This window comes from Manihot esculenta, chromosome 6 (genome assembly GCF_001659605.2).
Source record: "Manihot esculenta cultivar AM560-2 chromosome 6, M.esculenta_v8, whole genome shotgun sequence".
Classification (NCBI taxonomy): Eukaryota; Viridiplantae; Streptophyta; class Magnoliopsida; order Malpighiales; family Euphorbiaceae; genus Manihot; species Manihot esculenta.
Window position 1 is genome coordinate 2,282,838 of NC_035166.2, and position 72,089 is coordinate 2,354,926.

A 72,089-nucleotide genomic window follows, 5' to 3' on the forward strand; every position below is an offset into this window, starting at 1 on the left:
TGATATTGAAGCCCAGCTAGTTCTTCCGCTCGCATTGACACACATATACATATAAATATTGTCTAAACTGGATCTATATGAACTCATAGTGTAAAATGATAGTGGGTTCACATGAAATTTCATATATTTGCAGTACAGGTCCATATAGATTCGATATGGGTAAAATTTTCCCATTTATACATTATTATTATTACACGTACTGAGATTAAATTCTCTCTCTCTCTCTTTTTTTATCACATGTACATTCAGGGGATCACTATGTGTAGCCTTCAAATGCTTGACAGAGTTAATTCTGTTGTCAAAGAAGGATAACATTATTTTGCTAAGAATCTGTTGATCTGTTGACTTGTGTTTTTCATTTCTTGGGTCTAACCATCAAAATGGAGAAAAAAAAAAAAATAAGAAAAAGCTAGCTTGGTGGAATTGTCCCCTTGATCATATTTCTCCAACAATCGACTTAAATTAGAGGATGTCTGTTGATATTCTAAGATCCACAGAAAATAGGATTTATATGTGTAAACTTAGGCTGAGAGGTCAAGTATTTCTCTTTTATTCATTTTTCCCTTTGTCTTCTAATGACTTGTAACCGCCATCCTACTACAGTACCATCTGTTCTTGTCACGCAGATCCGTACGTATGAATGTATCTTCTTGCCTATTCTCATCGGCCATTTAATTTCTTTTTGGCGCGCATGCTAGTAGGGCTGTGGAGTAGTTGGGCTGTGGAGTAGTTAGACTGTTATCCTACTCCCCATTACATCACAGGTGCTAGGCTCCCCTTTGATGGATCCAAGTCTGGGGTCAGTCCGTCCTGCTTTAGTCATTGACTGGGTGACGCGCTAATGGGTTGGCCTGTTTAGTGGGTTTTGTTGGGTTTTGGACTTGTTTCCTTCTCCAGGATCGGTCTAGCCTTAACTTGAGTGTCCGAGATTCGACGGTCATCATCTGTCTAAACTTATAAACTCTAAACTTAATTAGCCTATTTATTTAAAACATTTTATAAATTTATAAGCTAAAAAAAATATTGATTAATTTTTCATTTTAATGTTATAAATACTAAATAAATAAATTTTTTTATTGAAAAATAAGTTAGTTTAACTAAGCAAATTACTACATTACTATTATTTAATATTAGAATTTCACTGTATATTTTATTTAATCTCTTTTATTAATTTAATAATAAATATACTTATAAATTATTTATTGCTATAAAACATGTGAACTGCTCATCAATTTTAACTAAATAAATAATTGCTGGCAAGAGTATAATTAACTCTAATTGACATGCTCTTCAGCTACTGTAGATTGATTTACAACAACCCAATCTTCATAAACAATAGTGGCATAATGAAGTAGTTGAGCGGGAGTGTGGCGAGTTTGTCTCTGCCTACATCATTTCGATAAGAAAAGATACTCCAGCAAATAATAAGCAACAAGCTGTGAGCTTGATTAGATAAACGCAGGATAAGCATTGACATCTATTTAGCTACATTTGAAGTAGAACCACTATGAAGTCTAATACCTGATGCAAGCCAGACCTCCCTAGCAAAAGGATAGAGAACACCAATGGGTGAAAGGCTGATTTAATTAGTAGCACCATTACAAAGAGGACAAGACAAGTAATTTTCACATGTTTTGGATGAATGCATTCAACAGTGGGAAGGATATTGCACCAAGCATGACAAGCAAAATTACAAATGATAGCCCAATGTTAATGCAAAAATGTTGACTGCTTAAGGAAACTAAAGCCCCCGAATCCTCAGTAAAAAAACCTGTATGCACTTTTAACTAAATATTTTCTATTATCCTCAAAATTCCATATCAAATTGTCTGTAACATGCCTAGAACTTTAAGTATCGTTTCTAATGTTCTATCTATTACTGGAGTTTATACCCAGATCTAAGAAAAATTGGTAATGAGACACTGTTGTATCATTTCATATGTGTGTTAACAAAGAGTAGTTCTCCACTTATGAGCCTATTATTGATATTGTGTTGATGACTAATGATGAGTCTTGCAAGGTTTGAGAAATCGGTACAGTCAAGCTCAAAATGCATAATGGAGTAATTAGGACATTGACTGACATTCGATATATTCCAGACACGAGGAAAAATCTCATTTCTTTAAGCATACTAGTAATGGGTGGTCATACATTCATTGGAGATGGAGATTTTGTGAAAATCATGAAGGGTGCTCTTACTGTGATGAAAGGTCAACTCATTGGTTGATTGTATATACTACAAGCATATGTTGTTATACGTATTGCTGCTGTCTCTTCTTCAATATCAGATTTTGATAATATAAAATTATGGTATATGAGGTTGAGACATGAGTGAAAGAGGTTGAAAAATCTTGAGCAAACGGGGTCTCTTTTCTGGCCAGAATACATCTAAATTGGAGTTCTATGAACACTGTCTCCTTTGTGGCCAGAATACATCTAAATTAGAGTTCTGTGAACACTGTGTCTTTGGTAAACAGAAGTGAGTTAGTTTCTATACTATAATTCACAAAACTAAAGGTACTTTGGATTATATTCATTTAGATCTTTAGGGGTCTGCTCGTGTTCCTTCTAAAGATGGTGCTCGTTACATGCTTTTTTTCATTGATAACTACTCTAGGAAGGTATGGATTTATTTTTTGAAATACAAGAATGATGTGTTTGCTACTTTTAAGTAGTGGAAGGTTTTGGTTGAAAAGCAAACAAGTAAGAAGATTAAGAGGCTCTATACAGATAACAGACTAGAGTTTTGTGAAAGTGAATTTAACAAGTTTTGCAAAGATGAAGGCATTGTCAGATATCTTACAGTCAGAGGGACTCCAGAGTAGAATGGTGTTGTAGAGTGCATGAACAGAACTTTGTTAGATAAGGTTCGTTGTATGTTGTCTAATTCTGGCTTGTCTCAAAATTTTTGAGTAGAAGTAGCTTCTACAGCCTGCTATTTGGTGAATCGTTCTCCATCCACACCTATTCAAATAAAGACTCCTGAAGAGGTATGGTCCGGTAACCCTCTTGATTATTCTAATTTGAGAGTATTTAGTTGTCCTGCTTATGTGCATACTAATAGTGGAAAATTGGAGCCTAAATCTACAAAAAGTATTTTCATTGGTTATCCATTTGGTGTCAAGGGATATAAAGTATGGCTTCCAAACATGATCCGCCAAAGTCATTGATCAGTAGAGATGTCATATTTAATGAATATGAGATACTTAAGGAATCACCTGCTTCATCAAATTCAGGTTCAAAAGATTCAGTTCTAGAGTCAGACATGAGTTCGAAAGATAACAAGGTGGAGTCTGCACCTACATATGATGATTCTTTACAAGAAGACTCGGTTCAGTTGTCTTCTCCAATTCAATCAGAAACATCACAACAAGAAGAGAGTCTAAGGCCCAAAAGGCAGAGAAAAGTTTCCAGCAAATTGCTTGATACAGATTATGTTCCTCTTACAATGTCGGTAGCATAAGAAATAGTAACCGGTGGTGAACCTTCTACATATTCAGAGGCAATCTCTTGTGATGATTCAACTAGATGGCTAGTTGCCATGCAAAAGGAGATGGAATCTCTCTATAAAAAACAACACTTGGAAATTGGTCAAACTACCACAAAACAAGAAGATTGTTGGATGCAAGTAGGTTTTCAAGAAGAAAGAGGGCATTCCATGTGTTGAAGATGCTAGATACAAGGCACGATTGGTTGCAAAGGGCTATAGTCAAGTTCGTGGAATTGACTTCAATGATATTTTCTCACCTATTATTAAATATAGCTCTATCCATGTTTTGCTTGCATTAGTTGCCATGTATGATTTAGAGCTAAAGCAATTGGACGTTAAAACAAGGAGAAGATTTATATGCAACAACATGAGAGTTTTGAAGTTAAAGGAAAAGAAAACCATATTTGTTTGCTGAAGAAGTCACTACATGATTTGAAACAATCTCCTTGATCATGGTATAAATGATTTGACTCTTTTATGGTTCAACATGGCTATTCGAAGAGCCAATTTGGGAGTTATGTGTATTTTAGAGAACTAACTGATGACTCATTTATTTATTTATTATTGTATGTTGATAATATGCTCATTGCTGCCAAAAATATGTCTGAGATCAACAGATTAAAGAATAAGTTGAGTGGTGAATTGGAAATGAAGAATTTGGGAGTAGCCAAGAAAATTTTGGGTATGGAGATTCTGAAAAACAGAACTAACTTCAGGTATATTATGTCTAATTCAGAAGGTTTATATTGAAAAAGTTTTGGAGCATTTTGGCATGAAAAATGCAAAACTTATAAGTACTCCATTTGGTGCTCATTTTAGATTATTCGATGCTTTATCACCTTAGTCAGAAAAATATATTGAATATATGTCGCTAATTAAAATAGAAAAAAAAGGCTAAAAGGTCAAATTTATCTTTAAATTACTGTGGAGGCTAAAAATGCTAAATTTTATATTTTAATCAAATTTACTCCTAAATTATCATTAAAAGACTAAACAACATCATTTTTTATTAGGATTTCAAAGCGTGAGCTGGTGGAATTCGAGGATGTCAGAGGTTTCTAGAAGGGTAAGAGAAAGGTTTTCTAAAATGTTTTTAAGTGTTTGAAAGGTTTTGAATCAAACCAGATTGATTTTTGAAGAGAAAAGGCTTTGGAGACAAAGGCCAGGTTCGGCCCCCGAATGTTAAGTTCGGCCGCCGAAAGTGCCCAATGTTCGGCCCCCGAAGGTTAAGTTCGGCCCCCGAAGGTTGCATGGTTTTGCATGCGATTCGGCAGCCGAACCTGAGGCGGTTGCTCATCTATAAGGGCACCGAGTGGCAGAAAAAGGAGGAGGTTTCTTCTCTCCTTCTGACCTAGGTGAGGTCTTGATCTCCTTAAAGTATTTTCATGGTTTTTCTTCAAATCTTTCACGGTTTTAATGAGTTTTACCCTTGTTTTGAAGAGTTGTGAGCTTGAAACAAGGTTTTGGAGTTTGAAGCTTTTGAAGCTTGGTTTCTCCATATCTTTGAGTTTGGATCATCTCAGCCTTTGTTCTTCAAGAGGTAAGTGTTGATCCATGGTTCTTATGATGTTTTTATGAGTGTTGTAAAGGGAAAAGGGAGCTAGGCATGAGTTTGCATGAGATGTGCATCATAGGGTTTATGAATCCTTTATGTTTGATGTGTGTCTTGTGAGCTTGTTGTTGGAGTTTAACGTTATTTGAAGCTCCCTTAGGCTTGTTGAAGTGTTTATGCATGTTTTAGAAGGGTTAAATGCATGTGTTGAGGTCTGAACAGGTGATGGAGGGACTGGCAGGCGTCCTTGTGCACGAAACTGAGTTCTGGCTAAACTCAGGTTCGGCCCCCGAAAGTCCAAGTTAGGCCGCCGAACATGCCTGACTTTCGTCTCTGGAGGAGACATTCGGCCGCCGAAGGTGCTGCCGAAGGTGCCCTGTCCAGCCTTCCTTTGCTTGTTTTGCATGCATGTTTTGTGATGTTTTAGAGGGTTTTTAAAGAGATGTTATAGTTGTGTATAACGTTAGAGTTGTGCTTGCCTTAGTTGTGTTGTGTTGTAAAGCTTTTATTACAGACATGATCTGGATATGTATATATGTTTTTCTGTATGTGAAAAACCAGGCTTAACAGGTATGAGTTAACCCATCTAGAGCAAGCTCTAGTCAGGGGTACAGAGTACAGAGTACAGAGTACAGAGTACTGAGTACAGAGATAGTGCATGCACAGGTTAAGCCTTGGTTCAGCAAAGAGTTTTTATTTTCACAGAACATGTATGATCATGTATGAGTTTTACAGGTACACAGAGAGTATAGCAGGCTTGCTACGGGTCCTGACGGCCTTAAGCCGACCTGAATCCTAACGCCGGTGACGGTCCATTTTGGGGTCGTTACACCCGGAAACCAGTACCCCTCAGTAACGGTCCGAACCATCACTGGCACTAGGATCCAGATCGGCTTAAGGCCGCCGGGACCCGTAGTCAGCCAACTATACTCTCTGTGTACCTGATAAATCCCATTCATAATATAAAACAATACTCACAATCCTGTAAAACTCTGTAGGCTTAACTACTGCTACTCAGATATGTCAATCTGAAATGGCCCTCAGGGCCTGTACCAGGGACTACTATCTGCTGTGGTCCAGGGATTAACACAATCTGTAACACATCCCACTGGTATCTCATCGAAGCCATACATTAAGCCTAACTCACACATTTCTCATCAAGAAACGTAAAACAGGATTGTGTACAAGGGATGAATCACACATCACACTATAGCAGTGACACTAGGGAAAGCATAAGTTTATCCAGTATATGACAGTACATATCTATCTATTACATTACAACTAATCTTTCAATTACATCATGTCCACTATCCTATTACAACATACATTCATGCATAACTGTCCTCTGTACTCTTGCTGACTTTGACTTCTCCTAGCTCTCTCAGAACCTGCAAAACTGGGGTCAAGGGAGTGGGATGAGCTCTAGAGCCCAGTGAGGAGGAACAATAAAAACAGTTCATTCATTACATGCTCTCATGAAATGCATCACATCACAAACATATCATCTCAAGGATGAACTTGTCACCATAGCCCTCTACATACAAAATAGTATGTCCAACTGTGCCAGGGGCGATGAGGCCTCACCTGGACTACTCTGAAGTAACTCATATCATAACATGTCCAACTGTGCCAGGGGCGATTAGGCCTCACCTGGACTGCTCTGAGCTCTGATCTGACAGCCCAGCTGTCTCACTCATAGTACCAGGAGCGACCTGGACTAACCAGGGGCGACCTGGTATGGCTATCTCATGCCACAACTCTGTATCTGTGCTCTATCAAGGGCTAAGGATCATCCAACATTCATCCACACAAATATCAGCTTATGCAATGCAGCATATTCGTGGAATCTAATGCAATACAACCTAATACATAACATGGCATTTTATGATGCATGGATCATGCTAGATTCGTGTTATTTCTGAATGTAAAATAGTACAGTTAGTTCCACTCACCTGTAGCCTCTACTTGGCTACCTCTGGGCTACCTCTACCTCTGAAACAGCTACTACTGCTAAACACCTTGGTTCCTCGGGTCCAATCCTACAGTGGAGGACTCAAATGAGGTACCAAACATACTCTAACATAACTTATGAACATCTCTCCAAAAACCCTCTAAAACATCACAAAACATGCATGCAAAACAAGCAAAGGAAGGCTGGACAGGGCACCTTCGGCAGCACTTTCGGCAGCCGAATGTCTCCTCCAGAGACGAAAGTCAGGCATGTTCGGCGGCCTAACTTGGACTTTCGGGGGCCGAACCTGAGTTTAGCCAGAACTCAGTTTCGTGCACAAGGACGCCTGTCAGTCCCTCCATCACCTGTTCAGACCTCAACACATGCATTTAACCCTTCTAAAACATGCATAAACACTTCAACAAGCCTAAGGGAGCTTCAAATAACTTTAAACTCCAACAAACAAGCTTACAAGACACACAGCAAACATAAAGGATTCATAAACCCTATGATGCACATCTCATGCAAACTCATGCCTAGCTCCCTTTTCCCTTTACAAAACTCATAAAAACATCATAAGAACCATGGATCAACACTTACCTCTTGAAGAACAAAGGCTGAGATGATCCAAACTCAAAGATATGGAGAAACCAAGCTTCAAAAGCTTCAAACTCCAAAACCTTGTTTAAAGCTCACAACTCTTCAAAACAAGGGTAAAACTCATTACAACCGTGAAAGATTTGAAGAAAAACCATGAAAATACTTTAAGGAGATCAAGACCTCACCTAGGTCAGAAGGAGAGAAAAAACCTCCTCCTTTTTCTGCCACTCGGTGCCCTTATAGATGAGCAACCGCCTCAGGTTCGGCTGCCGAATCGCATGCAAAACTATGCAACCTTCGGGGGCCGAACATAACCTTCGGGGGCCGAAACTAGGGAACTTTAGGCGGCCGAACTTAACCTTAGGGGGCCGAACATGGCAAAATGCCTCATTGGCCATATCTCTTCAAACCTCAATCCTTTTCTACGCTAAACCTTTAAAACACTTGAAATATTTTAGAAAACTTTCTCTTACCCTTCCAGAGACCTCTGACATCCTCGAACTCCCCCGGACGGTAGAAATTCCGATGTCCGACTCTAGCCGGGTATTACATTCTTCCCCCCTTTAAAAACATTCGTCCTCGAATGTTAAAACAACAACAATAAACATACAGGGAAACAAGAAGAAAGTCTACCATCGGTCTCTACGAAGAGACACAGATACCCCTGGAGTAAAACTCCCGGGTTGGCTATACTGTCTGACTTTGCTGACCCTTCACTGCTTAAGCTGTGTCTACACTGAGTGTTTACCATTCTTGCTTGTACACAAACGACCTGACTCTTTCATATGACTACTAACGTTTCTTTTCTTTGCCTTTTCTCAGCTTATTCACACTCTTCTGGTTATACTAACCTTTACTTCTCTTTACTTATCACTTCTGTCAGTACACAACAACTGACTTGAATCTTTCATCTGACTACGGATCTTCCTTTCTCTTTGATGCTTCTCGGCCTATAACTCTACTGAAATGCTAGATGACTTGGCTATCACGTTCTCTCTCTCTACTTACTTTCGATGTTATATTGTGACACATCACAATGAAACAGACATGCCCTGAAATTGCTCTCAGCTTACAGAACCGAAGGATGAAACCTTGAGATGTTGTCACAACTGTGAACAGTTGCACAAGGTCCCTACCAAGGATAGGTGTTCCCACGCAGATCGGTGGAGACCGCTAGTTGGACTGATTAGCCTCCACGATAGATTTAAGAGTTGGGTGGGAACTAGATGTTGTGTACTAGATGAGTACCAGAGGTAAGGGGTAACACTGCTTAGCGATTTACTGGGAAAGGCAGATGAGATGTTAGCTGCCCTCAGGTAACAGTCGCTTATCAGTTTATCCTAGAGAGACGAGCTAAAGAGCTAAAGAGCTAAAGCGCTAGTCCAGTGTAATTCAAAGGATCAAAAGAGAACAAGTCAGGATAGAAACGAAGAAGAAAGGCGGGCAAGGATTAGAGTGGCGCAGCAAAAGTGTAGACTAGAATAGAGAAGCATGCCCCTTATCTACTAAGTGGTGTAGATAAGAGAACACGGCATAGAGGCCAAGTTCTGTAATCTGAGTTCGGTTTCGGGGCATGTTTGTGTGACTCGTGGTATGTCACCATAGAGAAAGCTATAATCACGTCATCTAGCCGGTCCTGCGAGTTGTTGCTCCTCTGATCGGGTGAGTACAGAGAAGCAAAAGTGAGTGTACCCAGAGTAGTGTGCATAGAACTGAGAAAAAGGAAAGTCAGTAGGTAACAAAGAGAATCTAATGGACTGTGTACAGACAGGAGTGATCAGTAATCAGTGTAGAGTGTGGACACAGCTTAAGCAGTGAAGGGTCAGCAAAGTCAGACAGTATAGCCAACCCGGGAGTTTTACTCCAGGGGTATCTGTGTCTCTTCGTAGAGACCGATGGTAGACTTTCTTCTTGTTTCCCTGTATGTTTATTGTTGTTGTTTTAACATTCGAGGACGAATGTTTTTAAAGGGGGGAAGAATGTAATACCCGGCTAGAGTCGGACATCGGAATTTCTACCATCCGGTGGAATTCGAGGATGTCAGAGGTTTCTAGAAGGGTAAGAGAAAGGTTTTCTAAAATGTTTTTAAGTGTTTGAAAGGTTTTGAATCAAACCGGATTGATTCAAAACCTTTCAAACACTTAAAAACATTTTAGAAAACCTTTCTCTTACCCTTCTAGAAACCTCTGACATCCTCGAATTCCACCGGATGGTAGAAATTCCGATGTCCGACTCTAGCCGGGTATTACAGTGAGCTGCTTCTTCTCAATGTATTTGGTCTTATTTCTATTTTTTTTAGCTTTTTAATAATAGTTTAGATACAAACGAGGATAGAAAATAAAATTTGAATTTTTTGTTGTTGCTCTGTATAGTTCTGTTAGATATTTACTTTAGAGTTGCATATGTTTTTTAGTTACCTAGTTAATAAGTTGTTTCTGTTATTTAGGATAATATTATTTTGTTGTGATTTAGTAAATCAAGGTTATTGGGATTTTTGAGATTTTCTCACTTTCAATTTTTTCTAAGCATTATAAATTTAACTGGTTGTTGTTGAATAAAATTAGATTCCTTTTTTTAATCTATATCTTTTCTTTTCTATCTTCCTATTTTATATTTGATTCCCTGGTATTTTTTTATTTTAAATCTACAAATTCAAGGGTAAATTTAGTCTTTTTGCAAAAAAAAAAAAAAAATCCGCATGATGGCGTATAATCGACCTGAAGATACTTCCAAGGTACTTAAATGTAGTGTTATCCACAACAACAATCCCATTCTTCCACTTAGTTCCAACAATAGCAACATCTCCTTGTGAGGCTATAACAACTATCCTTTTTAAGCCTTCAGCAGCTTCCTATGTTGTTTTCCTCTGCTTCTAAAGCAACCATTTTTGGTTCTTTAGCTTCATGACATCTATACTTTTAATAATAACAACAATTTGCAAGCAGGTAGTTAATTAATCTTGTTAATAGTTGTAATGATAAACAAAATAAAATTAATTATGTAGCAAACTAGATTTGTAGGAAATAGTTGATATATTCTCTATTGAACAAGGGTATTTATATACGGATTACAAGCTCTTATTAAGGCAACAAATCATTCTCCTAAAAATTGTCTATCTATCAATTAGCCCTATGATTTTGCAATATATTCTAATTATGTATATATCATGTTCATACTACAACACTCTTCCTTAAACTGGAGTATATATGTTTATCATGCCCAGCTTGTTACAAAGATATTCTATTCTAGGCCCATTTAATGTCTTAGTAAATAAATCACCCAGTTATTCTCATGCCTTCATATAACTAGTGAAAATTAAATTTTCTTGAATCTTATTACAGATAAAATAGCAATCAACTTTAATATGTTTAGTCCGTTCATGGTATACTAGATTGGAGGCAATATAAATAGCAGCCTAATTATCACACTAAAGGACACAACTTCCACACTAACTTCTTTCAGCACATGATTTATCCACAGAGTCTCACAAGTGGATTGAGCTATGACCCTGTATTCTAACCCAACACTGGATCTGGATAGTCGACTCTACAGGTTTGTGCATATCCTTTAGAGACAAGACGTGTCTTAAGCCTCGTTACAGAACTATCTAGATTGACTTTGATGGCAAACACCTATTTACAGCCTACAACCTTCTTGCCTTAGAGTAAATCCACTAGTTCCCAAGTATGATAATCATCTAGAGCCTTGATGTTATCAAACATTGCATCACGCCACCCAGAATAGATCAGGGCCTCTTTAACTATTTTAGGTAAGGAAATGGAATCTAGAGAGATAATTTAAAGAGGCAGAAGGAGACTGGTAATCATAAGAAAGAAAGAAAGTAACAGAATAGGTAGACTTACATTATCGTTTATTTTTATAAAGACTAATAAGGAGGTCAAGGTCACTTAGTGGTGGATCTGATGGCAAAGAAGATTATGGTGCAGGACATGTATCAGTAAGTATTGGTCTTCTAAAGTAAACTTGAACCATTGGCAGTTTGGCAGAAGGTTGAGTACTAAAAGAAAACCCCTTCAATGGGTTATGGAGGAGAAGACAAACTAGTGGAGATCTCATTATCTGATGTGACCCTATAAATGAGCCACTCATCTTCCTCCCCCTAATCGGTAGATGGTTGTATTGTAGAATGAGATTTTCTAAAAAAAAAAACCACATCAGTTGAGACCAAATATTTGTTAAAGTCTGGAGAATAACACTGATACCCCTTTTGAAGATGAGAATATCCCCAGAAGATATACTTTAAAGTTTTAGGATCAAACTTAGTCATATGAGATTGGATATCTCGAACATAGCAAGTGCTGCAAAAAAAACATGGTTCCGATGGAAATAATGACTTATTAGGAAAGAGTACACCATATGGAGTATCACCATTATGTACCAAGGAGGGCATCTGATTAATGAAAAAGCATGCAGTAGAGACAATATCAGCCTAGAATTTCTTAGAAACTTGCATTTGAAACAACAGGGCTCGAGCAGTCTCAAGAAGATGTCCATTCTTCTTTTTAGAAATCCTATTTTGAGCAGGTGTATCTACACATGACGATTAATGAAGAATACCATATTGAGTCATATAAATCTGAAATGAGCTTGACATGTGTTCTTTAGCATTATCACTTCACAAAATATACACAGAAATATTAAATTGAGTCTTGATTTCAGCATAAAAAGCAAAAAAATGAGAAAATACTTTAGAATGATACTTCATAAAATAAATCCAAGTCATTCTAGAAAAATTATCCACAAAATTGACAAAATATCTGAACCCAGTTTTAGACCTAATAGGATAGGTTCCCAAATGTCTAAATGAATTGGTTCAAAAGCATATTTAGCTAGTTTATTGATCCTAAGACTAAGCGAGATATGATGGTGTTTTGAAAAATGATAAGATTCACATTCCAATGAAGGGACATCACGAAACTGGGGGCATATCTTTTTCAAAATTGGTAGGGAAGGATTTCCTAACCAACAATATGCTTCAAATGGAGAGATTACACTAGAACAAATAACTGACTGGAGTACCCATGCATCCAAAATGTAGAGACCATCATATATATGTCCTTTACTAATAATTTTCTCCCTCATAATATCTTGAAAAAGACAGCGATCAGGGAAGAAAGAGATACAATAGTTTAGGTCTTTGGTAAGTTTACTCAAATAGATTAAATTAAAGATAATATTAGGTAAATTTAACACAAATGATAAAGTGATGAAAGAAGTAAACTTAACAATCCCAGAACCCTCAACATTATATTGCGGCCCATCAGCTATGATTATAGGAGAAAGTGTCTTATGTGATTGGAAACTAGAGAATGTATGGGATTACCTGTCATATGTTTTGTGATACCAGAATCAATGACTCATTTGTTTGATAAGGAAATAAGGTATGTTTTATCTGTCTCAATTATAGTAGTAATTGAAGTGGACCTTTTGAGTAGGTCCTGATACTAAGTATATTCATCAATCGGGATAGTGACAATATTCTCAGAAATGGAGCTGGATGTAGCAACATTAACAATTAGTATCTTCTAATTTTGATTCTGCAACTCTTACAGTATCTTCTTGTATGGTCATATTCCTTACAGTACCAGGAAATAAGATCACTCAAATTATTGACTTCTGCAGTATTTTTATCTCGATTATTATTGTTTTATCCTCTTTTAGCAATTATAGACTTACTATCGATGGCCATTTTTAAATTTCTAACTAATAAAATACTTCAACCAACAAATAAAATTTCAAAAACAAATACAACTCAGCATCAAAAGGCAAAATGAAAGAGTTGTAACAGTACTTGAAAATTAGATTTGAATGAGATCCTATCTAGAAACGTCACAAATTCCACAAAATTGCAAGAAAGAGGCAACAAAAAACCAGACACGGCTTTCAGATGTCGTGAATAGTACCAATGAGCAATACCTAAATACAAAGCCTCAACAAAATTAAAAGTTTTGATACCATGTAACAAACTAGATTTATAGGAAATGGTTGATATATTCTATATTAAACAATGACATTTATATATAGATTATAAGGTCTTGTTTAATTTTGACATTTAAAAGTCTACTAGTCAATATATGGGAAACACTAGATTTCGACTTTGTTTAATTTTGAGAAATTATATCTTGTGGAAGGAGTTGGGTCAATGCAATAAAATTATAAAACCCTACCTTCGAGAGTTAGGTGAATAGGTGATGATATTTCAGAATCAACACATCATCATGCATTTTTTTTTCAGAAAAAAAAAAGGCTTTACTTTCACTGTGCAAAATATAGTCCACTATTGAGGATAAGTCAACTTCAATGCCAAAACACAGTATTGATAAGATTTCACTGGCTAAAATTTCTTCTGAAAGATTATTCATCAACTAGAAGTCGTAAACGCCAGCCAAAAAAAATCAATTTGTGCACAGACATAAGAGCATGTCTGTGGTTGGACAAGCAGTTCTATCCGCTTTTTTTAAAGTTCTGTTTGACAGATTGGGTTCTTCTGAATTGCTCAAATATGCACGCCAGGAAAAAGTTTATGCTGAATTCAAGAAATGGGAGAAAATACTGAGAAAAATACATGCAGTACTTGATGATGCAGAAGAGAAGCAGCTGACTAATCAGTTTGTGAAAATTTGGTTAGCTGAGCTTAGAGACCTGGCTTATGATGTGGATGACATATTGGATGAATTCACCACAGAAGCTATTCATCGTGGATTGATTGTTGAATCAGAAGTCAGCAGAAGTAAGCGACCAAAGGTTATCCAAGCTTGCAGCAACTTAATTCCAAGCAATGTTGTGTTTAGAGTCAGGATGGGATCCAAGATCAAAGGGATCACATCTAGATTACAAGAAATTTCTAGTCAAAAAAATGACTTGGAATTGAGAGAGAATTTGGAAGGAAGCTCCAAGAAAGTAAGAAAAAGACTGCCCACAACTTCTTTGGTGAATGAATCTCAAATTTTTGGAAGGGAAAGAGATAAAGAGATTATGCTTGAGTTCTTGATGATGGATTATGCATGTGATAGCAAAATCTGTGTAATTGCAATATTGGGCATGGCTGGGGTGGGTAAGACTACTCTTGCCCAACTAGTCTACAATGATAACCAAGTGAAGGATTGTTTTGATCTGAAGGTGTGGGCTTCTGTATCTGATGATTTTGATGTTTTAAGCATGACAAAAACAATTCTTGAGTCACTCACTCACAGGACCCTTGGTGCAGACTTAAATTTGCTTCAAGTTAGACTACAGGGTATCCTAACAGACAAGAAGTTTCTGCTTGTTCTAGATGATGTATGGAATGAAAACTACTATAACTGGGAAGTCCTTTGCAGTCCCTTTAGAAGTGGAGCACCAGGGAGTAAAGTAGTTGTGACAACTCGCAATGAAGGTGTTGCATCAATTATGGGTGCTGTTGCAGCTTATCGTCTAAAAGAGTTGCCATATGACAGTTGTTTCCCTTTGTTCACTCAACTTGCATTGGGAACTAATAATTTTGATGGTCATCCAAACCTTAAAGCAATTGGTGAGAGAATAGTGGAAAAATGTAAAGGCCTACCTTTGGCCGCTAAAACACTTGGTAGTCTGTTGCAAACTAAAGGGAGTCAGGATGAATGGGAGGATATATTGAACAGCAAAATATGGGACTTACCAGAAGAGCAAAGCAATATTCTTCCTGCTCTAAGGTTGAGCTACCACTATTTGCCCTCTCATTTGAAGCAGTGCTTTGCTTACTGCTCAATTTTCCCAAAGGACTATGAGTTCAGCAGGGAGCAGGTGATTCTTCTATGGATGGCAGAAGGTTTCTTGCAACAACCAAAAGGAGCAAAGCGAATGGAAAATTTGGGGGCAAAGTACTTTGATGATCTATTGGCAAGATCATTCTTTCAGCAATCAAGCAGAAATGGAGCACTATTTGTAATGCATGATCTCATCAATGATTTGGCCCAATATGTTGCTGGAGAAGTCTGCTTCAGATTGGAAGATGGGCTAGAGAGCGTGCATAAAGCTCGTCATGTGTCTTACATCCGTCAAAAATATGATGTCTTCAAAAAATTTGAGGTACTTTACAAAACTGAAAGCTTACGAACTTTCTTACCACTTCCAGTTCACATGGGACTTGGTTTTCGCAATTCTTATTTGACAAAAAAGGTAATAGATGAGTTGCTGCCAAAGCTAAGATGTTTAAGAGTCTTGTCCTTGAGTGGCTATTGCATAAATGCGCTGCCAAATGGGATTGGCAAGTTAAAACATTTACGTTACCTTGATCTATCTCACACTTTGATCAAAATTTTGCCCGAGTCTGTGAGCACTCTCTGCAATTTAGAAACACTAATCTTACATGGTTGTGGTGCTCTCTTGAATTTGCCTGCAGGCATTGTGAACCTCATTAGTCTGCGTCATCTTGACATTAGGAATACAAAACAATTGCTAGAGTTGCCCTTAAGGATTGGTAAACTGACAAATTTGAGGACACTGTCTAAATTCGCGGTGGGAAAAGAGAGTGGATCAAAGTTAACAGAGTTGAAGGACTTGTTGCGTCTTCGTGGGACACTAACTATTACTGGATTGCATAATGTCGCAAACATCTCTGAAGCTAGGGATGCAAATTTACAGTATAAGCAAGATCTTCAAGAGTTAGTCATGGAATGGAGCAGTAATATTGAACTCCAAAATGAATGTAATGACAGAAGGGAAGTGGATGTACTTGACATGCTGCAACCTCACAAAAACTTGGAAGTACTGAAAATTGAATTTTATCCAGGTACAACATTTCCGAGTTGGATTGGGCATTCTTCATTCTCCAAAATCAAGAGCTTGACTCTCAAAAGTTGTGCTAAATGCTCTTCACTGCCATCACTAGGGAAATTGCCCTTTCTTGCAGATTTGTTCATTGAAGGCATGCATAGTCTAAAAAGTGTAGGTCTTGAATTCTATGGGGAAGATTTTTCTCTCATATCTTTTCCATCCTTGAAGATATTAACTTTCAGTGATATGCTAGAATGGGAGTATTGGTCTTCTACAATTGCAGAAGCTTCTTTTGACGGTGTATTCCCCTACCTCTCTGAGCTTTGCATAAGGAATTGTCCTAAGTTGATAAGGCAATTGCCAAGCAACCTATCCTCACTTGATAAGCTTGACATTAATAAATGCCCATTATTAGAAGTTCGGTTTCCCAAACTTTTGTCTCTTAGTGTCTTGAGTTTGGAAGAATGTAATGAGGTTGCAGTAAGTAGTTTAGCTGATCTCCCATCATCTTCACTCACTACCTTGCAACTTCGGAACATTTCAAACATTAGCCAATTGCCTAAGAAATGCTCACTAGCACTTAAAGTTATGCATATTATTAATTGCAATGACCTGACAACTTTATGGCAGATTGTAGATCAATCGATGCCCATTAGAATTGAGCAATTAGAAATATGCAACTGCAGCAGCTTCAAAGAACTGCCACATGGGTTATTCAGCTCCACATCACTTGCAAGCTTGAAGATCAAGCGATGCCCAAAACTTGTGTCTTTCCCAAAGTTGCAGTCTCCATACATGCTTAGACATCTCATCATTGAAGAATGTGAATCTTTGGAATGCCTACCTGATGGAATGATGATGCATGGAAGCTATGGAAGCAACAACATTTGCCATCTTGAAAGTTTGGAAATCATTAAATGTCCATCGCTCAAATCTTTTCCTAGAGGTCAGTTACCAACCAGCCTAAAGGTACTCAAGATTTGGGATTGCATGGAGTTGGAATCACTCCCTGGAATGATATTGCAGAGCACCATGTCACTTGAGTGCCTTAGTGTGAGGAAATATACAAATTTGGACACCTTACCTGAGTGCTTTGATTGTCTCACTCATCTTACTGAATTGCACATAAGCTATTGTGTAGGTTTAGAGTTTTTCCCAGAAACTGGCCTATCTGCTTCAAACCTCAAAAGGTTTTATGTCTTTAATTGTCCAAATCTCAAATCCTTACCTGAAAACATGTATAGCCTCACGGCACTCCAACATTTAGGAATATCTAGTTGTCCACAGCTTGTGTCATTTCCTGAAGGTGGGTTACCCTCCAACCTAAAATCAATTCGGATAAATAATTGCGAGAGTCTCCCACATCTATCTGAGTGGGGATTGCACAGAATCCTCACACTCAAGGATTTAACTATTTCTAGTGGATGGCCAAATTTGGTATCTATTGCACAAGAGTGTTGGCTTCCTGCATCTCTAACATATCTTCGTATTGGAAAGCTCATTAATCTAGAGTCCTTATCCATAAGGCTTGAACACCTTACCTCACTTCAGGTGCTAGAGATTACAGAATGTCCAAAGCTCCGTTCCTTGCCAAAGGAAGGGTGGCCTCCTACTCTTTCTGTCCTAGAAATTTTGGACTCTCCTATTTTGAAAAGGCAGGTGTTGCAGAAGAAAGGAAAATATGCATCCATTATAGCCAATATACCTCGTGTGGAGATAGATGATGTGTTGCTGTAATAGACACTAAGCATGATAAGAAAAGGTATGTAACTACATAACATGATTTGTCATTTCTTGTTCCTCTCATTCTCTTTCTAGATGGATTTATACTTGCACTAATTTGATGCCATACCATAGGATTATTGGTTTTTGGGAGGAGAGGAAAAACAAGAGATGCATTTTGGGCCTTGTGGTCATATAATTTTATTGATCATACTATTATTTATACATTTAAAATATGACTAAAAAATCTAAAGAAAATCATAAACAATCTGAATGTTTAACTTAAAATTTTAACAAATCAAAACAATAATTTAAAATAGAATTATTTGATTCAACATAAAATTTTAACAAATCAAAACAATAATTTAAAAATAGAATTATTTGATTTAGCATATCTTTCAAGGATTGCAGTTTATCTGCTTCTCAATGTTTCCTTCTCTACATTCATGCTGCAATACATTGATGGTGCAGATTATGGTGCATTCTCCCATTATAAAGATCATCTATTCATCTTTAGCACACTAGCTTTCATGTTAGTTCTATGTTTTCATACAAGGTCACAACAAAGAGCGTGTAGCTTAGAATCACGTTCAAAGACCTTTTCTAAATGTTTCAATCTGTTGTTTGGTTTTCTTTAGTTGAAATGCCTATGGTTTAGAAACTATGTTATATCAGTTGAGTTTGTTGGCAAAGAGGACAATTGTTCTCTTGTAAATGAGCTATCCACCTATCCATGCTTAACTTGTTCTGCTTCAGTTACTCTTTTTAACTCACTTTCCTGGTAATGACCATGTAATTATATTTTGGTGTTGTTCCAGATGAAAAATTGCTGGAACTTTTGGAGTATTCATTGTCTGCAGAGCTCAGACGCAGCAGAAACAGTAAAGAGGGTCTGGGATTTAATGGACTTTGGTGTTGATTCCATGGTTTTGATGTCTAATTGGCGATGCTCATTATGGACATCATTGCTGGAACTTACAATGTTACTGATGCTAAATATTGTGATTCATTCTTTGGTGGATGAAGTTGTAAGTACTGAACTCTTAAGTTAACACTGTACTGAAAAAAAATTTTGAAGTGATGTTTGAAGTTTATATTTCAGCAAATGAGATTTATGCATGCAGTTGGAAAACACTGTGAATTTAATTTACATATAAGAGAGATTTTTAACCACCTGACTAGATACTATGTGAACATCCAGCTGATGGATAATATGATGAGAAGAAAATATGAAGATTTGTAACCATCTAACTATTGTACAGTTATTGTGGTTGCAGTATGGCAATGAGACGCATTACTTTTATATTTCTGTTTTTTTCTTGGGAAAGGCTACTTGAGATTTGAATGAATGTAGATCTATGCCTGGAGCTACATGTTCTGTTGTTTTAACACTGTCTTGAACAGAACTTTGGTGATATAATGTATGTTGGCAATTTCACCTAATTGAAGCCTCTTTATTTACATAATCTTATAAATTACTCAATCAAGATTGCTTATGAACAATGAAGATAAAGTTACAGACACACATGCAAACATGGTGGGAATCTCCCCTCTCTGTAATTAAATATTTACTACAATTTCTTGGATTGTTTATGGTGACTGAAGCAGAAATGGAGAGATTGAAGCATGCGTTGAAGCTTCTTTGGGAGGCTGAGAAATAGCTGCAAGTTTCAAGTGACTGCTCAACATGGTTGACAGCAACTCATTTATAGCTTGGTTCATTGCCCTCACCAGATCTTACTCAGTCAAGCAGCAGTAGTAGACAGAGCTCGAGGACAACTGAGAAGGATCCCTCAAGTGCTTCTAGAGAAGTAACTATGCCTAGATCAAGTTTGCCAGCTTCCTTGTTCAAAGCAATAAATTATTCTGCATCAAGGAAAATTTGGTTTCAATTCTAAGCTCTCTCCTAGTCATTCAATGGATTCGTTATCTTCTATTTAGATCCAGAAACTCTGATAAATTGGATCACATCTGGGAAAAGTGTATTGCAGAGTGTCACTCAGATACACTTAGGCAGCTGCTACATGCCGGTGGAGAATTTTTCTCCATATCTGAATTTGCAAGTATGCCCATAAATTTTTTATCATCCAATAATATTTTACCATTCTTTTTGTTCTTGTAAAATTGGAATTTGAATCTATGTCTGGTCAGCCTAACAGTATTTATGAGCTGCTAGCTGGTGATCCACTGGTATTGGAGTTGTGGGATGAAACTTCAAACTAAAGTGTTGGCTTCTGCCACCCACACACTCACCCAACCCAATATTATTGCATATGATAGATTTTATATGGCAAATTTAATTTTTCCATTCCTACAGAAAACTGATATAATTATGGATCTCTATCGAGATTTGTTGGCAAATAGAATACAGAATAGCAGTTCTTTTATGATTAATCTTGTTGTTCTTCTGCTATACGAAGCATAATGAGTATTGATTTCTTAAAATTTAATTTACCCAACCAAAATTGATGCATTGATTGTGGAGCTGCAAAATTTATATTGTATGTTAAATGAATGTCCTCAAATCGCATGGCATCCATTATTTGCAGTTTTAGTGCCTTCTGCTATATGATCATGTTGTCCTTCAAGTGTATATATATGTATAACTATCATGAAAACAGAATACTGACACTCGAGGATTTAACTATTTCTGGTCCATCACCAAATATGGTGTCTCTTGCAGAGTGTTGGCTTCCTGCATCTCTAACATATCTTCGTATTAGAAAGCTCATCAATCTAGAGTCCTTATCCAGAAGGCTTGAACACCTGAACTCACTTCAGGTGCAGGAGAATACAGAGTGTCCAAAGCTCCTTTCCTTGCAGTGGAACTAGAAATGTTAGATTGTCCTATTCTGAAAAAGCAGCGGTTGAAGAGGAAAGGAAGATACGCATGGATGATGTGATGCTGCAATAGATAAGAAGCATGATAAGCAAAGGTATGCAACTACACAAGATGATTCTTCATTTCTTTTTGCTCTCCTTTCTAGATGAATTTATGCTTTTACTGATTTGATGCCACGCCAGGGGAAATGGGTACTTCTCAATGTTTTTTGTCTAAGTTCATGAACGAAGCTGCACATCATTGATAGTTGGCGCAGATTATGGTGCTTCCTCCAGTATAAAGATCATCATCTTTAGCACAGGGCTTTTTACTTTTTCAAGTTAAAAAAAAAAAAAATTTCTCAAACCATGGTCTGAGAAAAAGTTTTTCCACAATTAGGATGAAAAGTGACTCTATCGCACTTTAACAAAAGCGAGATAAGAAAAAATAATAAAAAAAAATTATTTAAATATATTATCGAGCTTTTGACGCGCAGTAATGTATGAGTGTAGCAGAGTTGCACTCTTAATTAAATTTAATTTTTAATTTTATTTATTTAATTATATATTAAATTTATAAAATATAATTATAAAAATTATATTAATATTATTATAAATATTAATTATTTTAATTTATTTATAATAAAACATTATATCTTCCATATTTATCATTTTATTTTATTATTTTTATTACAATTAATTTATAAATATTTATGAATTATAAAAATTATAAAAAATTAAAATTTATTTTATTTCATATTTTTTCTCTAGTAAAAATATTTTATAAATATTGATTTTTAATATTTCTATAACCTTCGTAAATATTGATAGCCGAGAGTATAAACGGCGACCACCGATCATATATAACTCGATATTCTCAAAAAAGGAGAAGAAGTCTATATAGTACGAGAGGATATTTGATCATTCTTAGTATTAATTTTTGACTTTATCATTTGTATATATATTAACTTATTTTTATTATATTTTACTGTTTCTAAATATTTATATGTATTTTTTTATTTAATTTTTTATACTTTCTATATTGATAAATATGATTAATAAAATAAATCGTATATATCCTTAGCATTAATTAATGCATTTGTAATTTTACTAATACATTTTTTAAACTGAAAATTGAGAATTAAGATAGTAGAATCTCAGATTTCTCAAATTGATTTAGATGTACGTACCATCAGATTAAGCATGTAAATACTATATTAATACATTTATATATATTCTTGGTATTAATTAAATTATATAAATCAATAAAATAAAGTAGTAAATATGATAAACATAATATTATATTATAAATAATTTAAATTAATTAATATTAATATTAATATAATTTTTATAAGTATATTTTATAAATTTAATATATAATTAATTAAATTAATAAAATATAATAATTAATTAAATAAAAATTTATTAATTAATATTAATAATTTTTATAATTATATTTTATAAATTTAATATATAATTAAATAAATAAAATAAAAAATTAAATATTAAATTTATACTCTGAATTGATAGAGTGCGGCTCATGTATTACCGCGCTTTTGAAGCGCGGTAGTGTATTTAAATATTTTTTTTTATTTTTTATTTTTAATTATTCATTCCTACTGCGTTTTTGAAGCGTGGTAGACTCTACTGCATTTTTAAAATGCGGTAGTCACTTTTCACCCTGATCCGAGAAAAATTTTTTCTCGGACCATAGTTTGAGAAATTTTTTTTTTTTTAACTTGGAAAAGCAAAAAGCCCTTTAGCACACTAGATTTCCTGTTACTTCCATGCTTCTATATGAAGTCAAAGAAGCCTCAAGTAGTGAATGATAGCATTCAAAGATCCTCTAAACGTTTCAAAGTGTTTAGTGATTATCAAAGCAACCCAAGCTTGATCAAAGAATCTCCAGAGTGGAGCAAAAATAAATGAGTCATGAGGAGTGTTATAGGAAATAAATATGTTAATATAGAAAGTAAATATTGATAGATGGATCAGTTGCTTAATTTTAGGGATTATATAATTATAGGCTTGATTTTCCTTCCTGCTTAGATACCGTCTTTTATATATAAATAGGTCATAACCTTTATTATGAAATACAACAATAAATATTATCTTTCTACATGGTATCAGAATCAGGTTCGTAGAGATTTTTTTTTTCTCTCGTCAAGTCTTAAATATTTTGAGACTCAGAATTTCTATTCTTTTGTATTATCCATCTACGGTGATATTTATTTCTCACCGTCCATCTAAAGAGAATGCCAAAGTCGCCTTGCAGTTCCCTTGTCAGATTTGTGGTTTGTTTGCCGTTTGCGTATTAGGTGGAGGCGTTTTTTGATATTGTTCATTTGGGTTACTCATAAAAGGTAACATTTGGAGATTTAGAGTTTTGTTCATTTGGGTTACCCATAAATGGTAACATTTGGAAACTTAGAGCTCTGTTCATTTGAGTTACGCATAAAGGGTAACATTTGGAGGTTTAGGGCTCTGTTCATTTGGGTTATCCATAAAGGGTAACATTTGGAGACTTAGGACTATGTTCATTTGGATTACCCATAAAGGGTAACATTTGAAGATTTAGGTTCTGTTCATTTAGATTACCCATAAAGGTAACATTTGGAGACTTAGGACTCTGTTCATTTGGGTAAACATTTAGAGACTTATGGCTCTGTTTATTTGGGTTACCCATAAGGGTAACATTTGGAGACTTAGGGTTTTGTTACTTACTCACAAAGGTAACATTTGGAGACTTAAGGTTCTGCTCATTTAGATTAGCATAAAGGCTAACATTTGGAGACTTAAGGTTCTGTTCATCGGGCATTGTTCACGGAAATTGTTCATTGGTACTGTTCACGAGTACTGTTCACAGTTTCAAAATTCTATTCACAGTGAGGTGATTAGTCTTATTAATCATTTTGAATTTGTTAAAAAATTAATGTAGTATTTGGAATTTTTATATTCTGGCAAAGAGAATATTCCTTATTTATGATGTGTGTAAAGCGTTTTACCAAACTGAGAAAATGTGGTCTTCCATTTTAGTGCTGAATTTGAATGTCGAGTCATGGCAAAAGCCTTTTGTGAAGTTTTGTGGGTACGTCAACTATTGAAAGAAGTTGAGTTCACAAATTCAGTGTCTGCTAAGCTGTATGAGACGAATTGATTATATATGTAACAAGTTGGACATGATTAACATTTATGCTCCAACTTTAGGGGAAATGTTATAGGTTATAGGAAATAAATATAGTAATATAGAAAGTAAATATTGATAGATGGATCAGTTGCTTAATTTTAGGAATTATATAATTATAGGCTTATTTTCCTTTCTGTTTAGATACCGTCTCATGTATAAATAAGTTGTAATCTTTATTGTGAAATACAATAACAAAATATTATCTTTATATTCATCTGATTTGCTGAATTACAGGAACTCAATTGAATATGTAATAGCATTGAGCACTTGCTTTCATGGACAGAATACTTGTAAAGTAAAATGATATACAATAAATCAAATTCATTTTAATACACTTTGAAAATGATGTACTTTTTATACTTCCTTTTTCCTTTTCCTTTTTCCCTCGCTACTTTACCAACCGAAATGTATAAAATGACTATTCTCTCTCTCTCTCTCTTTCAGGTCAATGTGAATTCTCATGGTTAAAAAGAGACTGGAGTCCTCTACGGTTGCTGAAGAGAATGCCCTAACTAACCACAAAGATCAAAGATCATATTAGAATTGCCTTCAATAACCAGAAGCTTGCAACCCATCAATTGCCCACTTGCCCTGTAGTTTCAATGTTTAAATGCTATCTGCACATTGCAATCTAGCATAAAAAACTGTACCCTCATTTCAGAAAATTTCATCCCTTTATTCATTCAATGAAGGCTGGAAATCAAACAGTTGATGATTATCTTAGTTGAGTTACTCAGCAGGCAAAGGCAACCTTCTATTAAACCTGCATAAATTGCTACCCAAGTTTTAATATATATATATATATATAAATTACTACTTGTTCAGAGAACAGCGTTTTAGAGGAAAACCTTTTCCATGCCCATTTTACGAAGCTGGCTCAAGATCCCAGCAAAATCTGGAGGAGGTGGACAAGAGAAGTGTATTTCTTCCCCTGTGTGTGGATGCGTGAACCTACAAAACAAAGGGCAGAAATAACTATTAGCAATCATTCAATGGCAATTTTGGAGCAGCAACCAATAATGCAGACTAAGCTTTGACTTCTAATGGCCTAACCCAAGAGCCAAAGCATGTAGACAAGGCCTCTCTAATCCTGATAGCATTAGTGAAAGTTGATTATGACAGCTTGGGGGAATTCTGGGTCGAAGTAGTGATAAAGCCATGCTTCTGGTACCTCCGTAAACCTCATCACCTAATAGAGGAACTCCAATATACTTTGCATGTGCACGGATCTGCTTTAGAAAGAAGTTACTATTAATGTAAGCATATAAAAACTATATGAAAACAGAAACTTTTAGTCAATCATATTGCAATGATATTTGTGCAGGTTGCCACTAACAATATGGATTCTCCAGTACCACCTAATTGCTTTCAGATGTCAACATTTACATCTTGCAATAACATCTCAAAGAGGGGTTTCCCTTGCACACACATTAAGTTGCCGAGCAAGTAGGCTGTTTTCATGATATGAATCTGCACTACCAAGTCATAATGAAGCAACCTTACAACAGTCGCCCATGTAATCACATCTCGGATATGTTTCTGAATACTCGAGGAGTCTTAGCAATTAGAGATTAACAATATGGGTTGCCAAATGATGCAAGGCTCTTTTTTTTTTCCCAGGAGTAATCCTCATTTTAAACTCAGTACACAAGGGGGGTTTCCAAATGAAAAATCTTTGGTCTAGTGAGTCGCTACAATGAACAGTACTGTAGTAATTATAGACAGTGAATAAACAAATATAATCACAAAGTGAATAAAACATGTGAAAATTCTGTAACAAAAAAGTTACTATGATATTGTTTGTAGTGGTGAATTGCTATGCATAGCAGCGGTTAATTCTAAAGCATAAAAAGAGTAAAATCAATAGGACATAAATTTCAGCAACTTGAACTTTATTTGGGAAAAAAAGAGAAGAAAATGATGAGCCAAAATGTCGGGATGGAGAGTGATGGGAAAGAAAAACATTTGCTTCATTTTTTTTCTCAAGCACACATCACTTTCATATAAGCACAATTATAATAGAACTACAGAGAGACAAACTAGATGGAGCAGTAGATTGTGTAAATTTGGTCTGAATATATGGATAGTAATGTTCTTGTAAGAATATCTGAACTATTTCTAGAGGCTAATTTAGACAGAAGGACTAACTCATTAACAGAAATAAAGTAGGAGGAATTGTAGGGACAAAATAGCATTTACTCTTAACTATCCCTAAAAATGGAGTGATATCTGCAACCTACAAAGAGAAAATAAAGGTATTGAGGTCTTCATTTAATTTCCAAAAATAAGAGAAAATATGTATGGGTTTTCCAGATATTGAAGTACAATCAGTTTAGATTATTTGGACAAGTCTCCCCTTATTGTGCTTCAAAAATGTGGTTTTCTTATTTCATGATGCTTCTATTTACTGATAGAACATGTTGAATATGATAACCAACAATCATTTTGACCTACAATTCTAGATTAGAAATACCTGATGAGTACGTCCAGTTTCTAACCTCCACTCTACCAATGCTGAACCACCCCCAGCAAGTATTTCAATTACTTTATACCTGACAAAACTTTAACCAAATTAACACACAAGCAAAATAACTTGAAAAGCTTCAAAGCTAATTTTCACACCGCACGATCAGACTATGGGATAAGATATCACAAGAGGACAGCGTTATATAATGACTTTGTAACCTGTTATAGACCGGACCCTAGAATTTTTTTTTTATTTTGAAAGAAATGCCACAACATAAAAAAAAAAAAGACTAGCTGATCCTTCATCATTAATTTGTCAATAGTTCTAATTCACAGCCTCAACAAACTGTGAGATGGATTAATTAATTTGATTCCCGTTTAAATCTCAGAAAAACTTCCCCTCTAGCTCCATCTTCCTTTCTTTCTTTCTTTCAAGTTGAATAGAAGTCCTCACTATGCATATTTTGTCCTCACTAAGAAACAAAACCACTGAGAAAAACAAAATAATACACAAACAATGAGAGATATAATTATAAGAAACATGAAAAGCTGGACACATGGCATCCCTTTGTATTGTAAGGTAAAAACAATGATTCATGTTGTAGTTAAATCAATTCACCCTTTTTTGCTGCCCATTCATCAGCAAGAGCCATTCGCACCTGAGTTAAACTATCAACAAAGATTAATGTCCCTGATATCCTCTGTATGTGATATTTTTAACCCCTGATTATTTGAAGAATTCAATGACTGTATCACATTAGCATTTCTGCTGATCGAATTTGAATCCACAGCATACCCAAGCCTCTCTAAGCCTTTCAAGATGAACAAGTCATAATGTCTATACAAATTCACATTCACAATCCAACTGACAGCTATTATCATGTCCCGACCATTTTGTAATGATCTCACCCACCAAGATTAATAAAAGGGAAGAGGGAGAGGGAAAGAGATCTGATTTTACAGCTACAAGCATCAATAGGCCCTTGCAGCTGTTCTATGTATTAAAATCCATCAACAAAAATGCAATATGATTGGATCAAATCACTATCATAAGATAAAAAAAATGATGGGAGGGCAATAATCACCTACTAGCAGCATGACGAGCCTGTCCCTGCTTAATTGGTCCAGGTATAGCACTCATACGAATTCTGTTATTCACATCACGACCAATAGGAATTTCAATACGTCCCCTCAATGCAGAGGGCACACCACTAGTAAGACTAGCATATACTCTCTGGATAGAGTGTTGCTTGAATTGTTCAGACAAATGGGCATGAGCATGTTCATCCTGCTATCAGTGCATGATACACTAATTAGCTAAAGTTTTTCAGTGCTAAACAGCAAAAGCAACAATTAAAACCACAAGAAACATTTTAGTTTACTCAATTCTGGTGTTAAAAAGGGTAATGTCACCTTTGCAACTACAAGCAATCCACTAGTTCCTTTGTCCAACCTGTGAACTATCCCTGGCCGAACTGATTCTCCACATAAAGTAGAACATAACCCTTCATCATCAGAAATATCTTCTACATCTGAAAGAACTTCCTGGCTTGAAGTTGCAACTGTTGGAAGACTGCAATGATGAAGTATGCCATTTACAAGTGTGCCAGTAGGGTTCCCAGGGGCTGGATGAACAACCTGGACCACAAAGTGATGAATGCCATAGCAGGGTTAAGATTTCAATCCTAGTCTAAATCAATAGAAATTAATTTATTGGGCTATTGGACAAATAAATCCAAACATTTACGGTAATTTACATTTATATCCAATATTTTAAATCTTGGATGGTAAAACTGAATTTTTTTAATTTACCACAATTATAATCAAGAGGACTAAATTGAATTTGTATAAGTTAACGGTAAATTATAATATAGTCCCTAACTTTCTATTTGAATAATATAATAGTTCTTAAATACATATTTTTATTACAAAAATGTCATTTTTATTAATCTCATTATTCACTCCCTATTTTCACTTCTATATAATATCGTAAATACTAATAAAAACTTAAAATATGAAAAAAATAAAATTTCACAATTTAGAATATATAATATTTTGATTTATTTAGAATATTATTAGTAAAAAGTAAAGTTTTTCAAATATAAAAAATATACAAATAATTTATAATATTGAGCATAAACATTTAGTGAAATACTTTAATGTATATCATTTATATATGATGTTTTATATAATAGAAATTTATTTGTAATAAGTATTTATTTAATATAATATATTTAATATTACATAAAATAAATATAAAATATATTTAATTTCAATATATAATTTAAATTAAAGGATTATATGTTTTATTAATAATATAAAACTTTAAAGACTAAATTGTAATTTATCATTAATTTTCCAAATTCAATTTAGTCCTCTTAGCTATAATTGTAGCAAATTGAAAAGATTTGCCTTTACCGTCCAAGATTTAAAGTGTTGGATATAAATATAAATTACTGTAAATAAACGTTTGGATTTTTTTTTTTGTCCAATACTCCTAATTTATTCAAATAAATTGCTAGTAATGCATATAAGAGCACCAAGTGATTCTAGCTTCAAGTAGTTACCATGTGAGGAGGCTTATTAACAACTAGCAAGTGCTCATCTTCATAAACTATTTCCAAAGGTATGTCCTCAGGTTCAGCCCTCAAGGGTTGCAACTCTGAAATTGTGCAAGAGACCTTATCCCCACCCTTGACATTGTGAGACACCTGCTTAATCATGAGAATGAAACTCTAAAATTCTACATTCACCAGGAACTTGACAGTAATTGGGTACATAGCAAGAAACCATTAAGGCATAAGTCGCTTACCCAAAATAATTCACAGTATTAAAGAAAAATAAAAATTCAACTCTAATGCACTTTTATTAGCAAAGGAGGCAGAATCTCAAATGCAATATTAGATTAAAGAAACATAGAAGCAGTTGCAACATAAATTTGAACAGCTTCGTGCATAAGCATTCAAGAGTTAAAAATTAACAAATTGGTTGGCAGTCAACCAATCCTTGCAATAAACAAAGTAATGTAAAGCTACATGAAAATCAAGAGAGAGAAGAATAGCATTAAGAAGAGTAAATTGACCTTATTGACAACCCTGCCATTGACAGCAACCAACCCAGATTTAATGCTTGATTGGATGCGAGCTCTACTAATGCCAGAAATGCGAGAAGAGATCCAAGAATCAAGCCTCAACTTTCCACACTTGGCCTCTACAGTCTCCTCTAGCCTCATACCAGCGAAATTAATTCTTTGGCTTTGATTTTCACATGAATTCAAGCTTCCATTGGAACTGGAATGAACTGTAAAGATCCTCAAAAGTACCCTGGAAGGAAATCCTCTAGGATTTAGAGGGAAGAAGGGTAGAGAAGTTGAAGATTGGAAGGCTTTTGTGGATGGAGAGATACAAGAAAAAGCATAGAGGTTGAGCATCCTCTTCCTGCTATCTGTTACTCCTATTGCCTTTCCTAGTTCTGATTCTATACCCAGTGAAAATGACCAAAATCAATCCTAATTAACCAATAATTCAAGCTGGAGTAAGCACATCACGGAAAAAAAAAAGAAATGGATATAAGAAAAGCCCTTTCTTTTACTTCAATTATGCAAAAGATATTGCTTTCAGTGGCAGAAATGAAACAAAATTATCGTTGTGACTGAAACTCTCCATCAGCAACTTCATCTCTGTCCATGAACTAACCAACATTACCTAAAATAAGCAAAAAGAAACAAAAGCTCAGAATTCAGCTAATAGAATCCTAACATGGCATAAATAAAGTTCCACATTGAATTTAAACAACCCAAGTAACCAGATTGCCTCTTGAAACTTGAAAACTATTATATATTTTTCTCAGATATAAAAATCGTGTTGTTTCATTGAAATTAATCAATTTTTAACAAGAGTATTAATCTCAATCACCCAAGTCAGAACTGCTGCATTTAGCCGAATATTCCTATGCAATTTCTCGTCACTATTGGTCACAGACACGGCTGCAATGTCTTCTCGGTCTTCTGTGAGTCGGAGGTGGTACAAAGCTCGTACGCAGGGGCAGAGGCGAGCAGTTCGTGATTGATTCCAAATTAGGGTTCTTCCAAGTGAACTTGGATTGGAGGATTTGTTGGCTGGAATTTCTTTTCCTCACCCCTCATCTTCACGACGGATAGTAATTTTTTATTTTTTAGTTTTTTTTCTGCGTTAATTGGAAACGACAAGAATGTTTACAAACGACAGTCTGAAATAAACGTTTGAAACCATCATCGCTTTGGCTGATGTTGCAATTCAGGCAACGAAATAGATAAATCAGGCAAAATTACTTTTTTTTTCTTTGCATTATAAAAAAAAAAATTTACATTCGATCACAATTATAATAAAAATTTTAATTTTAAATGATAAAACTTTAATTTTTAAATTTATTATAATTATAATTAATTTTTAAAATTATTTATTCAATTAAATATAATAATTTAAAATTTTACTAGCTAAAACTTCCACTTTTATATTACAACTTTTTAATTTTATTACAATTATTATCAAACTTTAAAATAATTTGATCATATTTAAATTAGTGTATTTATTAAATATTATTTATTTTTTTAATTTTTTATTTTAATTTAAATTTTAAAATCTTTAATTTAAAACTATCTAAATTTAAAATTCATTGAAATAGTAATTTTAGAGTTTAAATTAAATATTAAAACAATAAAAATTAGGTGTCATTTATAATTAAAAAATTATTTATATAGATTTAATTAATAATTAAAAAAAATAAATAAATAATACATGACATAACATACTAGTTTAATATTGATAAAACCTATTTTAAGAATAGACTATAATAATAATAAATTTAAAAATATTGTAATCAAAATTAAAAATTTGAGTTATAATTGTAATTAAATATAAAATTTTATATTTTATATTTTATATTTAATTGGATAAATAATTTTAATTTTCACAATAAATTTTAAAATTAGAGTTTTGTCATTCAAAATAGAAAGTTTTAGTTGTATTGTTGATTAAATATAAAATTTTCATCTTTTAAGTTTAATAAAGTATTTTTTTTTAAATTAACCCTCTAAACTTTTTTACAATTATAGCCACTTCTTTTAATTTTAGAAAATAAATCTAATTTTTCAATTTTATAACGTTTATAACTAATAAAGAAATGAGAGATATTAAAAGAGATTACTAGGGGGTGAGCATTCGGTCGGTTCGGTTCAAAACCGAACCGAACTGAATAAACTGAAAATTAAAATTTTAGTGTTTATAAAAATCGAACCGAACCAATTTTAATCAGAAACCGAATCGAACCGAACCGAACCGGTCTGATTCGGTTGGATTCGATTCGGTTTGATCGGTTTCGATTTTTAATAATTATTTTATTTTTTACACTTTATTTTTAATATTTTAAAATTTAATTAAAATATTTTAATCTTAATATGATTTAATTTCTCTATATTATTGAAAAAATATATTATTATCACTAATCGGTTCGGTTTGATTTTTTCGGTTTTTTTCTGATCAAAACCGGACCGAACTGAAATAACCGAAATTTCTAAAATTAAAAACTAAACCGAACCGAAATGTATAAAAAACCAAACCAAAATTTTAAATTAATTCGGTTCAATTAATTTTTTCGATTTGAACCGAATACTGCTCACTCCTAAAGATTACAGCGTAAACTCATTCCTAGAGATTACAGCGTAAACTCATAAGAATGAGTGGTATTAAACCCTTCTTTGAAATGTTAAATTTTAAAAAAAAATTAATTTTTTTCTTAAATTTTTGTACTTGACAAAACTAATAATATAAGAATTTAATTCTCTTGAATTGTTGTGGAAATTGATTTTGAATTAAAAGAAAATCTTGCCAAAATTATTAAAATTTTATAAAAAAATGATTTCACTTAAATATTATTTATATCAAAATTATTTAATTAAAAAATTCTTTTTATTTTTTTATCCTTTATTTTTTGTTTGTTTTAATTTTAAAATTATTTTTTATTTTTAATTAATAATTACTCCTTACAAAAATTATTTTAATTTAATAGTGACTATTAATATATACTTAATACATTTATAATTAATATTAAAATTTTATTATATTATTTTGTTAATTTAAAAAAAATATAATTTTTGTATTTTTAATGATGAAAAATTATATAAAATTCATATTTTAAATGTTATAAAAATATTAATAATATTTTTCAATGAATAAAAATGATTGTTATTTATAAAAATAAATATTTATGTTTAGTTTAAAAATAATAAGAATAATGAATAAATTAAATCAATTTAAATTTTATTATTAATTTGTCTAATATAAAAGACATCAATTAAATTATATTACATTGAAATTGATTCCAAATAAATGAATTTTTTTATGAAAAGAAATAGAATCAATTAAATGAATTCTTTTTTTTTTCTTAGAAGAATTGTATACTAAATAAGAGCTAAAAGAAGGCAAAAAGCATTTTTTGCTCTCCAACTATTTTTAAAATTTTCATTTTACTTCTTAAAATTTAAATTATTCCCTTTTTCCCTCTTACCTTTTTAAAAATAATATTTAATAGTCCCTAAATATACAATCAGCAAGTCGCGTGTATGAACACCACTTGAAGCCGACCCTCTTGCTTTGAATCCCAGGTCTCCAGTAATTTCATATGCATGATTAACTCTTTTTTGTCTGCTACCTATTGGTGGTCTATAAATAACTCTCTCAACTGCATTTTCAGGTTATATATAGACAATAAAAGCAAATACACTTACATACACCAGTATTTATATTAATATGAACTCCATGCCCAGAAAGAGTCTTCCTCTTGAAATGACTACTTGCATAATTTGTGTTACTCATTGGTCTTCTGCCTCTCGAATTAACATTTAACTCAGCAGTTGTAACTTCACTTGTCTATATATTCACAATATCATTATTTCTTCCCATTTCTAACAGCACAACCATTTTTACCCATAACAGTACCACCACTCTTGCCCATAACAGTACCACCACTTCTGCCCCTAACAGCAGCACCTCCTCTCATGCCTCTAATGTAACGACCCCAAAATAGACCGTCACCGGCGCTAGGATTCAGGTCGGCTTAAGGCCGCCAGAACCCGTAGCAAGCCTGCTATACTCTCTGTGTACCTGTAAATCTTATACATGATCAAACATAAACTGTGAAAATAACAATTCTTTCTCTGTACCAGGGCTTAACCTGTGCATGCACTATCTCAGTACCCAGTACTCTGTACCCCTAACTAGAGCTTGCTCTAGATGGGTTGTCTCATACCTGTTAAGCCTGGTTTTTCACATACTCTGTAAAAAACATATACATATACAGATCATGTACACAAACCACTAAGTCAAGCACATATCTAACTGAATATACAACAAGCATATCTCTTTAATATTACATGTCCACTCTAAGCTATTACAAGTCTCTTCTCTTTTTCTGACCTCTTCTGAACATCCCCTGTACACTGTACACTGAACCTGCAAGACTGGGGTTAAGGGAGTGGGATGAGCTCTATAGCCCAGTGAGTAGAATACTAAAACATTTCAATAAAATATGATCTGATGGAATGCATCATAACACAGACAGTCCACATCAAGAGTAAACCTGTCACCACATAGTCCCAGTAAACCGTGCCAGGCCGTAGACTGGGGTCCTGGACTTCCTGTACCATATATGTATATGTGTATATAACACCTGTACTTACCCTTTGCCAGTATAGACCATTTGCCTATACCCGCCAGGCCGTAGAATGGGGTCCTGGTCTTCCTTTACCTGCCAGGCCGTAGAATGGGGTCCTGGTCTTCCTGTCTGGAACTACTGGATCATTCAGCATTTACCCACACCAACAATGAAGCTATGCAATGCAACATCTTTATGCATTCTAATGCAATCACCCTATGGCATAAATATGATGCATGAAATATGCTAAAAGCAGTTATTGTCTGAATTAAATCAAGTAATCAGTTTAGTTCCACTCACCTTTGGCTCTGGACTGACTCTGCAGGTTCTGTACACTCTGGAGCAGTACTCACTGCTGCTCTCTCTGGTTCCTCTGGTCTGTATAAGCACATAAAGACTCAATATGAGGGACCAAACTATCATAAGCATAACTCTATAAATTCCCCAAGAATCCCCTTAAACTCACTCTAAAACTCAAGCAAAGCATGCAAAAGAAAAGCTGGACAGGACACTTTCGGCGGCAGGTTCGGCAGCCGAAAGTCCTTTTCAGAGACGAAACTCATGCACCTTCGGCGGCCGAATCTTTTCTTTCGGCGGCCGAACCCTTTCGGGGGCAAGTTTCGGGGGCCAAAACACACTCCAGAGACGAAAGTCTCTAACCTTTGGCGGCACCTTCGGCGGCCGAACCCCCCAAACAGAGCCGAACATTCAAAACTCTCGGGGGCAAGCTGTGGCAACCAAAGCCACCATGCAAGAGGTTCGGTGGCCGAATAAACCTTCGGCTGCCGAACCTGAGTTCATCCAGAACTCAGCCCCGACGGCAAACAAGCTCCTCCATCCCTTCAAGCTCTCACCACATGCATACCTCAACTCCTCAACACACATATACTCATGTATATGACAAAGGGGTCCAATACCCCAACAAACACATCAAAGATATCACAGAATCATGTTTACATGCATACACCATCAAAAACACCCTTTTTCACCTAAGCATGCATCTCTACCCAAACTTCCACAAAACCTCTGTAAAACATAACAATATGTTCAAGATCTTCACTTACCTCCTGTAAACAAGAAGATGAACGATCTGAACAAAGAGAAATGGATCAACTCCTCTTCAAAGTCATAAACTCTCAAACCTAAGCTTTTTGCTTCAAACCTTCAACATTTTTTGAAAACTAACAAACCAACACAATTTGCAGGAGCTGTAAAACATGGGAAACGTAGCCAAGCTTCTGGACAGGGTGTGGAACTAACACCTGTCCAAAATGCTGACTAAGGAAGGCACAAGAGCTGGCTGGCCAACTCAGCTTCGGCTGCCGAATCGCATGCAAAACCATGCAACATTCGGGGGCCGAATCTGACCTTCGGAAGCCGAACATTGGGCACTTTCGGCGGCCGAACTTACCTTCGGCGGCCGAACTTGGCAAAAGTCCCCATAGACTTTTCTCTTCAAAACACAAATCATTTAAACTTTGAAAACCTTAAAACAAAATATAACATGTAAGAAAACATAACTCCTACCTTCCTATGAATTCCAACACTCCGGATTCCACCAGACAACAGGAATTCCGGTGCCGGATTCTTGCCGGATATTACATTCTTCCCCCCTTACGAACATTCGTCCTCGGATGTTCCTACTCCTAAACCCCCCACTAAAAACACCAAAGAGGAGGAAACTAACCTCAAAACAGATATGGATACTGCTGGAGCATTGACTCCCGCGTCTCCCAGGTGCACTCTTCTATATTATGGTGGTTCCACAAAACTTTCACCATCGGGATCTCCTTGTTCCTTAGCTGTCTGATCTGAGTGTCTAGAATCCGCACTGGCTGCTCTAGATAGGTGAGATCTGGAAGAATCTCCACCTCAGGCTCACTCAGAACCTGATTCGGATCTGACACAAACTGCCGTAGCATAGAAACATGAAATACCGGGTGAATCTTCTCCATGGAAGTGGGTAAATCCAGTTTATATGATACATTTCCGATCCTCTGCAAAATCTCAAAGGGTCCAATGTACCGTGGAGCTAATTTACCCTTCTTCCCAAAATGAACCACTCCTTTCATTGGAGACACTTTCAGCAATACCCAATTACCCTCCTGAAATTCTAACTGTTTCCTGCGAATGTCTGCATAACTTTTCTGCCTACTCTGTGCTGTCCTGATCCTCTCTCTGATCACGGGCACTGTTCTACGAGTAATCTCGACCAACTCTGGTCCTGCAAGAGCTTTCTCTCCTACCTCTTCCCAGCAAACAGGTGATCTGCACTTCCTTCCATATAATGCCTCATAAGGAGCCATCCCAATGCTAGCATGATGACTGTTATTGTAGGCAAACTCCACCAAAGGTAGATGCTGCCTCCAAGAACCGCCAAAGTCTAACACACACATTCTGAGCATATCCTCTATGGTCTGGATGGTCCTTTCTGACTGCCCATCAGTCTGTGGGTGGAAAGCAGTACTAAAATCTAACCTTGTGCCCATTGCACTCTGCAGACTTCGCCAAAATCTGGAGGTGAACTGAGGTCCTCTGTCTGACACTATAGATACTGGGACTCCATGCAATCTCACTATCTCGTCCAGATATACCTGTGCCAACTTATCCACAGAATAGTTATTCCTAACTGGAATGAAATGAGCAGATTTCGTGAGTCTGTCCACAATCACCCATATAGAGTCTATCCTGTTGGACGCTGCTGGTAAGCCCACTACAAAATCCATAGCTATGTTCTCCCATTTCCATTCTGGAATCGGCAGTGGGTTAAGCATTCCAGCCGGCTTCTGGTGTTCTAATTTTACCCGCTGGCAAATCTCACAGGCTGTTACAAACTGCGCCACTTCCTTCTTCATGGCTGGCCACCAATACACCTTCTTCAGATCCCGATACATTTTGGTGGCTCCTGGATGGATACTATGTCTCGCATTATGAGCTTCCCTCATAATGTCTTCCTTCAGACTGCTACTATCTGGTACACAAAGTCGACTCCCAAAACGAAGGATCCCTTTACTATCAAATCTGAACTCTGCACTGTTGCCTGACTGAACAGTCTTGGCAATTTTCATCAATACAGGGTCCTCATGCTGTCTCTGAACTATCTGTTCCAGAAACACTGGTGTCACTCTCATCTGTGCAATCAACGCACCTGTACCAGATAACTCTAGCTGTAACCCCTCCTCAATGAGCTGATAAAGCTCCATTACTACTGGTCTCCGCTCTGCTGCTATATGAGATAAACTGCCTAGTGATTTTCGGCTTAGGGCGTCTGCCACAACATTCGCCTTACCCGGATGATACTGGATCTTACAATCATAATCACTAAGCAATTCGATCCATCTTCTCTGCCTCAAGTTCAGTTCTCTCTGGCTCAAGATGTATTGTAAACTCTTGTGATCAGTAAAGATCTCACATTTAACCCCATAGAGGTAATGCCGCCACATCTTAAGTGCAAAGATAACTGCTGTCATCTCTAGGTCATGGGTGGGGTAATTCAACTCGTGCTTCTTCAACTGTCTCGAAGTATAAGCAATCACCCTATCTCTCTGCATCAAAACACAACCCAATCCCACTCGAGATGCATCACAGAACACTGTGAAATCCTCATCACTAACAGGCAGAGCTAGCACTGGTGCTGTCGTCAATCTCCTTTTGAGCTCCTCAAAGCTCTCTTCACACTGGTCTGACCAGATAAACTTCTGGTTCTTCTGAGTCAGTTTGGTCATAGGAGCTGCTATCTTTGAGAAGTTCTGTACGAACCTCCAGTCCCAGAAAGCTTTTAATCTCAGTCACTGTAGTGGGTCTGGGCCAGTTAGCTACAGCCTCTATCTTCTTGGGGTCTACCGCAATCCCATCTGCTGATACTACATGTCCCAAGAAGGAAATGCTCCTCAACCAAAACTCACACTTTGAGAACTTGGCATACAACCCATGCTCTCTCAGTGTCTGCAGAACTATCCGCAGATGCTGGGCATGCTCCTCTGCATCTCTGGAATACACTAAAATGTCATCAATAAAGACAATCACAAAGTGATCCAGATACTCGCTGAAAACTCTATTCATGAGATCCATGAATGCTGCAGGGGCGTTAGTCAACCCGAACGGCATTACTAAGAACTCATAATGCCCATATCTGGTCCTGAAAGCTGTCTTAGGCACATCTGCCTCTCTGACTCTCAACTGATGATATCCGGATCTCAAATCTATTTTCGAGAAACAACCTGCTCCAGCTAGCTGGTCAAATAGATCATCAATCCTAGGCAAAGGATATCTATTCTTGGTAGTGACCTTGTTTAACTGTCTGTAGTCAATGCAAAGTCTGAGGGATCCATCCTTCTTTTTGACAAAAAGCACTGGAGCACCCCAAGGTGAGGTACTAGGGCGGATGAAACCCTTCACTACCAAGTCCTGCAACTGTTCTTTCAACTCTTTTAACTCAGCTGGCGCCATCCTGTAGGGAGGAATAGAGATAGGTCTGGTACCAGGCAACAATTCAATTTCAAACTCTATTTCCCTACCAGGCGGTAGTCCTGACAAGTCATCTGGGAACACATCTGGAAACTCTCGAACTACTGGTAGCGAAGCTGGTTCCCTAACCTGACTGTTTAGCTCTCTCACATGAGCTAGAAATCCCTGACAACCCCTCCTAAGCAAACGACGAGCCTGAAGGGCTGAAATCAGACCTCTGGGTGTACCTCTCCTATCTCCTCTGAAGACACACTCTGACCCATCCTGGTCTCTGAGACTAACTACCTTGTCTCTACAGTCCAACGTAGCACCATATGTAGATAACCAATCCATCCCTAGAATGACGTCAAAATCTGTCAAGTCTAGAACCACAAGGTCAGCTGGAAGGTATCTACCCTCTATGAATACTGGACTGAAACGACAGACTGACACTGCCACTGATGGGTCGCATTTGGGTCCACTGACCCAGAGAGGATACTCTAACTCAGAACTGATCAAACCCAATCTCTCTATGGCTCTCGAAGCAATAAAGGAATGAGAAGCACCGGGGTCCATCAAAGCATACACATCTGAACACCCAATGATGAGATTACCTGACACCACTGTGTTCGATGTATTCGCCTCCTCCTGAGTCATAGTGAAAATCCGTGCTGGGGCTACAGGATTTCCACCTCGGGAACCTGCTGCTGAAGTAGAGGCTGCCCCTCTCCCTCTACCTCTGCCACTACTCTGAGGCATGGCTGGAGCCACTGGCTGCCCTACTGGCTGTGCTACACTGCCTGAACTCATCTGCTGGGAAGGTGCCACAAAAGTCACCTGAGGACACTCTCGAGCAAAATGCCCCACCTGTCCACATCTAAAACAGGCTGAAGATCCCAACTGACAAGTTCCTCTGTGTGGTCTTCCACATCTCCTACATGCTGGAATAGCTGTGCCAGAGCTTGAGCCACTACCCATTCCCAAACCAGACTTGACTTTACTCCAGAACCTATTCTTTGTTCCTTTTGCCTTATCCCACCTTTTGCTGCCTGAGGTGCCTGAACTAGGGGCCTTAGCACCTGAAGCCTGTGCCTGAGACTGTTTTTGAATATTGGCACTAGCTTCCATCTTTCTAGCTGCATCCACAATAGAGTGGAAACTCTCCTTTTCTGCTGGAAGGATCAAAGAAGAATACCTGGGATGAAGTCTCATGGTATATCTTCTAGCTTTCTTCTGATCAGTATCATAGGCCTGACCCACGTACTGAAGCAAATCTAGGAACTTATCCGTAAACTCATCAACCGTCATCTCATCTGTTTGTCTTAACTGCTCAAACTCTATTAGCTTCATCTCCCTGGAGCTATCAGGAAAAGCCCATCCTGCAAACTCATTAGCAAACTCTCCCCACCACATACTGTTCATTCTAGGCTCGATATAGTTTCTGAACCATTCCCGAGCCTTTCTACACTTTAATGTAAACCCCGCCATCTCAATGGCTCTACTACCATCCGCACCCAACTCATCAGTAATCATTTTCACACATCTCAGATACTCAAATGGATCATCTCCTGTATTAAACTTAGGAGCATCCAATTTCAGGTACTCAGTCATCTGCACCTTACTCCCAGATGAACTAGGTGGAGGTATTTGTACAACAGGGACTACTGGTTCTGTTTGTGGTGGTGGAGGTACTGGTTCATTTATTTCTGGGTGTGCTGCACTTGTATGGATAGGGGAGGATGGATACATAGGATATGGTGGATATAATGGGTAATAGTAAGGATATGGCATATATGGCATAGATGTAGGATATGGGTCAAATCGAGAGTACTCCGACATACCTTCCATCGGATACTCTGGATCCTGGGAAACAGCTGGATAATCAAAACCTGAGGCCTGAACACCTCCCAGAGATTCTCCCATACCTTCATCCATAGACGGATCAGTCTCCATGGCCTCCCTCTCTTCCTCTGATCTACCTCCTCTAACTATCCCTCTTCGGCTCTCGTCTACAGACCTTCTAGGGTCTATTGACATGCCTTCCCTGCTAGATCTCTGAGACCTTGCCCTCGGCAATGCAGGAGGACGAGCAACTAATCCCTCGCTATCTGATGGGACTCCAGTCAATCGAGCTGATCGACGAGTTCCTCGCATCTTAACTCTGAAAAACAACACATACTATAGCGTATCAGCACATAAATATATATCTCAATCATAATACACATGCAGATTTCATAGCATCAAAAAGACAGGACTCCACATCCTATCCTAGTGGACATGATTCCCTATTGTGCTTGATCAACTGTAATCTCTATGAGCCCGACACTCTCTCTATAGGTCCGATCATGTGAACCTAGGGCTCTGATACCAATCTGTAACGACCCCAAAATGGACCGTCACCGGCGCTAGGATTCAGGTCGGCTTAAGGCCACCAGAACCCGTAGCAAGCCTGCTATACTCTCTGTGTACCTGTAAATCTCATACATGATCAAACATAAACTGTGAAAATAACAATTCTTTTCTCTGTACCAGGGCTTAACCTGTGCATGCACTATCTCAGTACCCAGTACTCTGTACCCCTGACTAGAGCTTGCTCTAGATGGGTTGTCTCATACCTGTTAAGCCTGATTTTTCACATACTCTGTAAAAAACATATACATATACAGATCATGTACACAAACCACTAAGTCAAGCACATATCTAACTGAATATACAACAAGCATATCTCTTTAATATTACATGTCCACTCTAAGCTATTACAAGTCTCTTCTCTTTTTCTGACCTCTTCTGAACATCCCCTGTACACTGTACACTGAACCTGCAAGACTGGGGTTAAGGGAGTGGGATGAGCTCTATAGCCCAGTGAGTAGAATACTAAAACATTTCAATAAAATATGATCTGATGGAATGCATCATAACACAGACAGTCCACATCAAGAGTAAACCTGTCACCACATAGTCCCAGTAAACCGTGCCAGGCCGTAGACTGGGGTCCTGGACTTCCTGTACCATATATGTATATGTGTATATAACACCTGTACTTACCCTTTGCCAGTATAGACCATTTGCCTATACCCGCCAGGCCGTAGAATGGGGTCCTGGTCTTCCTTTACCTGCCAGGCCGTAGAATGGGGTCCTGGTCTTCCTGTCTGGAACTACTGGATCATTCAGCATTTACCCACACCAACAATGAAGCTATGCAATGCAACATCTTTATGCATTCTAATGCAATCACCCTATGGCATAAATATGATGCATGAAATATGCTAAAAGCAGTTATTGTCTGAATTAAATCAAGTAATCAGTTTAGTTCCACTCACCTCTGGCTCTGGACTGACTCTGCAGGTTCTGTACACTCTGGAGCAGTACTCACTGCTGCTCTCTCTGGTTCCTCTGGTCTGTATAAGCACATAAAGACTCAATATGAGGGACCAAACTATCATAAGCATAACTCTATAAATTCCCCAAGAATCCCCTTAAACTCACTCTAAAACTCAAGCAAAGCATGCAAAAGAAAAGCTGGACAGGATACTTTCGGCGGCAGGTTCGGCGGCCGAAAGTCCTTTTCAGAGACGAAACTCATGCACCTTCGGCGGCCGAATCTTTTCTTTCGGCGGCCGAACCCTTTCGGGGGCAAGTTTCGGGGGCCAAAACACACTCCAGAGACGAAAGTCTCTAACCTTTGGCGGCACCTTCGGCGGCCGAACCCCCCAAACAGAGCCGAACATTCAAAACTCTCGGGGGCAAGCTGTGGCAACCAAAGCCACCATGCAAGAGGTTCGGTGGCCGAATAAACCTTCGGCTGCCGAACCTGAGTTCATCCAGAACTCAGCCCCGACGGCAAACAAGCTCCTCCATCCCTTCAAGCTCTCACCACATGCATACCTCAACTCCTCAACACACATATACTCATGTATATGACAAAGGGGTCCAATACCCCAACAAACACATCAAAGATATCACAGAATCATGTTTACATGCATACACCATCAAAAACACCCTTTTTCACCTAAGCATGCATCTCTACCCAAACTTCCACAAAACCTCTGTAAAACATAACAATATGTTCAAGATCTTCACTTACCTCCTGTAAACAAGAAGATGAACGATCTGAACAAAGAGAAATGGATCAACTCCTCTTCAAAGTCATAAACTCTCAAACCTAAGCTTTTTGCTTCAAACCTTCAACATTTTTTGAAAACTAACAAACCAACACAATTTGCAGGAGCTGTAAAACATGGGAAACGTAGCCAAGCTTCTGGACAGGGTGTGGAACTAACACCTGTCCAAAATGCTGACTAAGGAAGGCACAAGAGCTGGCTGGCCAACTCAGCTTCGGCTGCCGAATCGCATGCAAAACCATGCAACATTCGGGGGCCGAATCTGACCTTCGGAAGCCGAACATTGGGCACTTTCGGCGGCCGAACTTACCTTCGGCGGCCGAACTTGGCAAAAGTCCCCATAGACTTTTCTCTTCAAAACACAAATCATTTAAACTTTGAAAACCTTAAAACAAAATATAACATGTAAGAAAACATAACTCCTACCTTCCTATGAATTCCAACACTCCGGATTCCACCAGACAACAGGAATTCCGGTGCCGGATTCTTGCCGGATATTACATCTAACAACACCACCTATGCCCCTAACATAACTACCATCTCTACTTATATCATCAGTACCACCATTTCTGCCCATAGCATAACCACCATCTCTGCCTATATTATCAGTACCACCACCTTTACCCTGAACATAACCACCAATTTTGCCTATGTCATCACCACCACCTCTTCTCATATTAGCACTCATTTCAATTCCACTATCTGTTCCTGTAAAACTTGAACCTGGAGCAATATTAGTATCAATAGTAGGTACCTACATAAATTAAAAATCTAGGTTTTAGTATTGCATATCAATAAAAGTCCAATATGTTAATGAAACTAATTAAATTATACTTGAGAATTTTCTACATTCCTCTTAGAACAAGTTTTCTTATTATGGCCCAGCTGATGACAGAGAGTGCAAGTCATTTTGTATGCCAGCGCTACTAGCCTTTCCAAACTTCATCTTTTTCCGTTCAACTTTGTCATTTCTTTTATTTTTTTTGGTTTGTCTGGTAATTTTGTAATCTCAGATAGCTCCAAGAAGGGGTTATCAACTTCTGGCCAAAGTTTCATGTCTCTCACAGTTGAATGAAATGGCCATATGAATTAAGAAAAGTTTCTTTCCTATACTATTGACTAATATACTCTTTACATATTCCTATGATATATAGCACAAATTACATGTTCACATGGTATCTTTTAAATTGCCAAGCCCTGCAAGTACATGTTCTCAACCTCAAATCTATTGTATGTCCATATTCTCCTCCTTCCACTTTAAAGTCATTGTCACCATTCCACTTAATTAAACATTTTATTGATTTAACTTTATTTTTTTCCAGTTTCTCCATTGCACTTAGAGATATATCACTTATCCATATGATAGCAAATTCTCTCATCTACCTATCCTTTCCATAACTTGAACCCATATGATCCATCTATTAAAAGTCTCCGTCATGTTATTTTCAACCACACCACAATAACTCCCTAATCTTTAAAAAGTTTGAGGGAATGTCATGTGATTGAAACCTAGGAAATCCTCAACTATTCTTGTTCCTAACTTGTTAAATTCCTCCAACCTATCCTTCAACTCAACCTCAAACGTAGACTATACACATGCCCAAAACTTCTTCCTCCTCTCTTTTCCTCTATTTTTTTGCCTAGTTTTCCCAAATGTGTCTTGCACACATTCTATGTTCAACTTCTAGTAACAACTCATCAATAGCAGGAATTAATTCCTTGCAATATGCAAGAAAATTAAAGTATTTAATATATGTATCAATTAATATCAAACAAAAAAAGAAAGCAATTTAATAAAGTACATATAGGTTGGTATCTTTTGCATGTCAGTTATAAAGGTCCAGTCATCTCTTAACCCAATTTGAAGGTCTTCAATTAAATGCTTGATGAACCATTTTTTTCTCACCTTCAGAATCATCATAACTAACGAACCTGCTATCTGGATCCTCATTGTCCAAATGCTCTTCAATTCCATCTGTTTTCTGATCAAATCTACCATCTTGTTTATCATTCTCATTAAAAGCAACATCATCTTCAGCTGGTCCTAGTTGAACATCAGGTGCATCCCATTCTTTCCTTCCTTGATTTACTTTGTTTATACTTTTTAAAATTATTCTTGCAACTAACAACTCAACATCCACATCACTTCCTTCTAATGCATCAACATCATTAACATCCTCAATTGATTCTCCAGTTTCACTGTCTTCTTCTTCTTTATCATCAACTCCAATATCATCAACACCAATATCCTCTACACTAATATCATCAATACCGATATCCTCTACACTAATATTATTGGCTCGAACAGCAGCAGCATCTTCTAAGTCCTCTCCTTCACTATTATTTGGTGCATCGCAGGAACCAAAATGTCCACCTTTCTCAGTAAAATCAATAGGCATATTACACTCAGCAATGACATGAACATCAACACTACGAGAGATATAAAGGTATATTGTATCACCTTGCTTAACCTTGAGCAATCTATATTAACACTTGATCTGACCAAACTTTCCTAAAATCTTCCTTCTCATTGCCCTTCTTTCTAAAATACACACCTCCAATAGCTATATAATCTAATTCTTCCACAAATGAGAGCATCTTTAACATTGATAACTTATCAGGGTCAGTTTGAGGGACTATTGAGATCCGTCCATCTCTGTAATTAGGGTTTGGGTCATTTACAAATTTACTACTATGATGCCATTTTAGACGAATGGTATATGCTGTGCACACCAAATCAAACGAAAAAAAAAACAAAGAATAAATTAATCAAACTATGTTGGACCATAATAACTGTGTATGTTAGCTTGTAAGTTAGTGAAAAAGATTAGAGAAGAACAAAAAGGAAGAGAGAACAAAAAAGCACAATGAAAGCCCTTACATTACCAACAAATAACATAAACACCACCTACTCAAGAAATGCAACTAAACACTAATAATGTTGCTTAATATTTAACAATGTCGATAAAGTTTCAATCCCAGAACATACCTGCAACTTTACTCTTTTGTGCATCGATAAATTTGTTGGAGAAATTCTTAGAATCATTGTAAAACTTCTGTTTTTAATAGAATGAGAGTATAAAATTAGAGATTAGGGATTCATAAGATTTTTATTTTTAATTTATGATTATTTGTAAGATTTCCATATCTTTACCCACATTGGCCTGTTGGATCTTACACATGTCAAGAATTTTATCAACATAAGCGCGAGTTTAACTCACACATATAAATATATCCTTCGAAGGGATTATTAAATGTCATTTTTAAAAAAGGTAAAGCGGCAAAAAAAAAATTAAATTTGGAGGGGTAAAGTGCAATTTAGAAAAAGATGGGAGGGCAAAAGTCTTAAAAGAAATTATAGAGTAAATATGATAGGGAGATGTTAAATGTATAAAATTGAGTACAATGATAATAAATAGGAATGAAAATTAATACAGAAATCGAATTTATAAAAGTGAAGGAAATAACACATAAAACTGAAAAAAAAAAAACGGGGAATGTGGAATCCACATTTTATAATTTTTATTAACTGTTTTCTTTTTAAATTGGTTTTGAAAAGACCAATAGAAAACTGAAACAGCTTATAAATGGCTGTATTTTTATTTTTTTAATAAAAAATTAGAAAACTGCATTAATTTTTTTGATTTTTGTGCTCAATTAAGATAAAATGAAATTTGATAAAATTTAAAAATGGGCTAATTCTCATTCGAGTTGTGCTTTCTAAGTGTCTTGACTATTACAATCCTGATTCAATGCTTTTGAGTGTTTTAAAAGGAGCTTTGATGTGGTGTTGACATGATTTGGTAGTAATAGGTGACTGCTGGATTTAAAGGCTGTGTATGATTTGTTTCGCTTGTTGTTTTTCTAGTTTTCCGTTTCTAGTTTTTAGTTTGAATCGATTGATTTTGTTTTCAGTGGATTTTTGTAAGCTGAAATATTTCAGTTTTTTTTTTTTTTTTTGCCAAGTATGTGAGCTCATTCTCCTATAATTTGCTCTATTTTTTGCCATAGAATACATATTGCAGTTCAAAAAAAAGTTGAAAAATATTTAATTTTCTTTTATTTTCTTTTTTTTTTTATATAAGTTCGATTCCGGTTCTACGCCAAACAATTTTCCTCCTCTCTCGCAACATATTCACTTGTGATTACATCCCTCCCCATCTCCCATCTCCCATCTCCCATCTCCCATCTCCCATCCCCCACCCCTCCCTTTTTCAACTGCTTCTTCTGCTTTTAGACTCATTCCTCTCTCTATATATATCTCACACACACACACACCTTCACGGCTCATAACATTTCTATCCATACACATCTTTTTATCTTTAATTTAAAATTATTCACTTCGTCGATCTAAATGGCAATGCAAAAACTTTAAATCTTTTCGAAATCTAATAATAAAAAAAATTAATAAGTATAAAATTATCATCATTTTTCTATCATGAGCTTTTTTTTTGTTATTTTGCATTTTCTTTAAAAATAAAAAGAGAAATTTTAAGATATAATTGTTATGTATATATACACGGTTATATATGATCAATATAACTAGAAAAATTTTTAGAAAATAAAAAGGTATAAATTTGAGGGTACCTCCCCTAGTTGGAAGTTGAAACCTCTAGATGAGGTGTACATTAGTGAAATTTCAATTGTTGTTCAATGTAACTCCTTTCCATCTCCTCCATGTCATTTTCTTGCTCTGTAAAAAGGAGCCCTCAATTTTGCTTGAAATTATACTTTCATTATCAGGTCAACCGATTCCCATTTTTGAGCCCAACCAAAATTTTTAACTAAGAGAATCAATTACAAGTCCCATCCCTTTGAATCAGAACCAAAATTTAAATTAAAATTGACTAGTTCAATTTAATTTTAAATTTTTTAAATAAATTATTTTATAAAATTATACCACTTAGCCAAATTAAATTATCAAATAATTAAATTCAAATTTTAAATTTTTCTTTGTTTGTAAAAAAAAATTACTTTCATTTAAATATAATATTATTTTATTTTTTACATTATACATTATATTATTTTATTTTGCATACTAAAATAGACACATTTTATACAATTTAATTATTCAATCAAATACCAATTCAATATGTAAGACTTAAAATTATTTCTTCACATTTTCTTTAATTTTATTTATTTATTTTATAAATAATAAGAATGACCGTTTAAAATTTAAATTTAATTTAATTAAAATAAAAACCAAAACCATAACTACCATAAAACCAAACCAAAACCATACAAAAACTAAAACTGTTTCTGAACCAACATAAATTAGGCCAATTCTAGTTCAATTCACAAGTCAAATCCAACCACCAGTTCTAGTTCCGGCTCTTGGCTAGGTCTAATTCAGATTGATGGTATAGAGAAAGGATAATTTTATCTTGAACATTGACAATAAAAAATAATGACATTAAAGACCTTCAATTATGATAATTAAAATTAAAATTAAAGACAAAATAGTTCAATTATCCAAAAAAAAATACAAGAATTCAAATGTTATTAATAATAAAACTTGGAAACTAAACAATGAATTTTCCTATTACTAATCAGATGAATATGAGATTCGGATAGAGCAATATAGGGTGATACTCATGGATGGGAAAATTTCAAAAACCAAATAACAGCTAAACATTTAACAGCGTTCCGTCAAGGTCGAACATATAGAGAATTGCTAATCCAAAACTGACATTTCAATCAACCAGAAAGGTAAAATAACAGATCTAACACTTAAATGTTCAAAGCCCCCATATGCAATCTGCATCAGAGTCTACTTGATCTTCTTTTTAGGCCTCAACTGCAATGAAGATAAAAGAAAGTTCAAGCAGTCAAGGCAACAGTAGAAAGCTAAATATGTAGAAGCTAGGAGGACACCAAAATAATAACCATCGTTAATTTCAACAAAACAAGAACTTACCTGGTTGCTGTGACCACATTTTTTCTTCCTGCAATTTACAGCCCTTGGATGCAGACGAGCATAACACCTAACAAAAGCACAAGTCATTGTTTCATTTAACAATCCAAATAAACAGAAGACCTGAAATACAATACATGTGATCCAGATCAGTTCATTACGTGACATTAGAGCATCTGGAGGCACAAACAGTGAACTAGCTAGAGAGCACGTAATCAAAGCCACATGTAGAAAAGCATAATGTCTCTAATGTGTAATTTTTATCACTCACACAACGCATATGTATGCACCTAATAAAGCTGAGAATGGAAATCAATATTAGGAATAGGGACTCCACTAGTGAGACAAACGGGATCAGCTTGTAGTCCTATCAAGAAAACCAACAAGCAAAGCACAAACACAACTTCAAAATGGGGTTGAAAATTGAAATAGGAAAGGAGAACAGAAGAATAAATATGAAGAAAGGGACTACAAGGGCAAGAATAAATGGACAGTCATGGGCCAGTAGATTCATTTAAATCCATAGTACAAAGCCTAAGGAAATGATTACTTTTACATAGTGTTTGGTTCAATTTTATAATTAGAATTACGTGGAATTCAGTTGAATTCTAGATAGAATTCAATTGAATTCTAGATAGAATTCATTTCAAATGAATTTCACTGTTTGGTTTGATATAATTTAAAATATAGAATTCAATTGTATTCAATTGGAAAATTCTTATTCACAATAAATGTATAATAATTAACTACCAGCACTAATAATAATAATAATAATGTAAATCCTTTAATAATATATTGATAAAATCCATTGTTGTGAAAGGTGCGCCAGGTGCAAGGCGCACTAGGCTCCAAGGGCAATGACTGAAAGCCCTCCAGGCGGGTGCCGTTGCGAAGGCGCACCAGGCACAAGGCCATATCTATGTGCGCCTTTGTGTTCCAAGCACATCAATCCCAGTTCCACGCTTCCGGAAAATGCGAATGAGAAAGAGAAAGGAGAAGACGAAGAACATATCTAGGCACGTCTTTGTTTTCCAAGCACATCAATCCCAGTTCCACGCTTTCGAAAAATGCAAAGAGAAAGAGAAAGGAGAAGACGAAGAAGCAGAAGAAGAAACCTCTTGGAGCCTTAGTGCACCTAGAGCCTTTAATAACTATAATAAAATCAAAATACATAACATGAGAGTTATATTTGTGTGTACTCCTGTGTAAGAGAGTTTTCATTCCATTCAACTGATTCATGATTCAAGAAAGTGAAGGTGTAAGATAGATGATCGATCATTTAGTAATATCTATTACTTTTATTTAATATTTATAAATAATATAAAAAGTTTAAGAAGTATAATTATTTATTAAAATAATTTTTAATCATTTATTTTCTAATTATTAATATTTTTTAATGATTTATTAATTTTCAGTTATTTATTTAATTAACTAGTAAAATAAATGATAATTGAGAGGAAAAGTTTTGTTAGGGACATTTTAGTCCACAAAGCATTGTTATGCAAGTTTTGTGAAATTCATTTCAAATTCCATCAAAATTTGAAGGAATTGATTTTAGTTATAACCAATTCCATGGAATTCAATTGAATTCTAATTTTTCTTCAAACCAAACACACAAAACTTGACATTCAATTAAGAATTGGAATTGAACCAAACATAGTATTAGACTAGTTGTCACATTTCAAAAAAGTACAAATGATTCAGCTTGGAAGTTAACAGTCATTTAGTCACATAAAAGCTTAATATATTGTCTCAATCTGCACTACAATATTTTCTCAACAAATGCACTTTAGTAATTCTATCATCTATGGACAATAGATTGCCGAGGAAAAAATGTTGCATTCAGTCACCTCAAACAAATGCTGAAAAAAGATCTACCATCCTGGAAAATCAACAGAACATAATCCCAGTGGACAAAAACGAACAAATGGGAACTTTGGAAACTTGTATGACTATGACCTTTTGTGCACTTTTAAGGGCAAAGCAGCTAAAGTAAAGCTTGGTTCAATTCCATTCCATAAGATTTTGTGGAAATCAACTGAATTTTAGGTAGAGTCCATTTGAAATAAATTGCACTGTTTGGTTGGATACAACTTAAAATACAAAATTCAATTGTCTCATTTTTTTAAACAACCCTCAAATGTAAAATTAAAAGACTACAATTTATTTATTTTGATATGGGCTTTAGTCCAAAAAAAAAAAATTGTTATGTAAGTTTTGTAGAATTCAGTTCAAATTCCACCAATTTTTACTTATAACCAATTTCACGGGATTGAATGCTAATTTTTGTACAAGCCAAACTCATAAACATGAAAATTCGATGGAATTCTACAAAATTTTAAGAGAAGGAATTGAACCAAACATAGCCTAGGCACCCTGAAGTTATATTAACAGTTCATTATCTATAACAAGTTTCTATATTTAGGTAGGTTGCATCATGAACAAAAAGAAATGCCAACATATCCAAATAGAATATTATAACTGAACACTCAAATTAAAGTTAATTTTAAAAAAAAAAAAAAAAAAAGCTCCAAAGCAGTCCAATATAAACAAAAATGGTGAAAAAGACATACTTGCGGCAGATCATCTTGTCTTGATTGTACTTACGAGCCAAAGCCATGAGAGAAGGCTCTATAATTCCTCCCCTAAGCCTCAGAACAAGATGAAGGGTTGATTCTGCATAGTAGAAAATAAATTAAGTACATCTGAATCCAATTAGTTATCTAAAAAGTTCCGCAGATCAAGCTATCAAATTGATTGATTGATTCACATAGAGAGACCTTTCTGGATATTGTAATCAGCCAATGTTCGGCCATCTTCAAGCTGCTTCCCAGCGAAGATCAACCGCTGCTGGTCCGGTGGGATTCCTGTTAAACAATCGTCAATTACCAAATTAGTAGCTTACATTTTCAACAGATTAAAAGACAAGGGAAAAGAGTAAAATAAAGCTAAAAAACTCATTTTCTCAGGAAACAAACAGATGGTGAAACAAAAATAAGTGAATACCTTCCTTGTCTTGGATCTTGGCCTTGACATTGTCGATTGTATCGCTGCTCTCTACTTCGAGAGTTATGGTCTTTCCGGTTAGGGTTTTCACGAATATCTGCATCTTTTCGGCCCTTTCTTCCTCTTGTTTGCAATAGCAAGAGGGTCATTTTGAACATTAGGGTTTTATACTACCAGCTAGGGCTTTCTAAGTTCATTCAGTTACCTCTCATGGACAATTTATAATTTAACGCCTGAGTTTTATTGCTAATAACAATTTTATCTTTCTACTTTAAAAAGAGGATTTTGCTTATTATGGAATTTTTTTTTCAATAGATATTTAGGGGAGAGAGACAATTGAATCTTGATCGCTAAAAGATTTCTATTTATTTTTGGCCAATCCATATAGAGGGCAGGCTGTAGACGGGACTAATTTATTTTAGAAAAATTTAATTTTTAGGTATTAGTATTATTAATAAATTAATATTAATATTTTTAAAAGTATATTCAAATGTTATTATTTTTTCACTATCAACATAATAATTTTTTTATCTATTTTTTTTCGTTAAAAATATAGTAAAAAATTAAATTATTTTTTTTTCTCCTCCTTCTTTTTCTTTATTAGTTCTTCCTCCTCTTCTTTTTTTTTTTATTCTTCTTTAATTTTTCATTTTATTTTTCTTCATCATCTTCTTCTTCTCTTTATTCTTCTTTTTCTTCTTCTTCTCCTCTTGTTTTTATTATTCTTATTCTCTTTCATCATCACCATCTTCTTTTCCTTCTTTTTTAAGGAGGAAGAGAAGGAAGATAAGAGACTATTTTATTGATAAAAAAAATGATAAGAATATTTTAATAAATATGAAAAAAATAAGAACATTTTAATAAACTTTTAAAAATATAGGGACTGACTTGTTAATAATAGTAATATCCAATTACTAAATAAAAGATTTTATTTGAGAGCAAAATTAAATTTTAAAAATTTGCTCTCTCGTATCTATTTTTAACGAAAAAGATGATAGAAGAACTATTTCGTTAACGAAGAAAAAAATTAAGAATGTTTTAATAGATTTTTAAAAATACAGTAACTGATTTGTTAATAATGACAATATTCAGAAACTAAAATATAAATCTCATTTTATTTTATGCATTTAATAGAAGTAAATTATTAGAGTATATAAAATTATTGGAATAAAGGGATTTTGAAGAACAACAACAAATTTGTTAGTTTATTACAAACTAAATAGTTAGGTGTTTTTTATTCGCAGTCTCTCAATTTTAATTATATTTTCAATTTAATTACTAAACTTCAATTTCATAATCATAAAATTCCACATTATCTATTAATTTTTCAAGTTAATAAAAATAAAAAAATATTTTTTTTATCTTTTCTCTAATCGACCTCTCAATTTATTTATTTTCTCTTTATTTCATAAAAAATACATATTAATAGATTTAGCACAAAGAATTTTTAAAGTTTACTTATTATTTATTAAATGTATTATCTATTTATTATAATTTTAAGGAATTTTTATTTTTATTATTATTAGGTGAAATTTAGTCATTTTGATCAATTTGATTATTGTCCAAATTATACTGTCAGTGTCATTTTAATGGTTAACCTTTAACAAAGCATTTAAATAAAAAAAGCAGAAAAAAAGAAGAAGCTAAACTAGTTTATTTTTTTACTATTCATTAATTACATAATTTTTTTTTAAATATTAATATTACAAAATATTTAACTAAATAAAATATTTAAATTATGTTTATTAATGGTAGTTTTTTTTAAAATAAAACTATTGATTGTATCAACACAAAGAGAGACGATTATGTATAATAGATTTTTTAGTCAAAATGTAAGCAATTAGAGTAGTATTATGACAAACCCATCTAATAAAACTATCAGTTTTAGAGTTTAACAAAAATTTACAAACATTTAAAATTAAATCCGGTATAAAATAATTTGACAAATATACTTCTCAAGTGCCTATCCAAATCCTTACATATGAAAATTTTGCAAAGATGGTTCTCATTTTTTCTCATCTGTCGAGTATAAATCATTAAAGTCTTCTGAACAAAACCACGGAAGAAAATTTATACGAGATAAAACTCGAATAAAGTTTCAAGATTGACGTTATCGTTACGATTCCGAAAACCCATAATAACTAGTAAATCTTCATTGAACATGACCTTCCGAAACAACCGAATCAATAAAATTTGAAGAAAAGCCAACTACAGAACACATGATTCTTCTATATTAAACGAAAGGCTCCTCCCAATCCTTATGTATTGACTGAGAAACAACTATCAAAATGTAAAAAATTACGAAAAAATTCTATATGAAAACTAAAAAATGGGAATATTTCTGGAACTCTTAATAGAAATAACAATATTATCTTCTTTATCGATAGTCAATTGACGCAGATAGTCTTTCATGGAGAAGAGAAAAAAAGAAATTAGGTTTAAGGAAGAGAAAATGGCAAAAACATCCAATCACGAAAGTACCAAGGAGGGAAACTTGCGCATGGTAGCTTGTAATAATATTTAACAAAATATAATTAAATTAAAATAATAATATTTATAGTAATATTTAAAATGTTATGAATTATTTTAAACTAGTTAATTTTAAATATTTGTTTATTTAATATTTAATTACAAAAGTGATACGGGGCAACTAGCCTTGGATTTTACGGCAGAGTTGGACTGGGGCTAACTTTTATATTTTAATTATTATTTTAGATATTTTGGATATTTTTATTATTTTGCATATTAGAGTTTTATTTCTATTGTAAATAGCCTCCCTTGGCTATTAGGATTTTAGACTCCTATTAGGATTAGGATTATTTTGCATATTAGAGTTTTATTTCTATTGTAAATAGCCTCCCTTGGCTATTAGGATTTTAGACTCGTATTAGGATTAGGATTATTTTATTTCTATTATAAATAGTCTCCCTTGGCTATTAGGAACGGACTTTTCACTTTTCAATCTTTAAAGAATTTCAATAAGACTTTTAGTCTTTCAGCTTATCTTTTCTCTTATTTCGTCTTAACCAAACGATATTGGTTAAAACTCCTGACGGAGTCTAAATAGTCCTTCTTTTCTCCTATTTCGTCTTAACCAAACGATATTGGTTAAAACTCCTGACGGAGTCTAAATAGTCCTATATCAGATTGGTATCAGAGCGAAGTTCGACCATGGCAGATAACCAAGAGGCGCGACTTGCTGCGATTGAGGCATCCTTAGCAGAATTGAAGGAGATGATCAGACAACTGATCCTACAGCAGGGAATCCACCAACCCGCCGCTGCCGCAAACCCCCAACCAGTCGCCAATCCTGTGGCCGTCAATCCTGTGGCCACCATTCCTATGGCCGCCAATCCTAAGGTCACCTATGTGGTGAAAAAAATCTTATGTTCAACAAAACAGGAGGATGAGACGCAAAGGAAGAAGATTTTCCAGGCAAAATGTCGAGTAGGAGAGGCAATTTGCAGGCTAATTATAGATAGCTGCAGTCGTGAGAATCTGATAGCTAAGCAATTGGTAGAAAAATTACAGTTGCCTACACAGCCTCACCCCTCACCCTACAAAGTCGGATGGATCAAGGAAGGACCGACAATTGAGGTCAACAGAATCTGCAGCGTGCCTATCTCGATCGGTAAATCTTATACTGAACCTGTTAATTGTGATGTTGTGGATATGGATTGCTGTGGAATTTTGCTAGGTCGCCCTTGGCAATTCGACGTTGATGCTTTGCATAAAGGGAAGGAGAATTCATACATGTTCATGTGGAATCAAAAGAAGATTACTATCTTGCCTTCCGGTTCTGCGAAACATTCTAAGGTGGAAGGGAAGCATACTGTTGCTGTTTCTACGGGAGTGCAGAAGTTATCAGGCGCAGTTGAGAAATCTGAAGGCACACTAGCCTTATTGATGAGAGCAAAAGGTACAATGGAGGATGCACCATCTTTACCACCGCCCGTTAAAGAGTTGTTAAAGGAGTTTCCTAAGATAGTGGAGGAGTCATCAAAGCGTCCACCCCTGCGGGATATCCAACATCAGATTGATCTCATTCATGGATCAAAATTACCGAAACTGCCTCATTACAAGATGAGTCCAAAGGAGAGTGAAAACCTCCAAGACCAGGTGGAATTTGCTTACAACAGTATTGCAGCAAGCAACTTGGCAAAGCAGCACGTGGATGTTTTCAAACAGGAGCGTGGTGGAGGATAGAAAAAGCTTGACGCCAAGAAAATTGGTCCATTCCGGATCATTCAGAAGATCAATGACAATGCCTATGCTCTTAACCTCCCACATGAAATAAAAATTTCGAAGACGTTTAATGTGACAAATCTATTTCAGTACTACCCTGCTGATGACAACTCGAGGACGAGTTCTTTACAAGTGGAAGGGAATTATACGGGGCAACTAGCCTTGGATTTTACGGCAGAATTGGACCGGGGCTAACTTTTATATTTTAATTATTATTTTGGATATTTTGGGTATTTTTATTATTTTGCATATTAGAGTTTTATTTCTATTGTAAATAGCCTCCCTTGGCTATTAGGATTTTAGACTCCTATTAGGATTAGGATTATTTTGCATATTAGAGTTTTATTTCTATTGTAAATAGCTTCCCTTGGCTATTAGGATTTTAGACTCGTATTAGGATTAAGATTATTTTATTTCTATTATAAATAGCCTCCCTTGGCTATTAGGAACGGACTTTTCACTTTTCAATCTTTAAAGAATTTCAATAAGACTTTTAGTTTTTCAGCTTATCTTTTCTCTTATTTCGTCTTAACCAAACGATATTGGTTAAAACTTCTGTCGGAGTCTAAATAGTCCTTCTTTTCTCCTATTTCGTCTTAACCAAACGATATTGGTTAAAACTTCTGACGGAGTCTAAATAGTCCTTCTTTTCTCCTATTTCGTCTTAACCAAACGATATTGGTTAAAACTACTGACGGAGTCTAAATAGTCCTGCATCAAAAAGTAAATGGATAAAAATAAAAAATCTATTTCCATGTAAAGTATTAAAAGTTTTTATTTAATAATTAAAAAATAATAAAAATGAAATTTTATATAATGTGGTTAGGTATAAATTTTAAAATAAATTAAAATTTAATTAGAAAAATTAAATTATATGAAATGGAAAGAAAAATAATATTTTAATTAAATTAATCTTAAAAACTTATAATAATATATTAAAGAGAATTTAATAATATTTAAATTAAAATTAAAGAAATTTTTTTAAAAAATAAAGTTAAGTGATGAAATTGAAAATATAGTACAATTGAGGGACTATAATTAAAAATGATAAAATATTTGATTAACAAATGTACTTATGAGTGGACTAAATTACCGTTTATCTTAATATTTAATACTATAAATATTTAATTTTTAAATTGAAAAAATTAATTAAATTAAATTAATTTAAATTTTTATTTATTTTGATTCGATTTAATTTTTAATTTAAAAAAATTTTAATTATTTCTTATCACTTCGATTCTAATAAAAAAATTAAACTAAAATAATTAATAATAGTAATATATTATTTTTAATAATATAAAAATATTAAATTAAAATTAAAATATTTGAATTAAATTTTAAAATTTAAAGTATAAAAAATAAAAAAATTATTAAAATTTTAAATTGAAATAAACTAAATCAAACTAATAATTTAATTTGATTTTTAATTAAAATCAATTTAATTTTATAAATATTAATTTTAATTTTCTATTTATTAGTTCCATTTTTAATTAAACAGAACAAATGTTTATCGTAGGCTTAAACTCTCCTCAGTGCTCAGTCCTGGCCTCTCTTGTTTCTCAAGTCTTGACCGTGAAGCGTGAAGCACCAGACCTGTCCGCTCGTCATGTCGATTCCCTTCCTTTTTTCTCCTGATTGCTCTTGTACTAGCTCACCATTGTTGCCAGTACTTTTCTATTTAGTTTTTATTGTGAAAACGTGGGCATAAGTTTGGGTTCTTTATTGTTTCTTTAAATTTTGAGAAAATTATTAAGTTTATGTTCAATTGATACGGAAATGATGCGTTATCAATGAACTATCTGAACTGCAATTCAGTTGATAGCCAAATTCTAGTAAGATCTGGAAAATGTTCTCTGATATGAAAATAATGAATTGTCAGCAAGCTGCATGTACTCTTCACATTCAATTTTACATGCGCTGTCTTCCATTCTTACATGGATGCTTAGCATTGGCTTAGGATTCATACGATGAGCTCTTCCTTGGGATTCAGGGGATATCAGATAATTGGAGAAAATTAATTAATTCGTCCTTATTTGTGATTCTTTTCTTCTAGTGGCTTATTCTTTTTTCTTTTTCTTTTTTTTTTTTTCTTTCAGGAAATGGGTTGATGACATTAAGCAATTAGCAAAGGGGCTGGGAGAGAACTTCACTGATAGAGATGGTTGATGAAGCTGACCCAGATTGTAAGTTATTCTGCTTTTGTCCTGGATTCAGTTTGCAGAACTCTTAGTAGTGGTGTGTTGAAACTGTATTCACGAGGAATTACTTATTTTTTTCATTGTTGTAGTTTGTTGAAATTTGCACTCTTCTTAATAAAAACAAAACTTTACTCATTTTAACGTCTGAAGATTATTTGCTAGAAAATAAAACTAATAATTACAGGCTCGAAATTGTTGAAACTATAATAGAACATTTTGACAAAAATTACTTTTATAGGAATTATTTGAGAACTGAAAGTGAAACAGTGAAAAACTAAGAATATTATTGCTCACAGTCATAACATACATAGATGATAGAACACATAAAACAATTGAAATCTACTCATCAGCAGTTGAATCTAAACCCATTTCAGACAATTGTTCTTCTACATGTTGTTCTTTTGGTTGTTCAAATAAGCTGTGTTTGTTTGTGTTAATCACTACTCGAAATAGGAGTGGAAATTGAAAAAATATAAAGAAAGTAACGGGGATTGTGGAAAGAATAGTGAGTGGAATGTCAATCCAAGATAATCGTTTTTGGAGCAGAATAAAAATGCTAGAGCCAAAGGCTATCATCATGGTTACTACAGAGAAGAAAAGAGTAGAAAGGCCAATGATTAGTTTTCTGGGTAAGGACTTGAGGAAATCTTTCTCTGCATAACGTGAAGTGAGGATACCAAGAAATATTAGCACAGAAGTATTAGACAAGAAGAGTGATAGTGCATTTGTAATGACAAATATTAGAAATGCATCATAACCCAAGAATATAGGAATGCCTGTGTCATTTTTGGTGCCACCAGGAATTGTAAAAGCTGTTGTGAACACAACGGTGGCAATGAGAGCAGCCACAACCATACATGAAGCTGTGGTATTCTTCATCCATCTTTCACCTTCTTTCATCAACTCCGCATGTTCCTTGGTGAATAAAGTGCTAGGTGTATGACCATTTTCATTAGTTCTTTCCATGAACTTTGTTGGTACCATGCTTTGTATTTCCTAGGGCAAAAAAAAAAAAGTTCTTTTAATCAAGTTAATCTAGAGCCAATTTGGAATATTGCTATTTGAACTATCATTAAAAAAAAGGTTGGATGCGTAATTTGTCATTTCACTTTTTTACAAAAAGTTATTTTATCCTCTTAATTTTATCTTCATTTTATTTACACCAACTTTCAAATTGTGAATAACTTAATCCTACAATGCAAGTGAGAGTATATATCATCCCCTTCACTTTTTCAATTGTGAAATAACTTATTTCCGATGTTGTGGGTGCTAATGAATATCACCCTCCTGTTGCAGTGATTAAGTTATTCTATAGTTTGAAAGTTGAAGAGGCAAATAGAATAAAAATAAAGTTGAGGAGATAATGTGATTTTTAGTGAAAAGGTTAGTGGGTAAATTATGCATTTGGACAAAATAAGATCTTACATATAGAAAAAAAAAAGTTTATGTTAATTACATGATTTTAATTCAATTCAAAGTGCTTTAGTTATAAGAACATAGAAAGGGGTGCCTTTTTAAAAGGTGGATTCAACATGCAATATCAACCTGGCCATTAATTTATAAATTTAAAATCTAGAAGGAAAATTTTAAATATAAAGATTACCTTAAACCATTGTAATTCCTTTTGCATTTGTAGAGCTGCACCAGGGACCCGATCGAGTTGAAAGGAAGGGGACAGCTTAGCCGCCATATGTAAGAAGTTATTTGAAAATACATCTCTTTTTGTCACTATTGTGCGACGTTTTGCCCCCAATCCATAGATAAGGCTAAAAATTTTTTCTTGGCGAAGTAGGATTGCATATGCAAATAGTGTTCTTCCCTTGTTATCAACTCTCCATACTAATTCAGGGTTAGATTTGATTAGCTCCTGGATAAACTCAACTAGACCATTCTTTATTGCATCATAAATTATTAAATTAAACCTAAGATTCCTGAGTTCTTCGTTTCCTAATGTTGGTATTTCCTTGAGTAGCAATTTGAGGAGTTGCAAGGCTTGAGCATGTCTCTTCTTCATATCTTTTATTCTTTCAGGGACTACAATTACATGAAAAAGTTGAGAGATCAATACAATAATGAATGTTTGATTGAATGTTAATTGATTAAGTAGTTGATGGCTTACCAAGATGTTTTAGGGATCTCCAAAGCAGTGCGTGCGCTAAGTTGACAACTGTAAGAAAAATACCATATTTATAATAATATTTTAGTTTGAATTAATATGAAAATGAATTACTATTATTACTATGATACAACTTATTATATTTCTAGAGTCATTTAGGATATACCTTGTTTTCTTGTGCTTGTTCCACAACTTGAACCTTGCTTCCTATGCGTTTGGACATTCTCTTCATCTTTGGGCTTTGCGGGGTTAATATCATCTTGATAGGGTTCAGGAACACCTTTCATGCCATTTTATACTTATGTTTTAGCTATTTTTAAAGCAATGTATGGACACGTATTCACTTTTGTACTTACATGAGTATAACCATTGGTTCCAAAATCCAAGTGTACTTCCACTCAGAAATGCTGAAGTTTTATTAGCCAGCAAACTTATAGATAAATTTCTATGAAAATCCTCCATAAAACCAAGTCTTCGGTACTCCTTCTCCTTCAACAGATGCAGTGCTTCATCTTTATTAACAAATTATAAAACAATTATAAATTAGGGTATCAAAGATATAAACAAAATTAATTAAATTTATATAACTTCAAGATGCTAAAAGATATTAATAAGTTTTAAATTCGAATGTAAATTTAAGTTTTAAAATTAGAAATATACCACTAATGGTGGCTACGGGAATCAAATAGGCCCAATTTTACATCAAATCCATTAATTTTGGTCTCTAAAATCGAGATTCAAGCAGGGGCAGAGCCATGGCGGCATATTCTAAGCAATTAACGAGTCATGTGCTGAGATTAGAGGAGGCTATAAGAGGTGACTTGTTTGACCCCTAATGGCAGAATTGTTGTTTTCAAAAACAGGCCCCTATAGGGCTGCATCCTTTTGTGAAGGATTGAATCCCTAACAAGTTGAAAAGAGAGGAAAGGAATGAGAAATGAAAGAAACAACAGAAAAAGAAAGGGGGAGAAGTGAGAGAAAGAGAGTGACAAGAAGAAAGATTGATTAGTATTGATAATTCTCAAAAAGCCTTGCAAGATAGCTTCTTCTGAGATATATAGGTCTCAATAACTGCCCTAACAGAATCAACTACAGTTATAGCAGAATCAGCTACTACTGTTAACATCTTTCAACTACTTAACTATCGGAGACCACCCTAACTATTTTATTAATTCCACGTGTAATCGCCAACCCTCTTTACTCTCCTTACTGGTCATAATATTCCCCACTTCTTGAAATCATTATTGTCCTCAGGAATGAGTAATAGAAACTGCAACACCAATAAAACTGTTGCTTTCATATACAGTAATTGAGCAACAGAATTCAACAGACAAAAGCCAAAAGAATCAAAACGTTGAATTGGGTTTTTTTTTCCTGCACCATAGGAGATGATTTTTTTTCCTTGCCTTCTTGATATTTCCTATTCGTCCTCCATAGAAAGTAAGAAATCATAGGATAGAATCCACCCTCTTTCCATTTTAGCTGAACAATAACCACATTAGAGAGCTTTGACAACCCTGTTCTGTTTTCTCCTTATCAACAGATGCATACTAAAACTCAAATCTCTTTTCCTCGAAAAAAAAAAGACAACCGCCTTCACATGTTTTTCTCTTCAGCTGAGTTGATTGTCCTATATATCCATCAAATCAAGATTACTTTCATCTAATGTTGTATTTAGTAGTGGATGCTTGGCCCATAGGAATTGCAAGATAATGGCCATGCTGAACCAGGCTGCTTGAATTTACATGGCCAGCTTCTGAAATGTGTCCAAGCTTCGAATCTTGAGAACTTAGATTTTCAAGGAAAGCTTTAGAAATGTTACCATCCTCAAAACGTAGATTATTCTCATCATTTGCAACATAAGCATCATTCTCAAAGCTTTGCTGAATCAAATTTTCAAGAATTTGAAATTTTGGTTCCTTCTTTTGAACCAACTTCTTCTCATCTCCATTCCCATGAAAACTTTTCTTGTCATCAAGAGAAACAGTCTCCTTATTCTCGCTTGCCTTAGTCTTTGCAAATTCCCTGCCAGTACCCCGGGAAGTTTCCATTTCATGGTTTCTTTCTTCTTCTATATCTTCATCATTCTTCTCCTTAGTGTCCTCTCTTACACTAAATATATTAGCAAGAAAATCTTGCTCCATTTCAATAATGCCCTTGTCATTCTTATTGGGAGTTTTACTTGGAGCATCTTGGTCTTCATTTGGCTTGTTGGAATTTCCAAAAAGGTAATCTTGTCAGTTTTCCGTTCACTGACATCAGTTTTCTTAGATTTTCTCCATTACCAATCCCCTCGTCTTGCATTCTCTTAAGATGTTAAAGCACATCCAATAGGATCTTTTGTTGCCAAGGTTGTAGTTCATTGGACTGATTGTAGCAGTGGTAGGTAATATCTCTTTAGCATTCTGACACCAAACAGAGAAGTGGCCTTTGAAGCTTTGTAATTGATGAATTACAAAAGGAAAATGTGTTAGATTTGTGATTCATAATCTAGTGGGATACTCTTTCCTAAGTAGAGTGTTAGAGTGGAGGATTTATTCCTCAACAGGTGGAGGACTATAAAAGGTAGATTTGTTGTTTATATGTTATCCTTTGAATAAGTTTCTTAATTAGTTAGGACTAAAGGGTTTAATGCTATAAATAGAGGTATGGTTGATAGATTATTTGGCTCTTCCCAATCGAAGAGAAAGGCTTTGTTATTTTTTCAGGTGCCCAGAACGCTAGAGGGGAGAAGCAAACCGAACCTCTAATCGACTTATGTACATGTTCCTGCGGCTCGGATGAGTATTCTTGTTTATATCGCTACGACTATCAACACTTTCTTTTTCCTATCAACAAAACATCCCCTTTTTCTTCGCTCTTCCGGAACCGGTGCAGAAATGGGTGCTTTTTTTACGTTGTTTACCTTAGTTACTGGGGGGTCTTAGGGAAGAACTATGTGGGGAACCTTTTGGGTGTGTGATGCTCATTTAACTTCTGTATTCATCTCGTTCCTTATTTACCTGGGTGCATTGCATTTTCAAAAGCTTCCTGTCGAACTGGCTTCTATTTCAATCTGTGCCGGACCGATGGATATACCGATAATCAACTCTTCAGTCAACTGGTGGAATACATCGCATCGACCTGGAAGCTTTCTCTCATACCAATTTTTAAGGATTGAATCCCTGTTCCCTAACAAGCCAGAAAGAGAGGAAAGGAGAGAGAAACAGAAGAAACAGCAGAGAGAGAAAGGAGAGAATTGCAGAGTAGACAGAATTAGAGAGAGAGAGAGAGAGAGAGAGGAAGAAAGAATGATTGATTAGTATTAATTTGTATTTTCCTTATTAATCATAACACCTTTTTTATTTATTTATTTTTTAATAAGCTAATTTTTATGATTAAAAGTGGAAAAGCGTAACAGAATAAGCCATACTAATCCAGGATCTGGACATCTTTTAGATGGTTGTTTTCTCTTAAGCTTCTCTTGCAAGTCTTGAGCAAACTCATCGTTGTTCTAGACTTTTTCTCTGCTTCTTTCACTAGTTTTCTTCTATATAGATTTTCATCATGGTCCCCGTTTGCAATATAATAGGCTCATAGTTTGTCAGTTTTCATCTGTATAGTTTCTTATCATTGATCTCTAAAGAATTGGCCCAATTATTAAGGGGGATGGCTCCACCCCTAGATTCAAGATCAGACCTATTAGAATTCTTTTAATTCTAATTCTATACCTATACTGAACTATAAATAAGCCTTCCTAAGAGATTATTAAAAATATTACATTGAAATAATTTTGGTGTAAGAAAAGAACAGAGTGGCATACCATAAAGTCCATCAGAGATGAAGCAGTTTAGAAGTGTAGCACCATTCTTATCACCCCTTAGTGGACTGAGATACTGAATGGGAGTTTTCTCAAGAAGATAATGTATTGTTTCTCTTTGGTCAAATAATGAAGCTTCGACGATTGGAAGACGGCCATCATAATCATTTCCTTTGGTAACCAAATTTTTATTCTTTGCCAACATCACCTTCATCATATCTATCCTTCCATTCAAGGCTGCAAGAGTAAAGGCTGTATTGCCATAATTGGATGTCATTTCCAAGTCTTCTTCTGACATTAACTTCACCAACTGTTCTGCAATCTTCCATTTTCCAGACAATACAGCCACTTGAAGAGCATTAAGACCCATCAATGATATCTTTTTCCTAACATCATTAGGATTCTTTGATAGCCATTCTTCAGCTGTATTCCAATCTCCCTTTTCTATTGCTTTGCATAGGGTTTTGTATTGAAGGATGCTTGATGTTTCTACAATAACATATGCATATTATATTTAAAAAGAAGAATTCCCTTATATATATATATTTGTGTGTGTGCATATGTATATATATCTGTATTTGTTGATTATCAAAATGGAAAATTTTTTAAAATTTAAATAGCAAGTACCTTCTTCCTTGTAATGCTTAACCTTGGAGGGCTTCTCGGCCAGGTGCTCCCAAACAAATTTGGCGGAATCAACTTCACTGGGATACTTCCTCATCAAATTTGAAATGGTGTCTTCCTCACAAGAATTTTCAATGGCATGTAAAGCCATAGCATTCTTCTTGATCCAATCCTTGTAGTTGGGATCATTTGCTTGGGGTTTTTCTTCCTCTCCAAACACTATGCTCCCCAAGTCTTGACCGATCAGGTAATGTTTCATGCATTCTTTCCAATTCTCAAAATTAGCTTCCATTCGCTTTTTGATGACAAGGCTACCAAATCCACTAGTATTTGTTGTTGCCATGGCTACTAGGTCAAAATTCAAATATATAGTTATTTTCTTTTCATCATTCTTAACAAGCTTTTATCTTTAGGGAAAATTACTATTTAATTTTTGTTGTATGATGAATCTAACTTGTTAGTCCCTGTGGTTTTAAAAATATACTAAATGCTCCCTATGGTTTTGAAAACTCAATTAAAAGGTCTCTCCTGTTAAATTTTGACAGAAAAATAAATAGTAATTTTGTGATACGACAAAAAATAAATAGTAATTTTTCCTTATCTTTAAAATGTAAGCAAATAAATAAATAAATGAAAGCTAAATACCAAAATAGGCGATTGATTACAAAAGGCAGCATTGTTCTAATTATGTCTTTATGAACTAAGGAAAATTATAAGAATTACTAAATTAGGAATAAAACTAAATGCACCCATTATCTTACCAAATTTGGAGAGATGAATAAGTTGTCCTAAGCTTCCAGCTGTTAAATGCCTTTGGACACAATGGATTCAGAGAGGCCATATATATATTTATATACAAAATCAATGTAGCTCTTAACTATGTATTGATAATGGACATTTTTGTTGATGTTATTCCCTTTTCCATAACCTCAAAAGAAAGTTATCCTTACTGTTTATGGAATTTTCTTTTTTTTTTTTCTTACTTTGTATTTCTAATGAATTAATATATTATATGAGTGTTCTTTAATTCCTTTTATTTTTATCATTTATTTTATACTGTGTGTGTGAAAGGGAGAAAGTTTATTGTGTACTTGCGGATGCAGAGGGAGATATGAAAGGATTTCATGAAGAGAGAATAACTTGCTCTTTCCATTATTTTTGAATTAGATTCTGTTCTTGTATACATGTGTGTGAAAGGTAGAAAGTTTAATGATAAATTAGAACCTATTAATAGAAAATTAATGGAAAGAATTTACTTTTGAGATAGAAAGAAATGTGAAAAATTTGATGAAAAGAGAAATTCCATTAATTTAATTAGAACCTATTCTTTCATATGTGTCTGAAATGGAGAAAGTTTGGGATAAGTTGGAACCTCATAATCAGAAATTAATGGAGAGTATATTCTAAAGTAATGGAGATAATAGGTTGTCTTTTCATCAAATTCTCTATGAAATTCTATTATGAGCTGACTATTCCATGGAGATTTACAAACATAGAATGAAAAATCTATTACGACTTCATTTGGAATTATTTATTTTGTAAGAAAAGAATATAAATAAATAATAATGCATGATTTTAATCTTTTTATAATAATATTTTTTAAAAGAATTGATAGAGAAGAAATCAATCCAATTATAATGTTGTAAAATTTTTTATTTCAAATAAGAGATACTTGTCGACACAAATTAGACACAAACTACTTCATCAAACATGAGGAATCTAAGAAGATTAAGTCTAGCAGGGGTAAATGAGGAAGAAATTAAGCTAAAGAGAAGCAATGAACTCTTCCTTGCTCATAGTTTATGCCTCATATCTACTGTTAATAAAAGAAACTTTAGGAATAGAAGTTGCTAGGTTTAAATCTCGTCCATTGAATTTCTCGAAGGAACCTTGTAACCAAGAGATAACATTTCATGAATCATATTCAATGATGTGTCCTTCAGCTTTCGTGTTAGTACAAGAGTATACTTTCGTGAAGTCAAACTTATCGTTGAGGACACCCTTTGATAGATTAGTTAGAAGCATCGCTGGCAAAACTATTATTAGGAAAATTATTTTCTTAATGGTAAATTACACTTTAGTCTTTGAGTTTTAGTATAATTAATGGATTGGTCCCTTTATTTTTAAAATCTAACACTTAAATTCCTCTATAATTAGTCCGTCCAAATAAGAGATCATTCCATCCCTAAAATACCTTTATGAACACTTAAATGTTTATTTGGGTGAAACATTTTATATTGTATAAACTATACTTTAGTCTATGAATTTTAGTGTAATAACATATTAATTTTTATATTTTTAAAACTAAATTCTTGAATCCTTTTATATTCAGTCCATTCAAAATTACAGTTTTTCAATCCATTATAGACATTAGTTTAAAGTTAGTAGATGGTCAAATTTCTAAAAGTATAATTTCTTTCTAAAATATTTTTTATAAAAATCTACAATCTATTTAAAGGTTACTTGGTATCACTTAAAAATGACTGAAATTGTAAGTATTTTCTGAAAATTTTGAAAATATTAGAATCTAAACGGACTGATTATAGAAGGATTTAAGTATTTGTTTTAAAAATACAGGGACTGATCCGTTAATTATGGTAAAATTTAAGGATTAACGTGTAGTTTACTCATTTAAAAAGAGTAATAAAGATATTATTATACTTTTAACGGTAAAAATGGATGAAGAACCTTCCATTTGGACGGATAGATTATATAGAGATTTAAGTGTTCGGTTTAAAAAATATAGGGATCGATTTGTTAATTATGTTACAAGTCAGAGATAAAAAGTAATTTTTTTTTCTTTTCTTAAATATAATTGTTTAAAATATTAAAAGTTGATTGAATTTTGATATATTGTAGTCAGAAAACACCAAAATACTAACACTCTTTTTTTTTGAACTGTTATGTTAACAGTACCTAAAGTAGTGTTAAACATAACAAAAGATGTTCTACTTGCACAGATCCCAAGGGTTAACGCTATTAATTAATTGAGTTCTTCCACAAGGCAACATAAGCATTAATCTGATCAAAGAAAAGTTCAGCAAACAACATCATCAGAAGCAAAGAAGTTGTCTTCCATGATTCCTTTTGCATTTTTCTTCCGTTTCCCCTCATACTGAACTAGGGCGATACATCCAATAACTTTGATAAAAACTTGCACTTGTTTGTTTGAGCTGCCTAGAAATTTTCGTTTGTTACTATAACTTGCAGATATAAAATCGCTTTGATGGATTGAACTGGCATATTAGGAATGAATGGGACCATTGCAAGAGAGTATTTTTTTTTTCTTTTCCCATTGATTTAGACCATCAGAGGGACATATTTCAAGATGCTCTAAGTTTAAAGTAGAGGAGGAAATGGATGCCGTGTCACAGTCTGTTATTATCAGTAAAAGCTAGAGGATATAATTGTTAGTTAATATGTTTTTACAAGTGTTCCCTTTTGTCTATATTTATCTTCCCCAACCATGTATAAGATTGATTTTTGTGTTTTTCATAGAGTAACACGGTGATATGAAAGCCTGTGCAATATTAGCTGCATTGGGTCATGGGTTGTCTTGCAAATTTGATTACATGCACAAAAATGATGAAACTGTTGTAGGAGTAGGAGGATAATTTGTCGGACATGGCACCCCTCTAAATGAACCCATACCCATAATTTGACGAAGAAATATCTTCAATTGATAAGCTACCATCAGGTCCACTACCATATATAAAATTTGGATTATACGTACCAAAACTGTATTCATAATTTGATAAATCAATTGATCTCTTTTTCTCATATTTCTTGTATGCAACACCTTTATCTCTTGTTTAGGATGTTTTAGCACCACTAGTACCATAATTGTGAGAGTCTCGTGGTGTTTGATATGTACATACTGGAGATGGTTCAGAAGTAATTGTAGTTTCACTTTGTCTTTGACTAGATGGATATTATGAACTACGACTACCACCTCCTTCAATTGTGATTTCTCATCCATCTTGATTACCACCATCATCACCATCACTACTAGTCGGATAAAATAAAACAATCATCACCAACACCACCTTGTTGTCCTTGAGCTTGAATGGCAGATTCAGATTGTGATGAAGCATTTTTATCGGTGAATTCAGATTGTGATGAAGCATTTTTATTCATGCCCGCTTCTTCATCATCCGGCTATGGATTTAATTGGCCATCAAGCAATGAAGATTCCTTTCCTCTAACCAAGACTTTAACGAAATATCTCCTTCAAAAATATAATTCAAATTAATTAAATCATAACCCCTATCTAATTCTTGTTGACTTTTGTCTTGTCATATTTATAACTTTCAGCCTTATGTTGTAGTGCACAAAAACAAGTGCATATAATTTTTGATACTTCAATATGTTTCTTGTTTTTGTGTGAATGAGGAAACTGTGTTCCAATTTCTTTTGCAGTTTAAAGTTGAAGTTATTTGGCTCAACATTTTGATAACAATTTTTCTTTAACTCAGAGCACTTTCTCTATAATTAATCTACTTAATAAACTTAATTGTATAAAAATGAATGAATAAAAATAATTTATACTTGTGCCAATATAGTATATGGATTAGTGAACTTAATTGCCCTTTGTGCCAAAACTATTCCAAAAGTCTCCATTTTGTCCGAAAAAGTAGGGTTTACATGTTTCAAATTCTAGTAAGTTAACTTTAAGTTCAAGATTCAATTACAATAACACTTACAAATTAGCTTATTAGTTACTAGATTTAATGTTTTTCCTAGTTTACTAAATTTTTTTAGACGTTGAATCACATTTTTTAAATCAAATATGATCTCATTATCATTATCACGTGAGTTATATTGATGTTGAGGATTTAGAAAATACTGCAAAATAAAATATAAAAATAGATAATAAGTTATTTTTTAATTTAATAGTTTAATTTTTTAAATAATCAAATTATAGTATATTGTTCTTACCGGTGGCATGTAAGTCATGATACAATTGAAAATTTCAATCAATTATTCTTTAATATTTTAAATAGCTTCTGAAAATTTTTTGAATAACCAACTTTGCTCGCTTCATTGCCTCATAAATAAATCTTATTGTTAGCTTGTCATTCTTATCGATTAATATTAAAATCTTCAAAAGAGATACTTGAATTTTCATTATTTGTTGTGCTCTTTGAACCACTTTAATTGTTTATATTTGCTCATTATCCATTATTCTGATTCGAACATGTTTCTTAGTTCACTCTATAACGGATAATAGACTCTAAAGCAATAAAGTTTGTGGTAAATCTAGTGATGCTATATATCTATTGTCAGTGAATTTATTCATATAATTGACCATCCAATTATGATTATAAATAAATTGGGTAATTCTTTTGACTTTGTCAATTATTTTTTTTCACTCTTCTTCTTTTCAATATCTTTCAAAATTAAATTAATACAATGAGCGTTACAAGAAGTCCAATATAGATTAGGGTATTTTTTTATCAGTTTCTTTCCTCCTAATTTAATAGTAGCTTCGTTGTCTATTACCACTTGAACAATTTTTTCAAAGTCTATTTCTTCCAAAGCATAATTTTGAAGTAATATTGGATGCATCAACAGACTTGTGGAATATTGTGCCTCTATTTAAGTAGACAAAAAAATTTACTATACTTATACGTGTTGGTCTACTCCAATCATCACACATTATGGTAACTCTCCTCTCCTTCCGAATCTCATTAATCGAGACTATATATTTTTTCATCTCATTGTACTTATTTTTCAGTAAATTTTGTAATTTCATAAGCACGAGGTGGAAATACATTATAACCAATTTCTGCTGCTATTCTTAAAAATGGTTTTATCCACGATGACTCAATAATGTTGAAGGAAAGTCTATTATGTATAACAAAATTCCTAAATACTTTCAACATTTTCTTTTTCTGTGTTCTCAACCATTTAGTTTTTAATTTTGGTTGTTTTTGTTAAGCTCTGCTTCTCTCTAGCTCAACTTGTCCGGAGTAGATGCTTCTGCATATCTTTGTGCTTCTCTAACTCTTTCACGTGTAGTAGCTAAACGACCAAACACTTGTCTGCTATTACCATCAGCATCAAATCTAAATTCAGCTCTCCTCCTAAATTTATATTTTTCTGTCTCATGTTCACCCGTCTCACCATTTCAATTTCAATGTTATCCTCCTCATCATCTTCGGTTCTATTTATATTTATAATTTTTTCTTCTAATTCTCTTTTATCTTTTTTTCTTTATCTATTTTAGCCAATTGTTATAGCCAATTTGATTAGATATATTAACCAAGTGCAACTTTAATTTTATTATTCCGCCCGTAACTTTTCTTTATAAATCATTTCTCTATTTTTTATTTTTTTTTTCTAGTTGGTGTCACAAACTTTCACCTCATATCATCGCTTGGTCTTGGTTTATCACCCTTTAGAGTAGAACCGGAACCAGAACCGAGATATTTTTAATGTATATATCTAATAACTCTTTATAAAAATTAAAAGATGTCAAATGTCAAAAATATAGAAGCAAAATATTTTTTTCATAATTAATATTTTAATTTTAACCTAACTCCATACATTAATTTCTATTTAACACAAATTATACAGATATGAAAATTTTAATTATCAAACTATAGGTCTTGGTCTACAAAACTATTATTAATAAATACGGTGTAAAATTTAAATATATAACTTTACATAATTGATATAATAATATAATTTAATTAAAATAATTTTTAAAAATATGATTAAATAACAAAAACCATATAATTTTTATAGATCGAAAAAATTCCTTAAAATCATTACATAATCACAGTAAATTTTTTAAAAGATCATGCTTGGAAGCAAACGGTTCAGTTTCGATCATTTAAGAACAGTCCAAAAGTAGACCGTCATTCATGATATTTAAAATTATTTAAAAAAATTTATTTTTCCCTTTATCCGACAGTCCTTTAAACTATGGTTGCAACGGCCGGTACATAATGGTAATGATTATTGTCGAGAATGATATAATAATAATGACTATTATTTTAACACAAATTTTAGTTTAGAGAGTTTTTTATTTTTTTTTACTGCACTAGGCTAGCTTTTGATCACTTTTTCCTTCTTAAAAAAACACTTCAATACGCAGCACAATAACTCAAAATTCAAACTAAATTTTCTAGTTTTTTCTTTCTTTTCTATCTAAACTTTTCTAAAAATTTTTCAATACAAATTTAGATCTACCATTAACCATCATTTCAAGTAAATTTCTTCTAAAAGGTGAGTTAATATTTTTATATTTTTAATTTTAATTGCTATATTCTTTTTATAATTTTTGTAGATTAAATTATTAATTTTGAGTTAAAATTATATTTTGAACTATTAATTTATTCGATCTATAAAAATTATATGATTTTTTTTATTTAAAATTTTAGA

General features: G+C 34.3%; 4 protein-coding genes and 1 long non-coding RNA gene across 8 annotated transcripts; 2 read left to right on the forward strand and 3 right to left on the reverse strand.

Annotated features, from left to right (window-relative positions):
* Positions 1–13,682: 13,682 nt before the first annotated feature.
* On the forward strand, positions 13,683–24,792 carry LOC110616511 (putative disease resistance protein RGA4). 2 transcript variants are annotated; one of them, XM_021758894.2, is made up of 5 exons: positions 13,683–18,109; positions 18,888–19,097; positions 19,678–20,132; positions 20,753–21,005; positions 24,521–24,792. In XM_021758894.2, the coding sequence occupies exon 1, from the start codon at positions 14,035–14,037 to the stop codon at positions 18,082–18,084; it is 4,050 nt and encodes a 1,349-aa protein (XP_021614586.1). In that variant the 5' UTR covers positions 13,683–14,034; the 3' UTR covers positions 18,085–18,109; positions 18,888–19,097; positions 19,678–20,132; positions 20,753–21,005; positions 24,521–24,792. The 2 variants fall into 2 exon arrangements, with proteins under 2 accessions (XP_021614586.1, XP_021614585.1); XM_021758893.2 differs by lacking the exon at positions 24,521–24,792 and adding an exon at positions 21,094–21,403.
* Positions 24,319–30,732, reverse strand: LOC110616512 (RNA pseudouridine synthase 2, chloroplastic). 3 transcript variants are annotated; one of them, XR_002488199.2, is made up of 10 exons: positions 30,457–30,732; positions 29,625–30,246; positions 29,110–29,253; positions 27,956–28,180; positions 27,628–27,830; positions 26,550–26,628; positions 25,130–25,305; positions 24,925–25,027; positions 24,750–24,839; positions 24,319–24,588 (listed from the first exon to the last, which is right to left on the reverse strand). XR_002488199.2 is itself a non-coding variant. In XM_021758897.2 (10 exons), the coding sequence occupies exons 3-10, from the start codon at positions 29,970–29,972 to the stop codon at positions 24,834–24,836; spliced, it is 1,284 nt and encodes a 427-aa protein (XP_021614589.1). In that variant the 5' UTR covers positions 29,973–30,019; positions 30,134–30,246; positions 30,457–30,732; the 3' UTR covers positions 24,319–24,833. The 3 variants fall into 3 exon arrangements, 2 of the variants coding, with proteins under 2 accessions (XP_021614589.1, XP_021614588.1); XM_021758897.2 differs by having other exon boundaries at positions 24,319–24,839; positions 29,625–30,019; positions 30,134–30,246; XM_021758896.2 differs by having other exon boundaries at positions 24,319–24,839; positions 30,457–30,731.
* Positions 30,733–48,313: 17,581 nt separating this feature from the next.
* Positions 48,314–51,940, reverse strand: LOC110616716 (ubiquitin-60S ribosomal protein L40). The gene is made up of 5 exons (XM_021759188.2): positions 51,719–51,940; positions 51,493–51,579; positions 51,286–51,388; positions 48,716–48,782; positions 48,314–48,595 (listed from the first exon to the last, which is right to left on the reverse strand). The coding sequence occupies exons 1-5, from the start codon at positions 51,819–51,821 to the stop codon at positions 48,569–48,571; spliced, it is 387 nt and encodes a 128-aa protein (XP_021614880.1). The 5' UTR covers positions 51,822–51,940; the 3' UTR covers positions 48,314–48,568.
* A 5,532-nt stretch (positions 51,941–57,472) lies between these two features.
* On the forward strand, positions 57,473–65,084 carry LOC122723828. Its single transcript, XR_006351053.1, has 3 exons — positions 57,473–57,606; positions 58,060–58,146; positions 64,747–65,084. It is a non-coding gene; the product is annotated as an uncharacterized LOC122723828 (long non-coding RNA).
* LOC110617337 lies at positions 58,314–65,574 on the reverse strand. Its single transcript, XM_021760065.2, has 8 exons — positions 65,462–65,574; positions 64,704–65,045; positions 64,080–64,565; positions 60,634–60,789; positions 60,444–60,557; positions 60,281–60,328; positions 59,765–60,195; positions 58,314–59,157 (listed from the first exon to the last, which is right to left on the reverse strand). The coding sequence occupies exons 2-8, from the start codon at positions 65,041–65,043 to the stop codon at positions 58,501–58,503; spliced, it is 2,232 nt and encodes a 743-aa protein (XP_021615757.2). The 5' UTR covers positions 65,044–65,045; positions 65,462–65,574; the 3' UTR covers positions 58,314–58,500.
* Between the last annotated feature and the right edge of the window lie 6,515 nt (positions 65,575–72,089).

What these genes read in the sequence shown, in the direction of transcription:
- LOC110616511 (XM_021758894.2), top strand. Translation starts at nt 14,035, where the DNA reads ATGTCTGTGGTTGGACAAGCAGTTCTATCCGCTTTTTTTAAAGTTCTG.
- LOC110616512 (XM_021758897.2), bottom strand. Translation starts at nt 29,972, where the DNA reads ATGCTCAACCTCTATGCTTTTTCTTGTATCTCTCCATCCACAAAAGCC. An exon ending in TTAATAAGCCTCCTCACATG is followed by an intron (nt 28,181 to 29,109) that starts GTAACTACTTGA and finishes TTTGTGGTCCAG; the next exon opens with GTTGTTCATCCAGCCCCTGG. An exon ending in AAACTGGACGTACTCATCAG is followed by an intron (nt 25,306 to 26,549) that starts GTATTTCTAATC and finishes TTTCTAAAGCAG; the next exon opens with ATCCGTGCACATGCAAAGTA.
- LOC110616716 (XM_021759188.2), bottom strand. Translation starts at nt 51,821, where the DNA reads ATGCAGATATTCGTGAAAACCCTAACCGGAAAGACCATAACTCTCGAA. An exon ending in GACAAGATGATCTGCCGCAA is followed by an intron (nt 48,783 to 51,285) that starts GTATGTCTTTTT and finishes TGCTTTTGTTAG; the next exon opens with GTGTTATGCTCGTCTGCATC. An exon ending in AATGTGGTCACAGCAACCAG is followed by an intron (nt 48,596 to 48,715) that starts GTAAGTTCTTGT and finishes TCTTCATTGCAG; the next exon opens with TTGAGGCCTAAAAAGAAGAT.
- LOC110617337 (XM_021760065.2), bottom strand. Translation starts at nt 65,043, where the DNA reads ATGGCAACAACAAATACTAGTGGATTTGGTAGCCTTGTCATCAAAAAG. An exon ending in GAACCAATGGTTATACTCAT is followed by an intron (nt 60,558 to 60,633) that starts GTAAGTACAAAA and finishes ATGGCATGAAAG; the next exon opens with GTGTTCCTGAACCCTATCAA. An exon ending in AACAAGCACAAGAAAACAAG is followed by an intron (nt 60,329 to 60,443) that starts GTATATCCTAAA and finishes TTTTTCTTACAG; the next exon opens with TTGTCAACTTAGCGCACGCA.